We start from the raw sequence: 63,081 nt of genomic DNA, 5'->3' as shown, positions 1-63,081 counted from the left end.
TACAACACAGGCTGTCCACAGCAAAGCTGAAATCCTATGCATGCTTACCTGGGAGTAAGTCTCATTTTATTCAGTGGGATTTCCTGGTAAATATGCAGTGGTTCAGGCTGTAAGCAGTGGTATAAATTACAGTGGTAGCTGTGTAGCTCTGAAGTAGTTTTCAACAACAGATGATTGATGAGCAAAGTTCCCTCCTTTTCCTTAGACATTTGCAGCCTGCACAAGCAGAAGTAACGTTTTCGCTCCCCTCACATGATCTTCAGCATTAAGTGATCAGGCTTCTCTGTTCCTTTGTTGCAGAAAAAGAAATTTGGCCAAGTACTGTATTTATGCAGAGATGGGAAGAATGCATTCTTCTGAAATACCTTGTCTTACCCAACTGTTAAAAGTCTAGGAATCCTATTTTCCTTTGTTCTTGGTCACTCTCTCTCTCATACTAATGTCCTGTTTATTTTAAGGTGGTTGATTAAAATAATTCAATGGTTGCAAACAAAGCGGCTGATGAGCTAAAAGTAACCCAGATACATTTTCAACCTTACTTGGAAATGAGAACAACCATTTGTTATCATTTCACCAGCATTATAGCCCCTAACCACAGTTTCCTTAGATGCATTTTGGCTTCCAATATTTTGTAATTAGGAGGTCCTGCAGTCACTGCATTTATTCTCTGTCCCAATCCAAAGGCAAGTCACTGTTCTTTGCTGCCCTGGAGGCTCGCCTGTTTATAATCCAGACCTGTTGGCCTCTGGTAGGCACTGACATCACCATTGGCCATGGCACAGGCTTGCAATATTTGCCATTATCCAGTAGCTGGTTAGCAAGTTCAACAGCTTTTCCCTTCCAATTCTTTATTTTTTCCTTTCCCAGGAGACAGGGATTCATTCCAAATACTTTTTTTTTTTTTTTTACAAAAAAGAGAAAAGAATTCTTTACTTCTTGGACAACTAATCTGGAATCTTAATTTATGAGTTAACCAAAACCATAAAACCTGGAATAGAATCTGCATACAAGGAAACTAACATGGAATCCTTTGCTCACTTCGCTGGACATCATGTAAACTCTTGCCTTCCTTTACCAGCTTTCAAAAATCATGTCATCTTTAGAGGACTGCATTTATTGCAGTATAGGTAAAGGTAAAGGTACCCCTGCCCGTACGGGCCAGTCTTGCCAGACTCTAGGGTTGTGCGCTCATCTCACTCTATAGGCCAGGAGCCAGCGCTGTCCGCAGACACTTCCGGGTCACGTGGCCAGTGTGACAAGCTGCATCTGGCGAGCCAGCGCAGCACACGGAACGCCGTTTACCTTCCCGCTGGTGAGCGGTCCCTATTTATCTACTTGCACCCGGGGGTGCTTTCGAACTGCTAGGTTGGCAGGCGCTGGGACCGAACGACGGGAGCGCACCCCGCCGCGGGGATTCGAACCGCCGACTGATGGGATGCTGGATGCTATGATCCTACACATGACTGTGGCCTGATGGGAAGTCTTGCTCTTAAGCTTCGCTCCTGCACATAATGCTGCACAAACCGTTCTAATACTAAGACATTCACTCACCACCTTAGAATGTTCAGTTCACATTGAGTTCAGGAAAACAGTGTACTTTGACCTGTTCTTAATGCATAGTTGACCACATCTACGGATGAATGCTATATCAATCACTAGTAAAAGTTTAATAAGGAGGTTTTCACTCCTGTCCAATTCTGTGTTCCCTTTCCCAGCCTTTAATCTATTGGTGATTAATGCCTATATGCAACCTTTGCTTTGTACTTGTGTTAACCAATCAGCAATAAGCACATATGTGGCAATGCTGTAATATTCAATAAAAGGGGCTCCCCGAAACATGCTCGAGAGATGCCTCCCAGATGACACTCGCTACCTGTCTGTCGTTATTTCAACCCAACAGCCGACCATGCGATCGGCAAGTCCTAGGCGCTGAGGTTTCACCCACAGCTCCACCCGCGTCACCCTTATTACAGTATAGAGTGAGGAAATTCCAGGATATTACCAGTGGTCTTTTCATATCTCTTTTGAATACTTTGTATTCAATAGGTCCTCGGTTCAGTTCCTGGTATTGCTGGGAAAGGCGCCTATCTGAAACCTATGAACTGTCCCAGAAAATGTTATAGTATCTCAAAAGTCTTTTTTATTAAAAGTTTTTATTAATTTATTTATAGGCATTTATAACCTGCCCTTCACCACGAGGTCATAGGGTGGGTTACATGCTGCTCAATGCAATGGACCATGTAGCATCTTCCACCCCACAAAGCCTGTGCAAAAACATGGGTCTTGACTTGATATTGAAACGTATACAGTGTCAAGGCCAGATGCATCTCAGAAGGAAGGAGGATGTTCTACAATCCGGGGGCCACCACAGAAAAGGTCTCTTACGCATACCAAACTTCACATAGGACTGGAGCAGACAGCAGGACCTCCCCAGCAGATCTCAAACACCTGGGCAAATTAATATGAGGGGCAACGCTAGGAATCGCTTGGACTGAACTGAAAATAAAACAGTCAAAATTATGCCATTATGAAAATCTAAGGTACAGCTGCCCTTGGAAATATTGTGTTCAGTTCTGGTTGTGCATCACATGGGTGGGACCTTCTTGTACCCAACAGTATTGATTATCATCATGTATTTATTTATTAGGGACGCGGGTGGCGCTGTGGGTTAAACCACAGAGCCTAGGACTTGCCAATCGGAAGGTCGGCAGTTCAAATCCCTGCAACAGGATGAGCTCCCGTTGTTCGGTCCCAGCTCCTGCCAACCTAGCAGTTCGAAAGCACAAAGTGCAAGTAGATAAATAGGTACCGCTCCAGCGGGAAGCTAAACGTCGTTTCCGTGCGCTGCTCTGGTTCGCCAGAAGCGGCTTAGTTATGCTGGCCAGATGACTCAGAAGCTGTCTGTGGACAAATGCTGGCTCCCTTGGCCAATAAAGCGAGATGAGCGCTGCAACCCCAGAGTCAGTCACGACTGGACCTAGTGGTCAGGGGTCCCTTCACCTTTTATTTATTTATTACATTTGTATATCTCAGGGTGGTTCACAATGTTCCAATAGTAAGCACATTGTCCTCAATTCACACTATATATTCTAAGCAGAGGGAGGGAGGCTTCCTCTAACACTCCTCCCCATATAGAGTCTATATGCAGTAGCTGAGTGAGAGCTGACCTATAACCTTGAAATGTAGTTATATTGACTGAAAAGCACCGAAAGATCTGATCTATGATTTTTGTGGGGACTTTCCAGAGATCCTCGTACGCAATCACCGAAGTGTTTGACACTCCCACCCCTCTCATTTCTTTTAATTACATTTTTGCCACTAATTCAAGCGGAGTCAGGGTCCTGTGCCAGACTATACATGTCTCACTGGAAGAGTAAGCACAGAAATATGGAATAAATTGGGCCTGGCCTCTTCAAGCATAGCTGCAAGGATCTTAGCTTTCACATTTCCTGACTTACTTTGAACAAAAAAGAAGGAAAAGAGTGAACCATACGGACATGAACAATGTATTAATGCTGCTTTTGTTTCTTAAAAGAGATTCTCTTGGTTTCTCTCCCGCACGCCCCCTGCCTTTTCTGTTTAGTTTGAACAACAAAGGCGGCTGCTCATGATTTGGCAGCAGTCAAAAGGCACTCTGAACTCAGAGCACATATTGTAATCTAGCCCCAGGTATGAGATTAGCTACTGGTTGAACGGAAAGCATGTGTCTAGCGGCAGAGACTCCTGGTTGTTGGAGAAAGGTTTCCAGACCAGCATTAGAGGGTTGAACAAACACATATGGGCCCTATTCTGATGCTCAGAAAAAGCCTGACCAAGGATGCTTTCAGATGGGAGCTTGATTTGCAAATAGGTCACTGGTAACAGGGTTTTTGGGTTGTTGTTTTGACTTAGCAAACTCAATAAGACAGATAAGAATAACAACCAATTAAACCAATTGAAGCATATTTACCAGGGCTGTAACAGGTCCTGCGATGAGAATAAAGGTCTGTCTACATACAAATGTCCTTGCGTGTCGGGGTCCCCAGGGCCACCTCAAATAACTCACACATCACACCAAAATTTTAGTTTAAGGTTTTGGCATAATTTTGGCCACAACTTTATTAAAATACAAACATGTGAGTGGTTGCTTAGGCATTGGTTGCGACTAGCTGCCCCCACCATGGGGGACAGTCTGACATTCCGCACGCATGCGAAAGTCAGAAAAGGGGAATACACTTGGGGAACCTGCCCTCAGCCCACCCCAAATGCAGCCAGGAGCTCTTGCAGTGGCCCGAGCCCCCTTGACAGGGTGGACAAGCAATAGTTAGCCCCCAATTCCTTTAACGGAATCCCTTGCAGCAGCAGCATTAGAGGGGCAGGCACAGCCAATCCATGCCCCTCAACCAACCAAACCATAAACCAATGCCTAACCGCAACCTTACAAGTTGTGACAATTTGCTACGCAGTAGGCAAAAAACCAACTGGCCCAGCCAATCTGCCAGATGGACAAAATTCCTACCAGGCCCCTGCCTCAAGAGCAGACGACCCCATGACAGGCATAGCAAGGTCAAGCGAACAACCCTAATTCTAGGGAGGGAGGGACAGGCAATCCGATGCACGGGCAAAAAGAGGAAGCCCTAGCCTCGTGCAAAGAGTTTTAGCATTTCTGCCTGTCAATCAACAAATGGCAACATTAACTTCTTCCCAACAACAAGGGAAGCCCAATCGGATCAGTGGCCAACGATCAATTAGCCCGCCCCACAACTTTGGAGTGTCCTGGCGGCCCCAACCGCAACACGCGCTCTCCATGAAGGAGAACACGCTTTACCTGCTGGCGAAAAGTCATAAGAGAAGGAGCTAGATAGGCAAGCCTAGCCAATGAGTTCCAAAAGCTGGGCCTTCTCGGTCCAGAATGTCCCATCAGACATTTGGTCCCATCAGATGCCAAGGAAATAAGTAACTAAAGAACCTTTAGAAGACATCTGAAGGCAGCCCTGTGCAGGGAATGCTTAATATTTTGATATGGCCTTATATTTGCTGAAAGCCGCCCAGAGCGGCTGGTGCAACCTAGTCAAAGGGCAGAGTACAAATAAAATGATGATGATGATGATGATTTAATCTGTGGAAGAATTCAAGCATCTGGTCCTCCATAACACTGTTTGGCTGTCATGCAAAAGAAAGGAGGGAGTTGTTGCTCTGATTTGTATTGCCCTGCTGCCGCACAGAGAGGAGAGGTTCTGATATGTGATTATGGGTGTTCAGTGCTTCCACAGAAGACGTGCACACATACAGGCTTCCTTATTTGCACAGAAAGCATGAGTAATAGTTGTAAGTCAGAACAAAGAAAGAATGTCTGATCAGCAGGCACAGCTAAGCACCAAAACATCAGCATTTGGCAAACTTGTTTAGCTCATCTGGATTGCATTAATATTATATATATATATTTATATATGTGAGATTTCTTAAAAGCTTAAGAGCTTTGATGTCCTCTGCTTCATCTGAGGGCCTAAATGAATCTGTAAGAAACTGATTATCTTCTATGTTCCGTTGTGTATTTTTGCACCGTGCTCTGCTCATATTTGTGGATGGAGAAATTCAGAATCTATAGCTAGAACTCACACGTGTCTTCACCCAGTGTCTGTTATGGTATTGAGGGGGTTATGGGCAAAAAGTTTCAGGGTGGACATACAGTACTGCTTCCTGTCCGATCTGTGCATTTCCTGTAACTTCCTGCTGAAATCTCATAGCATTTCACACCACAAATGCTGTGGCTTTCTTTTTGCTCTGCTTTTGTTGTGCTATAGCTCAAAAAGAATGCAGTAGCAGTTGGGGGTGCATCACAGAACAACTAGTAAGTCAGAATAAACCCATCACTAATGCACTATTATTGTGTCAAGAAAATGTTGCCAAATACATCCACAGTAAAACACCAACTTGGAGGAGTCCTGAACAGGCACGTTAGTGAGTTCACCTCCACACTGCACATCTCAAGCACAAGACATCACCCAAAGTATTCTGGGAACCACAGTTTGCTAAAGGCGCTGGGCACTGTAGCTCTGTGAGGTAAGCTATAATTCCCAATGTTATGGGGGGATCCATGTGCTTTCAATGAATCATATGGTTGCCCCACATACAATTCTATGATCCCATGACCTGAAGCTTTGGAAAACAAGGAGGCAAAAGGGAAATTTAAAATATTAGCTCTGTGAGGAGAAGCTCTCTCTTTCTCTCTAGTGACATAAACCTTTGTGTTCTCACTAAACTACAGTTCCCAGAATCCTTTGAAAGACACCGTGACAGTTCAGTGGGCTGTAAGTCCCATTTTCTTCTTCTTCTTCTTTGGCGATCACTCGTAGCCGAGTAAGATTGTCTTCCATAAACATAGTTTTAACAATGAGTCTGTAAGTGACTGTGGAGGCCAGTTCTGGATCCACACGTCCTTCCACAATGGGGACATAGGTTTCCGGGCGGGAGTTGGTCACGGTGAGGGTTTGCCAAGCGTGCCTTCCTCTTAGCACATTCCTCCCTTGCGTCCTGAGTTCGAGTGTCTTCAAAGCCCATTACACCTTTGGTAAAGACTGCACACTCTCTACTGATTTTTTTTTCCTGGAAGTGTGCAACATAAGGTGGGGGGATATAATCTGACACTGTCCCAGAGGCATATTACAATGGTCCCTCCCTCCCCGTCCCCCACCCATTCCACACAGGCTCAGGCGCTTCACTATTATAAGTATTAATGGCAAATCACATCATGAAGCAGAAGGAATTATAAGTCCATTGGTAAAGTACTCTTCTAATACAGACTGAAGTTCCAGAGGCTAATATTTGCTGGAGAGCAAATTTTTGTCACATTAAAAATTAAATTGCCACTGACAGTAAATATTATAACAGAGAGAAAAGCTGGTCTAATGGGTGGGGATCACAAGTGTCTTCTACAAATGGTTTAAATTACGTGCTGGCAAGGCACTAAAGCACATCCATTTGAATGCATACGAAGGCAGAATTAAATAGGAAACCCAGGGTTTTCCAGACATATTTTTCCAGACGGTATGTCAAATTCCCAGCAATATGTTTTATAAGCTACTAGAATTGTCCATTACACACACACACACGCGCACACACACACACACACACACAGCTTTTCACCTCCATATTTTTTGATGATACGACTTCCTTGAGCAGTGAGGTCACCTCTGCCATAAGTGTCAGGCTTGAAATCTTTGCAGGGAAGAGGGCGGGAGGGAGGGACCCCAAGTGGTGATCATGCCCAAGAAAATGCCACTCAAATTGTGTTATTTAGCAGAAAAATCTCATGGACCCAGGAGGTGGGTATGATGATTACAGCTGGCAAAAGCTGACATTTCCCTCAGTGGAATTTCTAGGGGCAGCGTGGCTAATTTTGAAAACGCCACGTGCCGGTATGGACCATAGAGTTGCCAACTTTTTTACCAGTCCCTGCTCCTATGCCTGTCAACAGTTGTAGCTTCATCTGCAGGCATTACCAGGTGACTTAAGAAAAGGGTCATAGCTCAGGGGTAAAGGAACTGATTTGTGTGCAGGAGGTCACAAGTTTGATTCCCGGTGGCATCTCCAGGTGGGAAGAAAGTCCCACCTGAAATGCTGGAGAGTCACTATTAGAGGGTGGCACTGTGGTCTAAACCTCTGAGCCTCTTGGGCTTGCCAATCAGAAGGTTGGCGGTTTGAATCCCCACGTCGGAGTGAGGTCCCTTTGCTGTGTCCCAACTCCTGCCAACCTAGCAGTTCGAAAGCACGCCAGTGCAAGTAGATAAATAGGTACGCTGTGGCGGGAAGGTAAATGGAATTTCTGTGCGCTCTGGTTTCCGTCGCTGTTCCACTGCTCCAGAAGCGGTTTAGTCATGCTGGCCACATGACCTGGAAAGCTGTCTGTGGACAAACGCTGGCTCCCTCAGCCTGAAAATAAGATGAGCACCACACCCCCATAGTCACCTTTGACTGGACTTAACCGTCCAGTGGTCCTTTACCTTTACCTTTTACTGAGCTAGATAGGCCACTGTTCTGACTCGGTATAAGGCAACTTCTGATCTTCCTATGTCAGGCTTCCTCAACCTCAGCCCTCCAGAAGTTTTTGGCCTACAACTCCCATGATCCCTAGCTAGCAGGACCAGTGGTCAGGGATGCTGGGAATTGTAGTCTCAAAACATCTGGAGGGCCGAGGTTGAGGAAGCCTGTTCTATGTCATTTTTATCTCCATGCTTTGACAAACTTTACCTTCTGCAGATACAGATTTGCCAGGGGTGGGTAACTCCAAAATAAATGGGGAAATAATATGGGACAGCATTTTTATTTTTAAGGCAAAGCCGCATAGATGCTGTACAAAACTTCAATGCATGAGCATCACTGTGTCTGCAATACACTGCCACGTGGAAGCACCCACAGTGATTACCCTGATGATGGAGAGGCAATAGCAGTCTGCGCTTCCATGCCCATTTCAAAGAAGTCAGAGCACTGGGATCAACTGAGATAGCAGCGCAGTTCACACTGGAAAAATCAAGCATTGAAGAAATGCTACTAAAAGCGTGACCTGAGAGGAGACTTTTTAGGCACAGCCATGTGAATAATTCCACAGTTCTACACAGAAAAACAAAACTATGGAATCAGATAAAGAACTGAATCTCCTGAGAATCTCTCTTTTCATATTTATTTTTTTAATAAACACAAATTCCTAGATTCGTAGAAGTATGTATAGGCAACTTCTTCCCAAAGTGGTTGCTGAGCGAGTTTTCAAGTGGTCAGAGGTGGTACCTTTATTCTGTAGCTCTTTCACCATGGCAAATGATACAAAATGAGGGGGGAAATGGGCAAACACGTTTTATTCACACAAAGTAATACCGGTTGCAGAATTCTGCTTTTGAGGGTGCAGAATTGGATTTGTCTTGGTGCAGAATCTTGGCTTTATTATCTTAGCTTCTGAGACTTCCGGTCAGCGCCAGCGCTTAATGGCGGATTTCTCCCGGAGCTCCCGGGAGAGATCTGCTTCGTGGGTTCGGGTCCGGCAGCCACGGCGGAGCGAGGACCCTCAAAAATCACAGGCGCGTAGCCTGTGAACCGGAGACTCGGCGGGCACCTTTGCGCCCCCCCGACGTTGTGAAATAGCCTTTTTAAAGGCTACGGAACAGCGGAGGGTGTGTGGAGCGGTGCTGAGAGTCGCTTTCACCCAGCCTGCGAAGTGAAGCCGCGTCGCCATTAGCGGAGAGCGCTGATTTCTTCCGGTGAATTTGGACTAAAAAGAACAACTTTCCGTGAGTAGGATTGAACTTTTAAATTTAATCGGACGCTAAAATTAAGGAAATTGGGCACCGAGACGGGCAAGCACTAAAAAGGAAGTCTGCTTTCCGTTCTGTAGCAAGATCAAAGCGAAAGGCATTCAAGCTGTAACTTTTTGAAAGGAGAGTTGTGGGAACTAAGAAATCCACCACCAAAGCAAAGAACTCCCTCCCCGAAGGCAGGAGGGGGGGGGAGAAGATTTTACTGTAGTTTCCTGCCTGTTTAAAAAGAAATTGAACTGTTTACCGCTGCTCTTAAACCTGGGGATCGGACTGCCGGAGAAAAGGAACCGGCTAAGGACTGTCGTTACAAGAAGGTAAAAAAGTAACTGAAATATTGATTTTGGCTACTCTCAACTCAGAAATACTTTACTTTGTTGCATTGCAAAGTTATATGCAGGACACTATTGATCTGGATCTTTTAAAAAAAAAGAATATTTGAAAGGGACTTGGAGGGCTCTTGTTTGTTTTTTGGAAAGTGTGGGACCGACTTGAAGGCAAAGAATTTGTTTTACGCCCTCTAGAGGACTTGTGAATAGTTTCAGCAACAAGTGGAATTTAAAAATTGAGAACTTTTGTTTGACAGCTTAAGAGTGTGGGAATGACCTTGAGTGAAAGATTTTGTTATGGCAGATGGTAAAGAGAAAGAGGACTCACAAGAAACAACTTTGAGATCTGGCAGACAATACAAAGTCGATCTTTCTATGCAAAGAAGGGCTTCTGTATCAGGAGCCTCTGGAACCACAGCTGTCCCAAAGGCAAAAGTGAAAACAATGTTTTCAGAAGAAGCACTTGCTAAGGTATTGGGGAAAATAAATGATTATTTGGAGGAACTAAAAAAGCAAGGTGCAGAAACTAAAGTACAAGTTGCTGAAACAAATAAGAAAATTGAAGAAATCTCTGGGAAAATTGATTTAAATACAAAAAGTATAACTGACCTTGGGAACAAAGTGAACTCCAATGCAGAAGCAATTGGGAAACTACTGGAGGACTCATCTACAACACGAAAGATAGCTGAGGAAGCTAAAGAAATTGCAACTGCTGCCGAGGAAAAGTTCCCACCGGTGTACAGGAAACTAGATGAACATGAGCTGGCACTCTCTATGCAGGATATGCAACGCAAGGAGAGGAACTTAAGGATCAGACTTGTGCCGGAAAAGGAAGGAGACAACTTGGTGGATTACTTGACAAAAGAATTCTCTGACTTTTGGAAGCAGGAGCTGGATAAGGAAGAATTTAAGATAGAGAGTGCATTCAGACTGGGAACAAGGCAGAGGAAGAACAGACCCAGAGATTGCTTAATAACTTTAAGATCAAAGGAGGAGAGAGATAAAATACTGAACCTGCACTACCAAACAACCCTTCAAATTGAAGATTTTCATATTGAGATTTTTAAAGATATTCCCAAAAGTATTTTAGATGCAAGAGGTTTTTACAAGGACTTGGTGACACTGTTGAAAAGGAACTACATACCATTCAGGTGGGAGTTTCCTCAAGGCTTGTCTTTTAAATACAAGGGGAAGAAAAGAAGAATAAAGACAGTGAGTGACAAAGACAAGTTTTTAGGAGAACACGAAGAAGACCTACAGAAAGAGGCGTTTCCAGGACAAGGGCATCCTTCAAGCAAGGGACCATTAGACACGGATTCGGAATCACCGACAAAAGAGGAACAACAACTGGGAGCTGTAGGAGGAAAGAGTAAATAGCCCCATCATGGCTCTGCAACTTTTAACCTGGAATTGTAACGGATTAAATATTCCCAGAAAAAGAAAAAATATATTTCATGCTTTAAAGAAAGACCAATTGGACCTGATTTGTTTACAAGAGACCCACGTGACAAGAGCACATAGAAAATTATTAATAAATAAAAGATTGGGACAAGAATTTATATCTTCAGACAGAGTAAAAAAGAGAGGAGTGGTGATCTACGCAAAGGAAAGTTTGCAACCGAAACAAATTTTTAAAGATGATCAAGGAAGATATTTGGCAATTGAAATTCAATCTCAAGGAGAAAAGTTTTTGATAGTGGGAATCTATGCACCAAATGAAGGGAAAGCTGAATTCTTTAAGAAGTTGCATGAGACTTTGATGGACTACATGGATTACAATTTAATTATGATGGGAGACATGAATGGAGTAGTTTCAACAAATATGGACAAAGCACAAAGACAGGTAGTTACAAAAGACGGAAGACTACCAAAAACTTTCTTTGAAATGACTGACAATATGGACTTGATTGACATTTGGAGAACAAAACACCCATTAGAAAGAGAGGGAACCTTCTTTTCTGAAGCCAAAATGACATGGACACGGATTGACCAAATTTGGGTGACTAGCAGTATGGCGTCGAATATAAAGAAAGTGGAAATCTGCCCAAAAACCTTCTCCGACCATAATGCAGTAAAGATGGTGATGAAGCAAACAACAACTGGTTCCTTCAGATGGAGAATGAACGACACCTTACTTAGAGATGAGGAGATCTGTAAGAGGGCCCAAAAAACTTTGAAAGATTATTTTGAAATTAACTTAAGGACTAAAGTAGAAAAAAGAATAGTATGGGACGCAAGTAAAGCCGTGATGAGAGGGTTTTTGATACAACAAAATACATTAAAGAAAAGAAAGCAAAACGAGAGGAAAGAGAAAATCTTGGAAAAGATAAAAGAAGGGGAAAGGAAACTAAGATTGAAGCCAAAATCGCAAGAGATTTTAAGAGAAATTAAATTATATCAAACACAATTTATGGAACTGATGAATCAAGAAATAGAATGGAAAATTAAACAAATGAGACAAAAGACTTTTGAATCTGCAGATAAATGTGGCAAGTTATTGGCTTGGCAAATAAAGAAGAGACAAAAACTCAACACGGTAACAAACATAGAAGTGGAAGGAAAGAACATATTTAACCCAGTGGAGATTAGGAATTGTTTTCAGAGCTACTTTAGACAACTGTACACACAAGGGCCGCAGAAAGAAATGGATATACAACAATTCCTCGAGAAAAATGGGCTGAAAAAGATTTCGCAGGAAAGTAAGACAATTTTGAATCAGGAGATATCAGCACAAGAAATAGAAGGTGCCATCCAAAGCATGACGTTGGGCAAATCTCCTGGACCGGATGGACTGACTTCCAAATATTACAAAGTTTTGAAGGAAGGGTTGATACAACCCTTGAAGGAAGTCTGTAACGAGATTATGGAGGGGAGAAGGGCACCCGACACGTGGAGGGAGGCCTACATTACGCTTATACCAAAGACAGAGACTGAAAAGACCCAACTTAAGAACTACCGACCCATCTCGTTACTAAATGTGGATTACAAAATCTTTGCTGATATTTTAGCAAAGAGATTGAAAAGAGTTCTGATGGAGGAGATTCATGGGGACCAAGCGGGCTTTCTCCCGAAAAGGCATTTGTCGGACAACGTAAGGAATATAATTGACATTTTGGAGAAGTTGGAAGTGAATATAAACACTAAGGCTGTTTTGATATTTGTGGACGCCGAGAAAGCCTTTGACAACATATCTTGGAGTTTTATGTTGAAGAACCTCCGGGGGATGGGGGTAGGCCAAGGGTTTGAAAATGGTATAGGTGCAATATACTCTGAACAGAAAGCAAAATTAATTGTAAATAATGTGGTTACAGAAGAGTTCAAGATTGAAAAAGGGACACGTCAGGGGTGCCCTATCTCCCCACTACTTTTTATATCGGTCCTGGAGGTCTTGCTTAATATGATTAGGAGGGACCAGTTGGTTAAAGGGATTCAGGTCGGAGCTAAACAATATAAATTGAGAGCATTTGCAGATGACCTAGTACTTACATTACAAGAGCCAGAAGCTAGCACGAAAAGAGTTTTGGAAATAATTCAAGAGTTTGGTCAAATGGCAGGATTTAAATTGAATAAGTTAAAGACTAAGGTATTGGAGAAAAATTTAACACAGTTTGAAAAAGAAAGGTTTCAGAATGAGACAGGGTTGACTGTGGTTAAAAAAGTGAAATACTTGGGTATAAATATGACAGCTAAGAATGTGAATTTATTTAAAGATAATTATGAAAAAACTTGGACAGAAGTGAAAAAAGATTTGGAGATTTGGTCAAACTTGAAGCTTTCCTTGTTAGGTCGAATTGCAGTTATAAAAATGAATGTATTGCCAAGAATGTTGTTTTTGTTCCAAGCATTACAAATAATGGATAAGATGGATTGTTTCAAGAAGTGGCAAAAAGATATATCTAAATTTGTCTGGCAGGGCAAGAAGCCCAGAATTAAATTTAAGATATTAACGGATTCAAAGGAAAGAGGGGGATTTGCCCTGCCAGACTTTAAACTGTACTATGAAGCGGCAGCTTTCTGCTGGCTAAGAGATTGGCTGCTTCTTGAAAATACAGATATTTTGGATTTGGAAGGTTTTAACAATATTTTTGGGTGGCATGCATATTTGTGGTATGACAAGGTTAAAGCACATAAAGGTTTTAAAAACCATATTGTCAGAAAAGCACTGTTAAATGTCTGGATTAGATATAAAGATTTGCTGGAAAACAAAACCCCAAGGTGGCTGTCGCCAATGGAAGCTAAGGCAGTTAAAAAGTTAAATATGGAGTCGAAGTGGCCAAGATATTGGGAAATTTTGGGAAAGGAAGGGGACAAACGGAGATTGCAGAGTTTTGAGAAACTAAAAGGGAAGGTGAGAGATTGGTTGCATTATCACCAAATAAATGAAGTGTTTAAATTGGACAGTAAAATTGGCTTCCAGGTGGAAAAATCAAAACTGGAGACTGAATTGTTAGAATCCAGTACTAAGAATTTGTCAAAAATGTACAATTTGCTGCTGAAATGGAATACACAAGATGAAACGGTTAAATCAAGTATGATTAAATGGGCTCAGGACATTGGTCATAACATCTTGTTTGCTGATTGGGAAAAGTTGTGGACCACCGGGATGAAATTTACGGCATGTAATGCCTTAAGAGAAAATATTATGAAAATGATCTATAGGTGGTACATAACCCCAGTCAAGCTTGCAAAGATTTACCATATGCCTGATAATAAATGTTGGAAATGTAAAGAAAAGGAAGGCACATTTTTTCACCTTTGGTGGACGTGCCCGAAGATTAAGGCATTCTGGGAAATGATCTATAATGAACTGAAAAAGGTATTTAAATATACCTTCCCTAAGAAACCAGAGGCCTTTCTCTTGGGTATTGTCGGCCAAGGGGTGTTAAAGACGGATATAACTTTTTTTATGTATGCTACAACAGCAGCTAGAATACTTATTGCGAAGTACTGGAAGACACAAGATCTACCCACTCTGGAAGAATGGCAGATGAAGGTGATTGACTACATGGGCTTGGCAGAAATGACGAGCAGAATCCGAAACCAGGGAAGAGAAGCAGCGGAAGAAGAATGGAAAAAGTTTAAGGACTATTTAAAGAAATACTACAAAATTAATGAAAGTTAGAATGATGTTGGATTGGAAAGTAAACGGTTACTATTAGTAATGGTTAAGACAGGGAGAATAAGGAAGATTAAATTAAATTTAAATTAAAATAAGGGAAGATTTGCTGAATAATTGATTAGAATCTGGAATACAGAAAAGGGAGGCATGAGGAAGTCGGGGAAGAAAGGTATAAGAAATTAAGATATGAAATTGTACTTGTTTCTTGTTCTGTTTTTGTTCTTGTTTGTTTATGTAACTGTTGTGTTTATGTTATGTTTTTGTGGTTATAAAAACTTCTTAATAAAAAATATTTAAAAAAAAAATATTATCTTAGCTTTAGGCAACAGTTACTATGCTGTAGATATAGGTCTCTGCCCCCACCCCAATTTCTTCTAATTCATTTAAGTGAAATAACCAAGTGAAGAGTTGCTGTGCTTCATTGCATGCCTTCAATTGCAAACTTCAACCCAGGAAACCACAAACCATCCCTCCTTCTCTCCCTCCCTCTTTCCTTTTAAAGGTATGAGTTCCCTGATGGCAGCGTTCTAGGATGTGCTGGTGGGGAGCACCATCAAAATGCCTGTAAATGTATTAAATAAATAACATTTTTTCCAGGAATATATACAGCAGGGGAATGGACCAAATGTTTTTCTTTGTAACCACAGTGCCCTGCAATAGGTTGCTCAGATGATCTAAAGCAGACTGCATTTTACATTTATTGCTGTGAATTACTTGCATGGTAAGATGGGGCTTTGGGTTTGGTTGGTGTTAGGGCTCCCCTCCCCCATTTTATTGGTACATATCCAACAACTCTTTAATTCATGACCTCCACCATGCAAAACACTGAGTGGTGGATGCTTGTGATATCCCTTGCAATCTGTCTCCCCCCAAAAAATGCTTAAGGCTCTCCAGACGGCTGTCTTTTTCTCACTTGGAGATAAGACTGTTGTTGTGACCTAGTGCCAGGCTGCTCTGCAAACAGGGCCAGATCAAGACATTTTGCTGCCTGAAGTAAAGGGCAAGATAACATCTCCCAACCCAGTCTATGTACAGAAGCCAACAGATCAGCAGTTCAATCGTCCTTCAACGCTGGTGATGGGTCTACATTCTCCACTGGACCTGAGTGTCACAGTCTAACTAGAGTGGCTGGAGGTCAGGGTGACTGCCTGGGCAGTGGGGACAGCTGCCACTGCCCCACATTTCCATGGGGCCACCACCTCACTCTGCCCAATAAAAGGGCCGCCCCTGTCTGCAAATGCAAGGTAGGCCTAAGACTTGCACATACATATACTGCCAAGTGCCAGCTAGTATTGTTTAAGGCTGCAATCATATGCACACACATGCAGAAGTAAGATCCATCAAACATGGTAGGCCTTTCCTCTGAGTAAACAAAACACAGGATTCCTTCTCCTCAGGTAACCAAAGGCTGCAACAGAGAATTCTCAATGCCCTTATTAAGCTACAATTCCCGGGATTATATTTGGGGCACAGAAGGGGAATCTGTTGTTGGACTCCAACTTTCATTGGCTGCAGCCAGCATGACCAATGTCAGGGATGATGGGAGCTGTAGTCCAACAATGTCTGGAGTGCCAAAGTTTCACACACCTGTGTTAGGGGAAGCTATGACAGCTAAACTAGTTTAAAACCCATATTAGTACTGTAAATGTATCTTTAACTGTGCTCAAAACTATGCTAGATTATGCATGTGAATATATTCATGGCTGGAAAGCCAGGTGATTTGGCTTTTTTTTAATAGCCCTGCAAATCCTTAATAGGCTGTCAAGTTTTCCATGAAGGAAAATCTGCAGACATTATAGAAACATATTCTTCTTATATGTATCTTTTCTAAAGTTGCAGCATATAGTAGGTCTAACACCTGTAACCCAGAATATATATATTACCTTCATACTATATTGTCAGCTTCTTAGCTAGCTTTGTTCGTTTGTTTGCTTAACTGTTTTAACTGCTTAATCTGCACATTTATTCTTTGTTAACCATTATTATAAATGATGCTAATACAAAGATTATATTCAGATGAGGGCTTCTTTTTTTAAAAAAAAAAGAGCAAGAAAAGATGGAAACTTTTTATGACACTTTGTGTAAATGTTTAACCCAAATATTAGTGCTGTGTGTTGCAAGCATCCAAAAAGAAACACATTCTTAAGAATGTTTTAACACCCTATAAATCACTCTTGGAAATGTTAAACCTAAAAGCCTTATTCTAAACCCCAATATGTCCTACACTAGAATACAAATATTATTCCCTGTAGTCAAGAACCACCAAGTGAACTGCAAGTCAGTATCACGACCAATGCAGACATCAAAATTTAGCTGCATCTTCCCTCTCCATTACTTCCAGTACAGCCATCACCAACGTCATGCCCTCCAAATGTTTTGAACTATGGGTCTCATCAGCCCCATCCAGCTTTCACCCTGGCTAAGATTAACACCCTGGTGCAGTGAAAAACAGTTGGGGTCTCTGCCAGTGCCAGCTGTTCCTCCCCTAGTCATGTCTCCTGACTCTCCTCTCCTGCCTGCTATGTGGCACATCAGGAGTTTTCGACCCAGACTAGATGGTACCATTTATTTTATTTTTATTTTTTATAAAGATATTTATTAAGTTTCCAATTTTATACAAACAAAAAGAAAAAAGAAAAAGAAAAACACATACAGTTCTCAATACTTAATTTTCAATGACATATTTCCCTTATCTCCTCATACCTCCCCTTCTTGTATTCCAATTCAAATTATTTACTCAGCAAATCCTTATCTCATTACATTACAGCTGGAAACTCCTTAATTTCAATCCAACATCATTCAACATTCTTTAATTTTACAATATTTCTGTAAATAGTCCTTAAATTTCTTCCAATCTTCTTCCGCCGACTCTTCTCCCTGGTCACGGATTCTGCCAGTCATTTCTGCCAATCCCATACAGTCGATCATCTTCATCTGCCATTCTTCCAGAGTGGGTAAATCTTGCGTCTTCCAATACTTTGCAGTAAGTATTCTTGCTGCTGTTGTAGCATACATAAAAAACGTTCTGTCCTTCTTTGACACCAATTGGCCGACCATGCCCAAGAGAAAGGCCTCTGGTTTCTTCGATGGTACCATTTATTTTAGGCTTAGTTGCTGCTGCTTCCAAAGCAGTAGGGAGCTCGGTCCACATCAGAATCACAGGGAATTCCCCCCTCCAAACAAAATTTTAGCCACCCAGGCTGCAATCTCCAGTGGGAGATTAGTGTGGGAGCAAGATGAGGAGCATGCTTAAGCCTTTCCTCTCTGCCATTCTCCACCTCCAAATTGCCCTCCTCAAACTGATTTGTTCTTCCCACGGAGCTAAAAGCAGGTTGCAGGGGCGGAACGAGAAACCTGGAGGTGGGAAATGGGTGGAGAGCAAAGGATTAAGCTACCCATCTCCTTCTTCCCTCTCCTGTGTCAGCCTCCCACTGGAAAACTGCAGCCTGGGTGGCAGCTCCAAGTAAAAAGAAAACCTCCAGGAGGGGGTGTGGAACCTACAAGTGATTAAGATCATGTGTACGTAGCTTCAGCATAAGTCTTCCAGAATGTATCTGTCCTTTGCTGTGGGTTGTCCCATGGAGGGCTTGTTTTCCTTCAGTATAGATGCTCCCAGCTGTGCTTTTCCTGGTTTTGGACTATTTTTTAATATTTGCTTGATATTGCCATGGTAACAGGGGAATCACAGATGGTAAGAGTTAGAGATTATGCCACTGGAGACGTTTATCATCATGGCCTTCTATAATACGAACTCTTGTTCTCAGCGCTCCCCCCACCCACCCACCCAACATGCTGGACACTCCTGTGTTTATTTTGTTGGGAGGGGAACCAATGGACACCCTCACCAATGCACACACTCCTAATCCGAGCAATGTGAAACTCTTAACTTCCTCTCTAATCAGCAGGCATTTCAGGCTCTTGAGGTGATCTGAGAGAGAGAGAGAGAGAGAGAGAGAGAGAGAGAGAGAGAGAGAGAGAGAGAGAGAGAGAGGCAAATTGCACTCAGCCGCGTTTCACCGAAAATCTGAATGACATCATGGTTATAAGGCATTTCCCTTTCCTGACTCTCCCCACTCTTGTCCACACAACACAATTTTCAGTAGCAGAGCTGCAGGCTTTCAATACAGTTGTACCTTGAATCCTGAATGCCTTGGTACTTGGACATTTTGGCTCCTGAACGCTGCAAACCCAGAAGTGAGTGTTCCAGTTTGTGAGCATTCTTTGGAACCCAAACATTCGATGGGGCTTCCGATTGGCTGCAGGAGCTTCCTGCAGCCAATCAAAAGCCATACTTTGTTTTGGAAGTCGAACAGACTTCCGGAACGGATTCCATTCGACTTCCAAGATACAACTGTAGTAGGTTAGGAGGCAAAGCTTGTGACTTACCGCAGGAAATAGCCCACTGATCTTAAACTGGTTTACGCAGGAGTAACCCACATTCAGCCCTAGGGCTATTACTCCCTGATAGGTCAGTATGAGATTGCAATGCACAATAGCACCTTGACTCCAACATGAGCATTTGCACCTTCCATTGACATGAAGTCACCCCCTTGCTCCAAATATCTTAATTGGGGATCTAAAGAGTTGTTCGGTACAATTAAAATCAAAATATGATTCAGTGGTTCCACTTTAAAGCATGCCATGACGCACTCCTGTTAGGTTTTAATTTTCAATGATTTATGGATTAGCATAAAGACTGCTTTTATGTGCCTTTGCAAATTCTTTGCCGTCGTTCAAAAATCAAAATTATTTACACTGAAGACAACTCTGACTGGAGGTATGGTACATTTTGCTGTGGTTACTGTAATCATAATCATCATTGTTTGAGACAAATCCCTGAAAAGATTTTTAGTTGCTATCAGTTTAAGAAGTGGAAACTGTTGGGAATGCAAGGGTGTTAAGAAGACCACATTGTCTACTGGTGTTTCCTCACTTCTTTTTCTCATTTAGAATCATAGAATCATAGAATCATAGAGTTGGAAGAGACCACAAGGGCCATCGAGTCCAACCCCCTGCCAAGCAGGAAACACCATCAGAGCACTCCTGACATATGGTTGTCAAGCCTCTGCTTAAAGACCTCCAAAGAAGGAGACTCCACCACACTCCTTGGCACCAAATTCCACTGTCGAACAGCTCTTACTGTCAGGAAGTTCTTCCTAATGTTTAGGTGGAATCTTCTTTCTTGTAGTGTGGATCCATTGCTCCGTGTCCGCTTCTCTGGAGCAGCAGAAAACAACCTTTCTTCCTCCTCTATGTGACATCCTTTTATATATTTGAACATGGCTATCATATGACCCCTTAACCTCCTCTTCTCCAGGCTAAACATGCCCAGCTCCCTTAGCCATTCCTCATCAGGCATCATTTCCAGGCCTTTGACCATTTTGGTTGCCCTCCTCTGGACACGTTCCAGTTTGTCAGTGTCCTTCTTGAACTGTGGTGCCCAGAACTGGACACAGTACTCCAGGTGAGGTCTGACCAGAGCAGAATACAGTGGCACTATTACTTCCCTTGATCTAGATGCTATACTCCTATTGATGCAGCCCAGAATTGCATTGGCTTTTTTAGCTGCCGTGTCACACTGTTGGCTCATGTCAAGTTTGTGGTCAACCAAGACTCCTAGATCCTTTTCACATGTACTGCTCTCAAGCCAGGTGTCACCCATCTTGTATTTGTGCCTCTCATTTTTTTTGCCCAAGTGCAATACTTTACATTTCTCCCTGTTAAAATTCATCTTGTTTGTTTTGGCCCAGTTCTCTAATCTGTCAAGGTCGTTTTGAAGTGTGATCCTGTCCTCTGGGGTGTTAGCCACCCCTCCCAGTTTGGTGTCATCTGCAAATTTGATCAGGATGCCCTTGAGTCCATCATCCAAGTCGTTGATAAAGATGTTGAATAAGACTGGGCCCAAGACAGAACCCTGTGGCACCCCACTAGTCACTCTTCTCCAGGATGAAGAGGAACCATTGATGAGCACCCTTTGGGTTCGGTCAGTCAGCCAGTTACAAATCCACTGAGTGGTAGCATAGTCAAGACCGCATTTTACCAGCTTCTTTACAAGAATATCATGGGGCACCTTGTCAAATACCTTGCTGAAATCAAGGTAGGCTACATCCACTGCGTTCCCTTCATCTACCAGGGTTGTAATTCTGTCAAAAAATGAGATCAGGTTAGTCTGACATGACTTATTTTTCAGAAATCCATGCTGACTATTGGTGATCACAGCATTCCTTTCTAGGTGCTCACAGACTGTTTGCTTAATGATCTGCTCCAGAATCTTCCCTGGTATTGATGTCAGACTGACTGGGCGGTAATTATTTGGGTCCTCTCTTTTAACTCCAGCTGTTTCTACTGCAAGGATGGGGAATCTATGGTGCCCCAGAAACTGATGGACTTTAAGACTTGACATACTGATTCACTCATAGGTGCCAACTCCCTGGGGCCCTGGGTGCCTGAGCACCCATAAAATTCCCCATGAAGGGGCCGGGCACCCACAAATTACATGGCACCCATGGCCCCAGGCACACCACAATTGTGGTGTCAAGTTGGCACTCCTGGACTTGCTACTAAGTAAGCCAGGGGTTTAGGACACCTAAAGGCATGCATTTGTGTATGTCATTTTCATGATTATTTTTGGTTTTATGCACTCTTTCCCCTTTAAATATTCATGGCAATGCCTTTAATTTGGCCCTGCAATAAATCGGTGGCCAGTTCAGGTCTCTGAAACTCTGCATTCTTCCCCTTGTAACTGGTGATTCCATATGGCCAATGGTTGCAGATTCCAACTATCAGTGAGGAAGCTGGATGGAAATGTTGTTTCTCAGCAAGAAGGGCCTTTTCCTGGCAGAAACATGGCAGGGATCAGGAATGAGTTTGTGCTTCCCTAGCAACCGCTCACACCTCCCATCCCGAGAAGAGAGGCCTTTAATCCTGTTCTCTGCCTCCCAAATCCTTCCCGGCGAAACCATCAGCTGTTGAAGCAGCAGCACTTTTTACAAACCTCATGCTTTCTGACATCTGTGCAGTAACCACTTCAGTTGCCATCAAAGTCTCAAAAATGCTGACAACATATTGATGTCATTAAGGATAATAAACGAGAGGGTTCCATCAGATAACAACTGGCGGCTGGTCGTTTTAGTAAAGTTTTCTTGTTGGCTTAATTGAAAATATATGAACGGATGTTATCACCGAACCTTCTTTTGAAGACTTACATATGCCCGAGGGTCTTAAAGTCATTTTTTTTTAAAGTCAAATATTGATTTAGTTTCCAGGCATAGTGCATTGTTTTATTCTCCATGCTACACAATGGACGGGTTTTTGGTTAATAGAGAGTATTAGCCATTAGGAGACTGAAATAATGACTACTAAGGGTACATGTGCATGTCAGCTTGGGAAGGGTCAAGTAACCAATTCAGCTCTCTGTAATTCAAGCATTTTGCAGCTTCAGAACATACTGGTCCCCATCTCACGTGTATGGTAGTCAATAGTGGCGGGCAAATATGTCAATTTTGGTTTCTCTCAGTTCTTATTTTTCCAATCCTAAATTCAGTTATCCACATTTCCACATTAGCTTGCCACGTTTTCAAAGTTCTCCTAATGAAAATCCGCTAGCATTATAAAATATATATATTCACATTTTGGTTGCAATTTTGCCCTATACAGACATCCATCCCTCCCACCTACATGGGGGTTACGTTCCGGACCCCTGTGCGCTCAAGCAAGCATCGCATAAGTGGAGAGCTCCCTCTAAAAAGCCTCTTTTTCCTACTTGCCAGCGCGCGCTCTCTCTCGCTCTCTCTCTCTCTCTCTCTCTCTCTCTCTCCACACAACTCTCTCTTAAACTAGAGTTCTGCCACAAAGAAGCAGTTGCTGCATCAGGCTAGGCGCAGAGGATGAGCAGCCTAAACAAAGCCCTGCTGCACCTCTGGTCTCTTTGGGGTTTCCTTTGCCCCCACTGAAGTCCTCTTTGGGCTCCAATGAGGGTCTCCTTGTGAGCCACAAGAGCCAGTGTGGTGTAGTGGTTAAGATCAGTGGACTTGTAATCTGGTGAACTGGGTTCGCTTCCCTGCTCCTCCACATGCAGCTGCTGGGTGACCTTGGGCTAGTCACACTTCTCTGAAGTCTCTCAGCCTCACTCACCTCACAGAGTGTTTGTTGTGGGGGAGGAAGGGACAAGGAGAATGTTAGCTGCTTTGAGACTCTTTTGGGTAGTGATAAAGCGGGATATCAAATCCAAATTCCTCCTCTTCTTCTTCTCTCCTCCTGCCATTTCCTGGTTTGAATCTATTTATTTATTTCCCAGTGCCACACGCATACACAACCATGCACAAGTTTTGCAATCTTTCCCTGGGTTATGAAGACACACGTGAGCAGCAAGTTCCCAGAAAGACGCACTTACTCAACCCTGTCGCTATTTCCAAGTGTGGCTCTAGAACATTTCTTAGAGGGCGTGTTGATTGAAACAATGGAAACATGGGCAGGTATTGTTTGCTTTCGGCACCTCTTTCCCTTCTAATCAGGTTAGAAATGATTTTTTTCTCTTTTGCATTTAACAGGTCACTTGTATTTAGGAGCCACCCTTTTTTAACGGGGTCCTCCCCGCTTCTCTCCTGGCATGTAGAAGACATGAAACAAAATGGCAGGACTCTTTTGAGGGGCCTCTTGACACTTAAAACACAAGCCTCTTCCAACAGCTACAGCTGTGTCAACTCGTCTCATCAAGATTGCCATCCCAAAATAAAACAGCTGTTCTGAATTGAAAATATGTCTTTCCTGCTCCCCACCCAAACAGATATGTGGATGGGCATTCCACTTCCTCAGGATAGGTGCCCCACCTGAATCAACCAGTCTGCTTCACACTTCCTCCCAACCCAGCCACACTTCCTGTATGGAAGATACCTCTCTGGCCCTCGTGTTGTTGCCTTTGGATTTGTACATGCCTGGCTTTTCCCACTCGCAGCAGATGGCTAGTGATAAAATATGCGCTGGACCCAACACAGATCCCTTCTGCATATGTCATCCCAGCAATACAGAAGCTCTCAAACTGCATTCCATGGGAGCATTTCTTGAGGACAAAGAGGAATAAATGGATTAAATAGCTCCCATGGTCTGTGTCCCTTCAGGAAGGTGCAAACACCATTAGTCTGGCCTTCCAATGACACCTAATCTACATTTAAAGAAAATTAAGTGGTAAGCCAGGAGTGGGGAACTTCAGGCCCAGTGCCATCTCCATCTGACTCTTGAAATCTCCCCAAGCTACAATCCCTTCCCTCCTCATTGGTGCTACTTCATACCCAGAGTGTTTTTTCCTAGTTCCTGAACTCTGATAATAACCAAGGATAGAGAAAAATGTGTCAGAGTTCAGGAAGATCTTGCTGCTTCAGCAAAGCTTAGCTGGAAGCCTTTTCTACTATTTCCTGTCCAGGAGGCCCAAATGATCTTCACTGGCTCCCACTACGTTTCTGAGTTTCAAAGTGTTGGTGCTGACCTTTAAAACCCTAAACAGACTCAGCCTAAAGGAACGTTTCCACTCCCATCATCCAGCCCAGACACTGAGGTCCAGCTCTGAGGGCCTTCTAGAATGCCCTCCCATCAGATGTCAAGGAGATAAAGAACCACACAACTTTTAGAAGACATCTGAAGACAGCCCTGTATTGGGAAGCTTTGAATGCTTGATGTTATGGGAAACAGCAAAAACAATGCAGAAAATACTGCAATTTACGTAAGTTCTGCAGACAAAATAATAATAATGAACATCACTTGCATAAGTTCCATTCCTGAGTTCTGGAACTGCAGCAATTTCTGCTCCCATTTCTGTTTCTGACAGAATTCTCTGACATCCCTACTGTCTACTGACAACAGCTCTTTAGGATTTCAGGCAGAAATAATTTCTAGTCCTTCCTTCAACCACCAGAGATTGAAGTGAGAGCCTTTTGCATGCCAATCATGTTAGTTACCACTGAGCTTCAACCATTCCCTGTATACAGGTAAGTGCTGTCCTGTATGTGAAACTCTTTAAAAGAACTCTTTAAGGTGGTAAATTGAGGGTTCTTTCTATTTGAATCCCTAAAAATTCGTTTTCTGCACAGTCCTATGCATGTTTGCCATGCAATAAGCCCCACTGATTTCAGTGGCGCCTACTCTCAGGTAGTCAGCACAAAACTGTGCCCTATCAGCTAAATCAAAGTAATCAACTGGAGGAGGTGGTAGAAAAGCCTTTAATCAATTCTCAGCCTTAAATAAATACGTAGACTCAACAAAACCACTAGCACCCAAACAAACAGCCCCCCCCAAATCTGTAGTAAATTAAATTAATTTCCTTGCAAGCTGGGAAATTAGAATGATGGATTGTAAATGTTGTTTCTGATTAAGGTTGTAGGAAAATGCTGTCTGATTAGCCTATGAGGTCACCATAGACAGACTGAATTAATACAGTCACAGACACAAAATGAAGTGGGCAAAGTCCAGATTTCCCTGGAAGGTCGAAAGGAAGGTCCCCATCGATCTCCATCTCTGCCTTAGGTCATTCTTCACCTGGACTTGATGGGGAAGGCTGCCAGGTTCCATAAAGGGAGAAAAGGGCACAGGATGAATGTTCAGCCTCTTTGGGGATTTTTGATATTGAAAGTGCTGCTTGTGCAATTGTGGACAAGCCACAGAAAAGACGAGTACAGATTTAGAACAATTAGCCAACACACCTTTAACTCTTCTGCCCTTTCCATGGACTTTGCGTTGGAACAAACTTCACCAAGTCAGGGTGGAATTCAATCCTATCCAAAAGGGCTGGAAGTCGGGGAGGAGGAGGGCTTTAAATAAATCGTATTGCTTTAAAAGCTTTAAGTTCTGAATGTTTTAAGGCTTCATGTTCACCCGTTAAAGCTATATTCCTGCCTCAAAACTAACTTCTTTTCTCTCTCTTTTTTAAGAAAAAAAGCATGTTTTGCCTTTAATCCTCTCCAAAGACACATTCCATGAATTGCTAGCATCTTTGCCAACCGCTCAGTCTCTCAGCAAGCCTACATACCAGCTTTAAAGTAAGCTTCTCGAAAACCAAAGCAACAGTCCTGTGGGTTACGTTTATATTATTTCCAGATTTGTATAGCTGCAGGCTTCTTTTTAGAGTTGCAAATGATAAGCTGTGTCTTTGTTGCCAGTACTTTTCCCCCCACCCCCACCCCGCCTTTTCCTTTTCTTTTTGGTAATATTTAAACATCGCTCACCGATGCGCTTACTGAAAAACAGACTGTTCTAGCTGTCGGGCAACTACACATGCAGCTTTCCCAAAGTACGTTCTTCATTTTCACGGGCTAATAAAGATATTCTTCAGTGGTGGTGGCAACTGCTAAATTCTAGATCCAGACAGAGAATTTCTTTTGATTCCTGAGAGTTCCCTATTTCTAATGTTTATTAGTTCAGCCTACAGCCTAAACAGGAGTTGGTACAGGGCTAGAAAATTCAAAAATGGTAGGGATTTCTAACAACAGATGAGACCAACCACACACTGAAACTACTTCCTCATCATGAAAAATGCTGCATAAAAACAAGGGCTTTCCCCACAGAGTCTCTTTGTCTAGCAACAAGCCCAGGACTAACATAGGAGCCAACTCCTAGTGGCTGAGGTCCATTTGGCGCCCCCAATAAAATATCTGAGGGTGTCAGAGCTCCCAAAGTTGATAGGCATCGCCATTCAAATGGTGTGCGCCATGTCTTGTGATCGATTATGCAAGGTGGAGTTACGGCATGTACTGCGTTGAAAGAAAATGTAATGAAAATGTTTTACAGATGGTATATAACGCCAGTTAAACTGGCCAAAATGTATAAAACATGCAATAAGTGTTGGAAATGTAAAGAAAAAGAAGGTACTTTCTATCATATGTGGTGGGAGTGTAAAAAGGTGAAAGACTTCTGGGAAATGATATACAATGAATTGAAAAAGATGTTGAAATATACGTTCGTTAAAAAACCAGAAGCCTTTCTATTAGGAATGGTAGGAAATGAAATCAGTAAGAGAGACTGTAAACTGTTTCAATATGCAGTGACTGCCGCAAGGTTACTTCTGGCCCAAAGATGGAAACAGGAAGAAATCCCAACAGTGGAAGAATGGAGAAGGAAATTGACCGAATATGCAGAATTGGACAAATCGACTGGGAAGATTCGATACCAGAAAGACCAAAAGTTTATTGAGGACTGGGGAAAATTTACAGAATATCTGAAAAATATATGTGATACACAGACAACGCTTGTTGGTTTTGAAGAGACTCTGTGAAATAGTAAGAAATACTGCAAAAAAGAGAGTAAGAGGAAAAGGAGTGGGGAAAGGCAATATCATGTTTAGAAATGCTTCAATAAATAGAAATTTTTCGAAAGATTGACAGAGAAACTGAGGGAAGTCAAAAATTGAAGCATGAGTGTAAAATAATTTGTTGACTGTATAAAACTTGTTTGGAAAATGAATAAAAATTATTATAAAAAAAAAGATTATGCAAGATGGAGCTTGCCTGTGTGCTCCCCCCTCCAATATTTTATTCAATTTGGCACCCCTGTCCCCAACCCAAACATGCATCATCTTCTCCAAGTCTGAGCCCTTAGCAAGGTTCAAGGGCTGTTGAGAAATGAAGTCCTACTACACCACAGCCCTATTGCAAAAATAATAATTCCCCTTTTCCATTTCCAGTCACCTCCTCATCCAGATTTCCTATTTGGAAACAGTTGCTAGGTTACGTCAGATGTTGATGTCAGAGAAGTACCTGGCGTGGGAGATAGTAGTTCAGAAGTACAGAGGAAGAACCTGGTGGTTTGAATCTTGCTGCAACAGTTTATTGCACACAGTGGCACCAGCCTGGTCCTCAGGTCAGGTGTCACATGATTCCTGGAAGTTGGCAGATTCTGGCCTTCAAACAGACAGACACAGTGCTTTGGGGTGGGGGCAAGGCAGCCATTTTGTGCTGGCCCCCACAGTGCACTAGGAGTAGTACTATTTAATGTGCTAATATCCCACTTTTTGTGCAAGTCACCTCCAAGCAGTTTACATAAAAACGTAAATAAATCACATCATTACAAATCACAGAACGCAATTTAAAGTAACAGTGAAATATCAGCAACATCAATAATACCGATGTTCCTGATATTTCACTGTTACCTTAATTGATACTGAATATCAATAACACCACCACAAAAAAATCAGTGCTATAAAACAGAACCATCTCAAAACCAGCTTATGACTTTTAACAATACTTCTTTTTAAAACAAACTCAAGACTTTTAACAAGAATTGAGTACTGGCAGCTCCATTCCTGACAGGAATTGCCTCTAAGCAGGACCCTGCTATCACCAGAAACTCTGGTGGCAAAGGGAACCAGACACCCAGTTTGACCCCTGCAGCGTCTGACACTTCCTTGCTTTTCGCCCTCCTCCACAGGACCCGTGTCAAGTTTGGCAGGGTCAGTGGCACCTCCTTCTAGGAAAGACCCCTTCCTTCCCTTGGCGGGACCCTTCCCTGTCCCCTTACCTTGGGCAACAGCAGGAAGACTCTACAACAACAGCAGCAGCAACAACAAATATGGTGCCCTGAACCCCTGGGCTACCTGGCGGCAAGTCAGTATGTCAAGTGCCCAGTCCAGGGTCAATCCACATGTCCAAAGTCCAAAGCACAGTCCCGCAGAGATCCTGGGGCCTCCAAGCTGAGGTCCACCAACATGGGAAATTGAGCAGACACGGCAGTTCAGCTCTGCTGCCTTTTGCATGCTGATTGCAGCATCTGGGCTTGATGAAGCACATGACCCTCACCTGTTCTGAGCCAACTCCAGCTGAGGAATCACACCTCTCCTCCCAGAGCTAGTGAGCCCCACCTGGACAGCTAGGGAGCTGGGCTGTGGGTTGTTGCCTGCCTCTGGCTCCTGGAGCTCCCTACACCTCAGGGCCCACCATGTTCATGGTGATGGGTCCTGCTGCTCTGGTTCCTGTATACTGACCCCTATCCCCTCATCATTCTGTGTGACCCCAGGAGTGCCAACATCTCCTTCCCCATCTCCAGCTTGCCCTGGTGTGTCCCAATCCTGGCTACCTCCCTTGCCAGGATCCTCTTCCTCCTCTCTGTTGTCCTGTCAGTTCATTACATGCAGCCTAGCTGGCAAGCCCTCTTACCTGCCATCTTAAATCCCTGCCAGAGGCATTGTGGGGAAAATGAAAATGGCAACTTAGCCCAGTCCTAAGAAGAATGCTAAGGGACGCGGGTGGCGCTGTGGTCTAAACCACTGATTGGCTTGCCGATCAGAAGGTCGGTGGTTCTATTTTTTTGGTTTTTTTTATAAATTTTTATTAAGTTTTTCTTTTACAAATAATTCTTACCACCGTAATTACATGTTTGCTGTTTTTTTGAACTTCCATCGGCACCTCCCTCAATCATCCATTTTTCTTATTTTCCCGCATTTTCTTTATAATATTGCCAATTTAACAATAACCTTCCATATCTATTTCTTTTTTACAATATACCTTGTTTTTTTCACAAAGCCTCCTTAAAAGCCACTAGCGTTATCTGTTCGTCACATATAGTTTTCAGATATTCCGTAAACTTTCCCCAGTCCTCGATGAATTTGTGATCTTTCTGATATCTAATTTTCCCAGTCATTTTATCCAGTTCTGCATAGTCCATAAGTTTCATTCTCCACTCATTCAATGTCGGTAGCTCCTCTTGTTTCCATTTTTGGGCCATCAATGTTCTTGCTGCTGTTACTGCATACTGAAAAAGTTTATAATCGCTTCTATTTATCTCTCTTCCTGTTATTCCTAGCAAAAAGGCTTCTGGTTTTTTAACAAATGTATATTTAAACATCTTTTTCAATTCATTGTAAATCATTTCCCAGAAACCCTTTACCTTCTTACATTCCCACCACATATGAAAAAATGACCCTTCTTTTTCTTTGCATTTCCAACACTTATTACATGTCTTATACATTTTTGCTAACTTTACAGGTGTAATGTACCATCTATATACCATTTTCATAACATTCTCCTTTAACGTCGTAGATGCAGTAAATTTCATATTTTCATTCCATACCTTTTCCCAGTCATCCAATTGTATATTATAACCAAAATCTCTGGCCCAATGTATCATAACCGACTTTATCTCCTCATCCTTTGTTTGCCATTCCAAAAGTATTTTATACATTTTTGACATTATCTTAACATCATTATCAATTATTTCTGTTTGAAATTTCGATTCTTTCTCTGTATATCCCCTCTCTTTAAGGTCCTTTTTGAACCTTTCGTTTACTTGCAGGTAATGTAACCAATCGTAAACATGCTCTTTAACTTGCTCATATGGTTTCATTTTCCATTTCCCCCCTTCTTTAGTTACTAACTCACCATAAGTTATCCAATTCTTTCTCATATTGATTTTCTTTACACTCATTACCTCTAGTGGTGACAACCAGTGCGGAACTTTGGGTTGGTGGTTCTAATCCCCGCGACGGGGTGAGCTCCCGTTGCTCGGTCCCTGCTCCTGCCAACCTAGCAGTTCAAAAGCACGCCAGTGCAAGTAGATAAATAGGTACTGCACCGGTGGGAAGGGAAACGGCATTTTCATGCGCTGCTCTGGTTTCGGTGTTCTGTTGCACCAGAAGCGGCTTAGTCATGCTGGCCACATGACACAGAAAAACTCTCTGCAGACAAACGCCGGCTCCCTCCGCCTGTAAAGCGAGATGAGCGCCACAACCCCAGAGTCGTCTGCAACTGGACTTAACTGTCAGGGGTCCCTTTACCTTTAAGAGGAATGCTGGGTCAGAACAACCCAGGGCTGGCAATAGGCCCTCTTGAGGCCTCAGATCATTAGCCAACACAGTGCTCACCCCGACTTCAGGTCTGCTCCGACACCTTAAGAACGAATACCAAAGAAGGAAATAAGCAGGCATTGCACTGGCTTTACTGGAACAATTGCAGACAGTCTTGATGCTCTGGAGGCCTGGCTGGCTTGGCTTCAGCTTGTGTACTGACTCAGAGAACACAACATGTACAGAGACTGCCCAGTGAGAATTGATACCAGTGTATGCCTCGTAAAAGGCAGTTGCCACACGGCAAGCGCTGGTGTGTACCCTGTGTCACAGGCTGTGTACACACCATAAATCTAAAAAACATAGCTTTCCTCAAGGAAGCCTGGGAACTGTAGTTTGCAAAGGGTGCTGGGAACTGAAGCTTTGTGAGAGGTAAATGACGATTCCCAGGATTCTTTGTGGAAAGTCATGTTTTTTAGATTCATGGTATGTATGTAGCCACAGTATGCATATACTCTAAACTTAAAGTGGGGTCAACACACTAGTACCATAATGCATATCCATGTGCTATAGAGTATTTTATTCAATTAAGGCTAGTCCATTGGGCTACCAACCTCGGTTTGCTCTTGCCCCCCCCCACCTGCCTGCCTTCTTACTTGCAACCAGTCCAGGGGGCAGTGGCTATATTTGCTTCTTCTCCCTCCTTACTTACAGTGTTTGTTGCCCTTGTAGAACTTAGCAGGAAGGGGGATGGGGATAAAACTAGAATTAGTGGGCTATTCCTGTCACTGGCTCTGGCGCCACCTACCGTTCAGCTCCCTGCCTTCCACCCTACTAGTTCCAACAGTTACACCACTTATGCATGTGTAATATATATCTTGTCTGTATATCTACATGACAGAGAGGAGAAACAAAAATTCATTTTTCTGGCTTTAGCATCTCTTGCTCTGGCAACCACAGAGGAGAATTAAAATCCAGCTGGGACCAGCAAAACTGTCTCTAATGGTCTTGGAACCCTTGTTACACCGGACATCTTCTACATGGGAGATGCAGGATCCGAGTGCCTGTCACAAAGTTTGTTCCAAGTCATGAAATGAAGCGGGGAAACCAAGAAGTTGCTTTGTCATCATGTATCAGCACAATATATCTGAAGCATTGCTCAGAACCATGTTTGTACAGTGGTACCTCAGGTTAAGAACTTAATTTGTTCTGAAGGTCCGTTCTTAACCTGAAACTGTTTTAAGCTGAGGTACCACTTTAGCTAATGGGGCCTCCCGCTGCCGCCGCGCGATTTCTGTTCTCATCCTGAAGCAAAGTTCTTAACCCGAGGTACTATTTCTGGGTTAGCAGAGTCTGTAACCTGAAGTGTCTGTAACCCGAGGTACCACTGTATTTTACTCTGGTTTCCCTTCGAACCGGAGTACTTTTTTCGTTTCAGCTTTCAAATTTTATTGCTATGCTACACAATACATATGTGCAGCGTTTCACAAAGTCACACAGGTGACGTAAGAGCCTAAGAAGAGACTGCAGGATCAGGCCAATGGCTCATCTAGTCTAGTATCCTGTTCTCACAAGCTGGACCTGAGCACAAGAGCCATCTCCCTTCCCATAGTTTCCAGCAACTGATATTCAGAAGCATGACGTCCTCTGAGCATAGCCAAAGGTCAGCAGCCTTTTATAGCTTTATATAAAAAATGAAAGTGTGTCCACTTTCTAGGGACCCTAGATGGGAAGTTCTGAAGAACAGGTCTATCCCCCAAGCTGCCAGCTGTTCCCCCACTGTCTGTTTTAAACTATGCAAGAAAAAGTTGCTATCCAAGGCATGGCTGAAGAGAAGGGGTAACATTTTGGAGCAGAAATTGGAAGTGATCATGTACACTGCTGAAAATGAACAGCTTGGTTCATGAGGTTCTGAGAAAGGTTTGCAATATTCAAACTCTGTAACGTGTCTATGGTTAAGAAAGAAGAAGGAAGAACCAGCGCCACCTGCTGGGAACCCAGGCACACTTCATATAAGCTATGGTTTGATTCATTCTACGGTACAGTAATAGCAAACTGGGGTGGGGAGCTGATAAGTGCCAGTGGAAATGGAGCCAAAATGTGGTCAATGAGAAATAAGAAGACATGCCAGCGTATTAGGAGGAACCCCAAGGTTTGTTAAAGTACAATAAATCAAAAATTCACATACGGATAAAACCCTAATGGACAAAACTCTGATGAAAACTGAGCATGTTCAGTCGCCGTGCAAAATTAAGTTTTAGCTGGAAAGGGAAAAGAGAGGAAAGAGGAGAGGGGATGGCTGGCCTGGCCTGCCAGAGACATCTCCTGCAATTCCCTTTTCTATAGCTAAGGTGGACAGACTTCAGGCTTGAAGGATCTGCTCTGTTTTTTCGCAACCAGCCCAAAGCCCAACAACCCGTGCCAGGTGCAAAACAGTGGGGCAGACAGACACTTATAATGAAGGTACAGGGTGGCACTCAGCCCATTTGTACCTCAGGAATTTATTTGCAGAACTGTTATTGTGCTCAGTCCGCCCTGAGGCAACTGTGCCTACTGATATAGCTCACAACTTCCAAAGTTTTTAAAAAATTAAAAAATAAAAATTACTGAATTTTCAAATTATAACAACAAATTTTCCACAAATCTTAATTGAATAATTTATATATCCATATTTCTCCCCTCCCCCCTCTTTGGCTTCCCCCGTATTTCCGTACAGTGGTACCTTGGGTTAAGTACTTAATTCGTTCAGGAGGTCCGTACTTAACCTGAAACTGTTCTTAACCTGAAGCACCACTTTAGCTAATGGGGCCTCCTGCTGCCACCATGCCGCCGGTGCACAATTTCTGTTCTCATCCTGAAGCAAAGTTCTTAACCTGAAGCACTGTTTCTGGGTTAGCGGAGTCTGTAACCTGAAGCGTATGTAACCTGAAGCGTATGTAACCTGAAGCGTATGTAACCCGAGGTACCACTGTATTGGTTTATTAAACAAATTCTATATCCTGCTGATTTTGCCTCTTACATAGTTGTGAAAGTTTAGTCAAAACCTGCCAATGAGTCCAAATCTTTATACTGTCTTTCTATGTCATTTATAAATGGTTCCCACTCTTTTTTGAAATCGATGTTGTCTCTCTCATGTATCCTGTCAGCTTAGCCAGTTCTGCATAGTCCATAAGCTTAGCTTGCCATTCTTCCTTTGTTGGTCATCTTTAATGTGCCTGATACAGGCTGAAACTTGGATGTGGGTTCAAATGTCCACTCAAGCATATAACTCACTGGGCATTCTTAGACAGATTTGTACCTTTCAGCAATGTTGCTTCACAGGTCAGTTATAAAAATAAAGAGTAATAACCCAGTTTGAGCTACACCGAGCTACGTAGTGAAATGGCAGGACGCAATTAATAGAGAGAAGTTTCAGCTCTTCCAAAGACCTTTGCACAGATTATTTCTTTTGCTATTTATGAGAATATTTTTATCCTGGCCTTTCCCCCCTGAAGAACTTTCACATTACATGAAAGCAACGCAGTTCCATTAAAACAATGTTTAAAAGATAAAAATAAAGACAGGGCAGAGCAGCATCAGAAACAAATGGGAAGCAACCAAATTAACTATCAGGGTTTTAAACAAGTTCTGCCTAAACAGGAAGCCTCGTAAGGAGGAGTGACTAAAATAAATGGACCGTAAGTGGTATCAATCATGCCATTTATTTTTGTTTTTTGAAAAGAAAAACACTTGTTTAAGCTCGCTAAATTATAGCACATTTAAAAATGACTGGGTAAGTGTTGGTTTGGCTTTTGGGGAGGCCTATTGCCCTTCAATGGGACGCGGGTGGCGCTGTGGGTTAAATCACAGAGCCTAGGAATTGCCGATCAGAAGGTCGGCGGTTCGAATCCCCGCGACAGGGTGAGCTCCCGTTGCTCTGTCCCTGCTCCTGCCAACCTAGCAGTTCGAAAGCACATCAAAGTGCAAGTAGATAAATAGGTACCGCTCCAGCGGGAAGGTAAACAGCGTTTCCGTGCGCTGCTCTGGTTTGCCAGAAGCGGCTTAGTCATGCTGGCCACATGACCCAGAAGCTGTACGCCGGCTCCCTCGGCCAGTAAAGCGAGATGAGCGCCGCAACCCCAGAGTCGGTCACAACTGGACCTAATGGTCAGGGGTCCCTTTACCTTTTTATTGCCCTTCAATAGTTTTAACTCAAAAGCAATTCACACTCCCCCCCCTTCTAACTCTGCATATAATGTGTGTGTGTGTGTGTGTGTGTGTGTGTGTGTGTGTGTGTAATATATGTTGTTTTCCTCCACGCCTTCCTTGCAAATTATCTCCTTCCAACTACTGCCCATCAGTTTCTTGAGTTTCTTCAGTTGGCCCAGCCTTTCCCAAGTGTTTCTAAAAGGGCTTGGTTGTGTTCTGCCTGGACAGGAAATGCCTGGTTATCTTTACTGGGCAAGGAGGTGGACCCCATGCCAAAGGTTTTTCAGACAGTTTTTAGCTGCTCAGGAGCAATTTACCACTCCAGACCTATTGTTCCCCCACCCTTCGTCCCCCATTTATTTTAATAAAATTATGACATCCATGACCCCTGTCTGTGCCCCAAAGCAAGGATTAAAGCTCCAACCACACAAAAACAGCCATAAATAATGAAGCCATTGTTCGCAGAAGTTCCCACCAGCCCTTTGGATTAAACAGCAGGCTCATGTAACAGGGCGTTTTGACTCTGCCTTGCTGTATTTTCTACGACATTTGCGATCATTAATTCATCCTGCTCCCCCCACCCTCTCTCCTCAACTATATGATTTGATTGCCAGCAACTTAAATGTGTATGAGGTCTGTTAGCATATTCTCGCTGAGGTAATAAACCTGTGTCTGGGGGGCAGTGCCATTTGAGACTTCAAAAGGGAGGCCAAACAACCAAACATCCCTGCATGCAAAACAAACAAAACTCAAAACCTTTCCCTGCACTCAACAAACTAGCAAATTATGGGAGTCTAGTATGGTGTGGGAGTCTAGGCTGGAACACTTCTCCCTAAAATGCTAGTCTTCTGTGTTCTGCATTTGGGGTGTTGTTTTGTGCATTCGGGGGAGCATTAAGGATGGAGTGCTCAGCTCACTTACTTGAGAGTAAGCCCCAACGAAGTCCCTGGGGCTTATTAATGAGTAGGCATGTATAGAAATGAGTGGTCTGCACTCTCCCCTGCCTCACAGGTTTAACACCTCAGTATTCTGGATCTTGGCTGGTTCTCTTTGTTAAGTTGTGGGTGAACATATCAGACAACACAGCGATTTTTCAAACAGCTCTTGTTTATTCACAAACACTGAACTGAATTGAACTGAAGGGTTCAGCCAGCTTGCTTATATAGAGCTCCACTACAATGCAACAGTAACAACTTTCTGTAACTAGCCAATCACTGAACGTCACTTTCAATTCCTTATTTGCATATGTGGACCTGAGTGAAAACTATCTACAGTATCCCCCTACTGGCCCAGGGTGAGAACTTCAGTACATAACACTCTTACCCATTTTAGAACTCAGGGGGACGAAGGATTATAGTTTATCTAGATCAAAAGACCTGGCTTGTATTGATAAATTAGCAGCCCAACTGTGATAAGGAAGTGGAGATTAAGAGACTTTCCCTTAATACAGGCATAGTCAAGCTTCACGGGTGTCGGGGAAGAGAGGGAAAGTTGCCTGAGAACTAGAAGCCATGACAGTGAGCTTCTAGGTTTGCTTGTGGCCCTTGAGTTAGCATCCAAGGCCAGGTTCAGTGTCTACATTTTCTCGGTACTTTCTGCATTCACCCCTAGGTAGAGTGTATCCTTTATTTTCTACAGCTTTACTATAATAGGATTGAATACAGCTGGGATCCCTTTTGAATTAAGTTCAAGTTTAAAATTCGACCATTTTGAGCCACCCTGACCTTAAAACTACTGCAGTGGGGAAGGGGCTGTTTGCTTCATTTTTTTGATAACATAGGAAGCCAAATCAGACTGTTAGTAGTCCAATGTTGTCTATTCCAGACCCTCCAAGTGTTCTTATATTCCAGGGACAGACCAGGATTTACAGAAGCCATCCTGGTTTCTGATTTGATCCTGGAATGTCCTGCTTTTCCTTAGGATGTCCCTATTCTCATCGGAGAAATGTTGGAGGCTATAGAATTATGTGATCCCCCAAGTCAAGGAGATAAGTAACTATACAGTGGTGCCTCGGGTTACATACGCTTCAGGTTACAGGCTCCGCTAACCCAGAAATAGTGCTTCAGGTTAAGAACTTTGCTTCAGGATGAGAACAGAAATCTTGCTCTGGCAGCACGGTGGCAGCAGGAGGCCCCATTAGCTAAAGTGGTGCTTCAGGTTAAGAACAGTTTCAGGTTAAGAACGGACCTCCGGAACGAATTAAGTACTTAACCCGAGGTACCACTGTACAAGCTTTAGAAGACAACTGAAGGCAGCCCTGTATAGGGAAGGTTTTTTAAAAAATGTTTAATGTTTTGTTATGTTTTTATATATGTTGGAAGCCACCCAGAGTGGTTGGGGCAACCCAATCAGATGGGTGGGGAATAATAATAATAATAATAATAATAATAATAATAATAATAATAGACTAGGATGTCCCTATTTTCAGCGGAGAAATGTCGGAGGGTATGCTATTCTTGAATGCCCCTACAATCTCAAAGAGCGGTCCTATCTCATCTGCTGCTTCCTACTGGAGATGCCAAGAATTTAACACAGAACCTTCTGGATGCAAAGCACCTGCTCTCCTACTGACTTAAGGACCCTCTCCTAGAAGACAACCACTTATCTTTCCTAATAAAAACCAGTGGGGGTGTTTTGGTGGGAAATGTTGGGCCTTCTCTGCTGCTTGGGGAGTTTGGGCCTCCAGCCCATCTGAGTCTGACAGCCTTGCTATAAAATAAAGCATTAACATTGGCCTTAGTCATGCAAACATTTGCTAGGCTGAAATAACATTTCTCCAAATGTCCAAATAATGTGTTGGAAAATTAGCCCGTCTGGCCTCGAAAGCTTTCAAAATCAAATTCGGAATCACGCCTCCCTCCCACCCTCAAAGAACAAAATATGGGACCGACTTTCCTCCGATGCAATGGAGGGACACTGTAGCTATCGCATTTCACAGCCATCACACATCTGGCTTAAATATGCTCACCACCTTGACACTCTGCCATAAACCACATGCATAGCCAGACGGCATTAACACCTCTGCTGGGCTGCACCAAGATTATTCATGTATGGCTGCAGCTGTTGGTCAGGAGGCAGCAGGAAGCAAAGCCTAGAACATCTTCAGATGAAAGAAAGCCCTTCCCATGCACAGGGATATTTTAATGCAAGCTGTCAAAAGCTGTAGACCCAGTTCAGACATCACAATGTAGAGGTTGTGGTCTGCCCAGCACAAAAAGGTTTGGAGCTCAGGTACTCTCTCCTCATACACTCCCAATTCTTTCCCTAATCTAATTCTCAGTAACTACAGCTTGCCTCCAGACCAGAACTGCAAGCCATCATTTTAAATGGGTTCCCGGTGCTGGTTTGGAGACTGATTGTGGTTTGATTTGAATGTCCTGGCAAGCTATAACTACGCCGCTAATGAGGTTCCCAAGGGGCAATAGAGCCAGTCTCTGAAAACCAGTTCCTGGAGTTGAGAAGCAGGAAAACTGGCCAGACCCTCCAAGTGTCCCTGTTTTCCTGGGACAGTCCCTGATGTACAGAAACCATCCCAGTTTCTGATTTGATCCTGGAATGTCCTGCATTTCCTTAGGACATCCCTAGTTTTATTGGAGAAAGGTTGGGTGGTATGGATTGAATCCCACTGTGCTCATGTTGTGCTTGCGAGCTTCTCATAGGCCAGGGATGGCTAGCCTGTAGCCCTCCAGACATTGGGGGACTGCTATTCAGAAGGGTTGATGGTCAGGGATGCCAGGAGCTGCAGTCCAATAGCATCTAGAGGACCACAGCCTAATCACCCCTGCCATAGGCATCCGGTTGGCCACCGTGATAACAGAATGCTCGGTCTGATCTTCTGGTGTTCTTATATGACACAGTGACTGGGGTGTTGGTCTAGGACTATATGGTAGTTAATAGTGGCGCCACTGAATCCATATACAGCAAAGACTCTTTAGGCCAGACAGGCTACACTGTCTGGGATGATGGCTACTCTCCCTTCTGCACATACTCCAGCTTGAGTTTTGCAGCCCTTTCTATATGAGGTATAGCCATGGAGCAGCACTAAATGGTAGCACATCCTCCGAAGTGAGAAGCACTTGTATTCCACCTACCAGCAAAGGAGGGAGAGGTGATCTAGAGAAGCCATTTCCATCAGCCTGGTTGGGACCAACAGCCATTGGGCTCCTGCCCTCTGGGGGTGATGTTAGAGGGGGCAAACTCCTTTTTTTTTGGCGGAGGGGGTCTCTTCCCCCTTGCTTCCTTGTTGCTGTTGTTGTTTTGATCTTCTTTGCTTATAGGGCAGTTGGGTTCAGTGCGGGAAAGATGGCCAGCTACCCATCACCTTAATTTCCTCAAGGAAAATATACATGAAAATTAGGATGTGCAGATGCCATGCAAATCTGTGTCAGGGGCCTGTGCCCAGCAGCATCCCAACTCCCCTTCCAAAATGGCGCCCATTACCTCCCATTCCACTTGGCTGCATCAGAGAAAGAGGTGATACGCTGAGCTGTCTTCTTTGGCGGCTACTGGAAACTACAGGAGTGGAGAGGGCCCTCTTGTGCTCAGGTTTCCCCACAGGCATCTGGTAGGCCTCTGTGAGAACAGGATGCTGGATTAGATGGGCCATTGCCTGATCCAGCAGGCTCTTCTTATGTTAACTGCCACATTGCTCCTGCCCTCCCAGTTCTGCCTCTTGCAGTGGCCATGGACCAAACTGGCTTCTTTTCACCATCCCTCCTGTCCCCTCTCTTGGGTTTGTTAAAAAACTGCACACCCTTCTTTTAAATTCTGAGTCACCACATGTGCATCAGCAGGAAGGCAGTACAGAAATGCATTTGAATGGGCGAAAATCCTTGAAGTCCTCAAGGATTTGGCTTCTGCCTGACTACCAGATTTCATTTTGAACTCCTTGTTTAACTAAGATGAGCACCCAGAGCAGAAGTTTCTTTTCTCCTGAATGGATTCTGTCCCAGCAGTCTGTCTGCCTAGAGCCAAAAGACTCATAGATCTAGTCCTTGATGAAGGCCTCTGTGAAGATTAATTGCATTTAAAGAGCTGTGATCTAGTGCCCTTGTGTTCCTTATTTTCTAAAGAAAGAATGTATTTTTGGCTTCTGAACAGTAACAGAAAAAGATGGGTGGTAACATATATGCTTCAAACATTCAAATCCAGTCTAGGGTTTCTTTCTTCTTCTTTTAATCCCCTGGTTCCACTTCACATAATGAATAAATCCACCCACTGAATATCAACAGAAGTAGATTTCCTTAGGAATGTTCATTAGAGAGAAAGACTCCTGTAGGAATTAAGGGGGAGAAAGAGCAATCACAGAAAAGAAACTGTGGTGAAAGGAGAATCAGACCCAACCGTCTCCATCTCCACAAGCTTGCAAAAAACAAAAACAAATGGGACTTTTAAAAACACAGCAAACCAGTTAAGACAGAACACTTGAACTGAGGTCAACACTGTTTGTCAGCAAGGGACAAAATTTGCCTGTATCAGAACAGAAGCACCAGTGTTATGAAGAGAGAGAGAGGACTCATCATGAATGAGTTCATGATGGCCCATTTTCATGGGCTGTCCAGAAATGGGCATCGTAAGAACATAAGAAGGCCCATCGTACACCAGCAGCCTTTTCTCAACCAGATGCTTGTGAGGAGAAGAAGGAGAAGAAGAAGAAGAAGAAGAAGAAGAAGAAGAAGAAGAAGAAGAAGAAGAAGAAGTAGTTGTTGAAGAGTTTGGATTTGATATTCCGCTTTATCACTACCCAAAGGAGTCTCAAAGCGGCTAACATTCTCCTTTCTCTTCCTCCCCCACAACAAACACTCTGTGAGGTGAGTGGGGCTGAGAGACTTCAAAGAAGTGTGACTAGCCCAAGGTCACCCAGCAGCTGCATATGGAGGAGCAGAGATGTGAACCTGGTTCCCCAGATTATGAGTCTACCGCTCTTAACCACTACACCACACTGGCTCTCAAGCCCACAAGCAGGACCTGAATATGCGCCCTGCCCCCTGTGGTTCCCAGAAACTAGGAAAGAAAACACCCTGCATCTAGAAATGAAGATAGCATGGAAAAAAGTCCTGTCCAATCCACCCTTTGCCAGCTGTGCAGTGAGTTTTCTCGCTGCTGTGAATTTTTCAATGTAGGAGGGCCTTCAAAAATGTGATTGCTGCACATCACCTGAAGTGATACAGTCCATTCTACCGCCTTAGCCCTAGGGCTGGGCAAGAATCTGAAGCAGGCTTGACCGATATCAGTGACAGCACCAAGAGTTGGCATGGTTAGGAATCTGCCGATCACTCACTCCCGAGGAGAAGGCCCACTGGCAAGAGCAACATGGCATCACGGCTCTCTGGGACCACTCCTCTAAATCCAGGGTACCCGCTGCATTACTAAGAAGCCCTTGCTCCTTGCAGTCAGTAGCTTCCCTTCAGAGAGTCGTGGCATTTGAAACAGGGTTTCCTAAGCACATATGGTTATGTATGTGTGCCATATAGGAGCAGGCACACCCTGAAGTCTGTTTATTATGCCTAATTATCATTAAAGCCTCTGTCTCAGCGATTTAAGTTTTCATTGTGATGATGGCAAACTAAATAGCAATACTAAGCATATTTCCACAAAAACAAGTTATTAGTTCCTTACATACACACAAAATGAAGCAGACTTGCTGTTGCTTTTGGCTTCCTTCAAGAGTCCTCCTGCCCTCCCCCCTCCGCCAAACACATTTGAAAAAATATATAAATGAAGGCAGCCCTAATTGAGGTTTGTTCAGGCAAGCATTTTGGCCTTCTTGGGAAATATGGACAAGTGCCCTCTTTCTGACTTAGAGATTTCCAAAATATGAACTACAGACAAATATTGTGAAAGGGGATGGAGAGGCTCCCAAGTCTGAACCCCTGAACCCTTGAGGCTGGAAGCTTCCTTAGGTAATCTGCTAGGAACTTTGTCTCAAGTACTTTGTGCATATCAGTCCATTAAGCATTCAGATAAATTCCAATTCCCATTTGTAGATGCAAATCTACATCTGCATCAATGCCAAGACCAAGTAAAGATGAACAGATAATTTACTAAATGAGACAGGCTGGAGATTATCTATAAAAAGGAAAAAGAGAGGGTTAGCATGTCAACATAGAATGAAATAAGAATAAGCTTCCAAATAAGTAGGCTTATTTTGAAAAGGGGGTCATACACTAACCATCATCCCCATGTTCTTTTGTATTTAAATAAGATTTTATTAAAGCTTTTTCATAATACAATAAGATAAAAGAAACTATTCTAAATAAAAACAAAAACAGAGAAAAAAGAGGAAAGATTCTATGATTCTACGATTCATAATTATTCATCCCGCCATCCTTGGCTTCATTCCGCTCCTCCAAGTTTCTGTGTCCTCTTTAATTCCACTTTCCATTTCATCCATCTCAGTTCTAATCACTTTTATTTGCTCATCAAACAATTGCTGAATGCTGCCAACAGTGAATGGAATGTCCAAAAATGTATTTGTGATACTGAATGTTCTTGGTCTTATTAACAATTAAGTCTCCACCATAATATCTTCACAGCGTTATCTCTTATCAGAACACATTCCTTTCCCAAAGAGGCAATATGAAGTAGCAAAATTACTTTCAATTTCAAGGAAACAATTTCGCCAGGAAAACAGATAATTATCAAACAAAGGAAATAAGAATTCTTAGTACTCAGAACTCCCTTGATCATTTAAAAATTTCTTTGTTCAAACAATTAGAGCAGGCATAGGCAAACTCCGGCCCACCAGATGTTTGGGACTACAATTCCCATCATCCCTAGCTAACAGGACCAGTGGTCAGGGATGATGGGAATTGTAGTCCCAAACATCTGGAGGGCCAGAGTTTGCCTATGCCTGAATTGGAGCATGCTTTTCATTCTGCCAGAAGACATTCAGCCTGCCATGTTCCTCCCCCTGGAAGTCTCAAACATTCCCATTAACTGAGTTAGGCTACATGCACAATTGCACATTAGTGGCTTAAACACAGCAAGGTCATTTCCTGCCACTGCACTTCAAGTAGTGTACACACCAGAGTGGAGGCAGGAATGTCTTCACCTGAGGTACTTTACCTGTTTGGTTTCCCTGCCCCTGCAATCCCTTCAAACTCGTGTTCATAAAGTCTTGTTGCTTCTTCTTTTTTTACAATTATTCAGCTCAAGCTGGAGGTATTCGGCAAATCACATCTCACTCTCTGTGGAATAGAAGAGGTTATTTTTGCTATTATAATTGGCTGCTCCTGCAAAGATAGCTAGGTGGTCCTTTTGAGGTTTGTAAAAATCAGATGTGCGGAATGAGTTTGATTTCAAAATGGGGGAAAGGAATGTGTTTATCTTGGGGTGGGGAAGCTTATCACTTTTACTTTGTTGCCTCGAGTGCAGTTTAGCAGAGAGGTGAGATATCCTTATAGGTTTAAAATAAATATTTGCAGTGACAGTAAAAGCCATGGGACAGGGGTTCCCCCCTCCCAGCCCTCTTTGATTTACTAAAAAGTGCTCTGGGGTTAAGAGGGGTAAGCAGGAAGAGGAAGGAGGACAGACATTTTTGGTGGTTAGCTGAGGCTGGATGATGCAGCTGAAATCTAGACACTAGTCAAAAGGATTCTTCACGGATATCAGTCATAGATCTAACCATTCTGTTTTAATTTCCTGGGGCAGGGGGAGAGATTTCTTGCACATTTGAATGTGCAATTGCCCTGGATGTTTCCATGGCGCAGGCCACAGTTCTGAATTAATACCATATTATTACTAAGATTTCTAAGAAAACATACCTGCTGCTTGCCTGAAGCATGCACATCTATAATTAAAACACATGTAACTGGAAATTTAGAAGACTTAAAGAGAAAGAGCTGGGAGACCTGTCCAGTCTTATTCCATTAGGAGCCTAGGAAGCTGACTTGCACCTACTCAGATCACTGACCCATGCAGCTCAGTCTCATTCACATTGACTTACAAGGTTTCGGCCAGGAATATTCTCAGTCTTACCAAGAGATGTTGCCGAGGACTGAACCTGTGGTAGATGTTCTCTCCGTGAGCTACAGTGTCAGGGCTGGAGCTAGGTGCAGGTCATCAACAAAGCAATGACTCACCCGAGGCCAATGAAGTGAACTCTTCAAGGAAAACCAACACAGCTCCTGCCTAGGGGTCTAAGCAACACTTTCCAGGAGGTCTTGCCCCGATGAAGCAGTTGCAAGGACTGAAGGTCCCTGCCTTCCCAGTGCCCACTAGGACTCCTCCTCTCCTGGGTCTTTCTCAGGCTGTGTCTGTGTACAACTACCATATGCTGTGTCCGTTTCATTTCTCAGCAAGTTCTACGGGACCAGAGATGAGAGGAGCTGGTTGCAGCAAGAGGGAGAGACTCCCTGGATTCTTCAGCAGCCCATCTCCATTCTGCCTTTTGGGCCCCTCCCCTCTAGCCTCTGCTTCAGCCTCAGAGTCTGAACTGCTCTCTGCCACAGCTTCTTCTGGTTCACTAAACCCTGTCACCTCTTCTGCTGCTGACCCCTCCTCCTTCCCCCTCTGACCACTAGTCGTCTCACCCTCAATTCCTTGGCTCGGCAACTTCTTCCCCTGGGGGATTCCCTGGCTGCTGTCTCCCACCACTCCTCTGCATCCAACTAGCCCATGACATGCAGCCTCTCCCCCCCCCCACAAGGAAGTAATACAGTGGTACCTCCCAAGACGAATGCCTCGCAAGACGAAAAACGCGCAAGATGAAAGAGTTTTCCATTTTTTGAGTTGTTCCGCAAGACAAATTTCCCTATGGGCTTGCTTCGCAAGACGAAACGTCTTGCGAGTTCTTGCGAGTTTGTTTCCTTTTTCTTAAAGCCGCTAAGCCGTTAATAGCTGCTAAGCCGCTAAGACGCTAATGGCCATGCTTCGCAAGACAAAAAAACCGCAAGACGAAGAGACTCGCGGAACGGATTAATTTCGTCTTGCAAGGCACCACTGTAAGTCCAATTTCACTCCATGTGACTTATTTGCAAGTGAACACGCAAGGAGCAAAATCCCCTCTAACCCCCAACTCCTCTGTCACTGGGTCCTGTGGCTCTTTCCTGGCTGAGCCAAGTGCTCGGAGGCCTGTAAATTATCCACAATTACTCAAATCAATACTAGTTCAGGGGCAGTGTGGGAAACTTAAATGGTGGTGCCCTGGTTCTGATTGGAGCGCCAGTTCAAAATGGCGGACCATGCTGGGTGCTGGTGCCAGATCTGTTATGTTATTAGAGACAAATTCATGGAGGAAATGTCTGTTAACAGCTACAAGACACAATGCCTATGTTCTTCCTCCACTGTGCATCTGAACACTAGTTGGGAAACTTGTGCCGTGAATCACAAGAGATTACTATTACAGCCAGGTCCTGCTTGCAGGGTCAAGTCTGGTAGGTGATGCCAATAAATATGAGGTTGCCTAGTCATAGATAAACATGTAAGCCTGCTATAAGTGAGCAATATTTTCAGGATCAGGGACAGAGAGGCCAAGCTTAGCAGGATCTGATCTGGGGTGGTGTTGGATGTGGAGGAGAAACAAGAGGAAGGGCTCGTGCTCTGGCTATTCTGTGCTGGTTTCCCCTTGCTTTCTGGGCCCATTCAGCACCCCTTTGCTGGTTATAGACTTTCCAGCTGTTCCTGCTGATGCCGACTCAGCACCGGGCCCCATTCCTTTGCTCTCCTCTTCCCACCAACATGCAAGATGCTTCTCCTGCCAGATTCCCACTGGCTGTCAGATGAAAGGAATTGGCTGAGTCACTTGGGGAGAAACAGCTGCTGCCAGAGAGGACAGGGGGAAAGGATGTGGCGAAGCTCAAGCGAGCAGCAGCACCTGGGAAGCCTTCCTTGCTGGAGTTGTTGGGCAAGGCAAGTGCCTGCACACAATCATGGATGGACCCCTCACTAGCAAGGCTTAGAGCAGGTTCTGAGGGACCCTGTGGTCCTCCAGGAGTGGTTGGGCTCCAACTTCTGTCATCCCCATCCACTATGGCAAGTCGTCAGGGAATGATGGGAGATGGAGTCCATCAACACCTGGGGGACCCACGGCTTCTCCATCTTTGGCTTAAAAAGATATATACTTAATGGGTGTTAATCATTTTATTCATCATAATCATCATCAAACCTTTTATTGGCACCACATACAAACATCCAAAACAAATCACTACAGAATTACTGCTTCCCCAGTGGCACAAAACATTTGCTAAAAGAAAGGAGGCAGAGCCGTCTATCGTCACATCTCTAGGTCTCCAGGGAGATCAGACGTCTGCAGTGTATTTCAACGACAAAAAACCAAATAGAGATATTTAGCCACTAACTTGGTGAGCTCCTGATCATTCCCCAGTAATAGAAAATGTATGACCTCCAACTCTGGTTTCCATTTGGGGATGCAGAGTTGATCTAGAAATTGCTGACGGAGATCAGCATATAGTTTACAATTGAGAACCATATGAGTAAGAGTTTCCAGCAGGCGGTCTTCACATGGGCAAGTTCTTTCTCCTTCCACTCTGCCTGAGAACCTTCCCCAAAGGAAGGTCATTTTATTCAGATGCCTGTTGACATCAGCCCTCAGACCGGATAGGTTTGCTGTTCTTTTGGCCATTAAGACCCAGGGGCTGTGGAAAAGGCAAAGGTCTAGTGCAGGGGAGGGAAACCTGTTAGGCATTCCTTAGACTGTAACTCCCAGCACCCCTGGCCCTTAGGTTTTCTTCAAAGGCTGCAAGCCAATGCACTCTTACCTGAGAGTAAGCTGCATTTAACGGAACCGGGCTAACTTTCGAGTTCAGAAGCATAGGGTTATATCCTGTATGTACCTTATATTTCTTTTACAGTGCTTCTATTCTCAGTTTGTGTTTATTTTGTTTTTAGGAATTAATTGTTTTTAGGAGTTTTTAGGAGTTTGGAGGAGGCAGAGAAGAACAAAATAAGCCAAACTATCAGTAGGCATCACAAATACTTCTTTGTTTGTTCATTGGATTGGCCCAGCCAATCTCAAGAGCTCTGGTCCACATTAAAACCAATGCAGCAATTACTCAGATATCTTTCCTGCTTAACAGCTGAAAACCAGCACTATTTTTCAACATTAAAAAAGTATTGTAGGGCTTTTGAAAAATATAGTGTTGGAGCAGTCTTTCAGGAAGGTAAACTGCACAAGTCTCATTGTGATTGATGGATCCTCAAGAATAGTGGAATAAATTAAGTGGGTGGGTTGCAATAACATTGGGCCCTGCTCATACCTGGTTGTTACACCCTGGTTGTACATTTCCATGAAGCAGCAGCAGCAGCACACCAGTAGGATATCCCTTGGATGTTTTCCTTTTTCTTTGCCTGTATCTCTGCCAGACAAATGGAAATTTACAAGGAAGCCAACTGTACAAACAGTATACGCTCAATAAATACCAGAGAAGCATAAATAGAAATCTGGAATGGGACTGCAGAGCTTCAACTGGAACATTAAGTCAACTGGCCACACTGAAGTCTTGTTTTTGTTTTTTAGGGTATAATGAAAGTTCCCCACATAATAGACCAGCAAAATATCCATCCTTTCTGTGTGGTGGGACTTATATACAGGAAGGCCTCCTGGAGGATGTACACAGACCCACATTACATACCCAATGCAGTGGGATTCTAGTCAGTGATGGTCAACCAGGCGGGATATAAATGTAGGCTGCAATACTGCGCACTTTCCAGTGAGTAAGCCCCACCAACCACAGTGGGACTTGCTTCTAAGTGGACATGCATAGGATTGGGCTGGTAATAAATAAAAACATCCAAATATATTGCTCAAATCAGAGGTGGGATGGGAGAGCAATAGCTACAGTTCAGTACGTATTGGCAACTTTTCCCTCCTGTGCTCAGTTTCTTTAAGGGAATTCTTAATATAACAACAGCCTCAATGTGCTACTGAACAACCCTCTGCTCATCCCTGGCAGTGAAACCTTTGCTTGAATAAATGTCTTGCTCTGCCTTTGGGGCACACTTTTACTTGGGCTTTGGTGAACTTGCAGAGTTGGGAGAGCAGCTACCAAAGTTCCTTTGAGGACATCGGTCCATGCTAATTTTAACCCAGCCATTCAAAACAAGTTCCCAAAGTACTCGTTCTGACCCATTCATCTAGGCCTGCAAAGCGAATGGTTGTGTGGTACATTGGACAGCGTGGGGTCCAGGAGACCCACACAGTTCCAAAGTTTTCTGCAGGCCCTTTGGCTAGCCAGTCACACTCTCTGCCTAACCTACCTTATAGGGTTATTGTGAGAATAGGCGCGTGCGCGCGCACACACACACACACACCCCTGTATACTTCAGAGGAAGACTGGGATAAAAATCTAGTGAATATTTAAGTGAAATTTTAAAAATCATCCCTGGTTTGCATCATTGGTTTATTTTGGGAACTCTGGGTGGAAAAGATTACCGTACAAATATTTGGTTAGGTTTCCAGGCAAATACAAATAACCAGCAATATGATTCCTACAATATGTAGTGATGGCTAGAAACTTGGATGGCTTTAAGAGGATTAGACAAATTTGTGGTGGATGAGGCAGTCAGTGGCCACTAGCTGTGATGGCTGAGTTCTACCGCCCATGTCAGAGGCAGCATAGGGCAGTTGTTGGAAACTGCCAAGTGGGGAGGTTGCTGCTGCCTATGGGAAACCCGTAAGCAGGACCAGAGTGCGTCTGGCTAGCCAGCTTGAGGACAGGATGCCAGACGACATTTGTTTTAATTCACCAGGGCTCTTCTCATATTCTTAAAACATAACCCCAGGCAGTGGTCTGCTGGCTTCTGGTGCTACCATACTGTTACAACCAAACAGGCCTTATTAGTGCCTGCATGGAAGACTACCTGAGATCTCTGTGTAAGCTCACCCGCACTTCCTAAAAAGAGGAGAGAAAATAGGATGTGAAGGGTAGGATGATAAATAAAAGCACAAACTTGTGATTGCCGGTTTTCATCCATGCACTCCCTTCTGTGTCGACACCTGGGCTGTTGCAACATTTTCCCTTTCGCTTGTGGGAGAAAGAGCAATCCCAACACTCCAGCTCCCTCTGCTGTTCCTTTATATTTTTGTAATTCACTAAGAGATTGTGATGGCTGTAAATAGGACAGCACTCTTTCGGAGCAATGGCTCTGGCTGCTTTATGACTTCTTGTGCTCCTTCCAGCAAATCTGCATTCTCTGCCACACGCTAGATTTGTCCCTAAGCGCTGTTTCAACAATGCTCAGGCCACAGTTCCCATTGAAATATTTTGTGTGGGTGTTTGCAATTAAAGTAGGAGTAGGGAACCTATGCCCCACCCAGATATTGCCAGAGCACAGGTCCCATCATTCCTGACCATTGTGGCCAGGCTAGCTGGGGCTGACCAGGGCTATAGTCCATCAACAGCTGGAAAGCCGTCAGTTACCCACTCCTGAATTAAAGCCAGTATGTCATGTAAACATGAGTGATTAGGCCCAGCAACTCCACAAGAATGACCACCAGTTTATGTTTCAGGAGTTACCTAAAGAACTGCCTGCTCCCATATAATATGCCCACTTATTGAGATCAGCCTCAGAGGTCCCACCTCTTGTTAAGATGAGTCGTGATCACAGACAAGGCCTTCTCAGTGGTGGCACCACATGTTGGAACTCTCTTACCAGAGAAGCTCTCCTGGTGTGCTCTTTCTTTTTGGTGCTAGGTGAAAACTACATTTTCCCAGGCCTGATGTGATTCATCTTTTGTAGGTTTAATTTCGAAGCCACCTTAGTAAAGTGGGCAATAAACTCTGGCAATAAATAAAATACCACCACAAGTGGGGCCTGTTAACAAAACGTTGCTCCTCACTTCATCCCTTACATATATTTGTCAATACCAGGATTTGACCTGAAGGCACATCATACAACAATCTTGCTAAAACCAACCAGGACTGGGTCTGATCAGTGCTTGGATAGGAGACAGGGCTGAGGTACCCTGTAAACTCCGCTTCAGATTCCAAGATGGAAGGAACAAATGAAAGAAGTTACCGTAGTAACAGCTGCTTGCTTGTTTCACAAAGACACGTACACACAGAGATAGCATTTTGTATGTGCAAACTGAATTATATTTGTCACTTGTACAGGTGCAAAAAAAGCAGTTTAGTTTGGATAAGCAAACAAGTAGTGCACATTATTTTAGATCTCTCCCCCCCCCCCCAGTTCTCCCCTGAAACCCTACCCTGTCAAGGATACAACTTTGCAATGTCTTCAAAGTTTCTAAAATATATAAATAAATGCATTTGTGCTTAGAAATGCTGACAGAGGGTCTCATGTAGTGCAAGGGTCTATTAGATTCTGGAAAGGAAGTTGTAGGACATTGGGGGCACCAGTGGCTATTTTATCACTCCTTCCTGTTGGAAGGTCATGACCCCGGAAGAGATGAAAATTCTGAAATTAAACAACTGGTTACGCTGATCAATGGGACTGTAGGTCCTTCCCCTTTCTGAGCTTCCTTCTATTTGTTAATTGACTGATTGTTTTACATAGTTCTGTACTTAAAACAGATTAGTATTCTATTTGTGTTATAAAATGAATACAAAAATTGAAAAATAATAAAAAATAAAACAATTAGTATTCCATGTTCTGTTTGAACCTGGAAAAGTGATACATAACTATTTAAAAACTGAATACTCAAGACAGCCCTGGCTGTCCCAAGAACATTCTACTGGATAGCATCAGAGTTTACATTTATATGTTCCAGTAGTTCAGTTTTCACAAAGCTGGTAGGTCTTCAGGTCTTTTGGACTAACATGCCATCAACCCAACAACTGTTCCTACAGGGCACAATGTATAGGAGCTGCTGGCCCAGGAAAGAAAGAACTTCTGACTGTGCAATGGAATTTTCCCTCTATCTCCTCTTCCTGCTTGCAAGCTCCCACCAAAAAAATATTATCCAAGTTTCCTTAACCCTCAGGAGCAGATTTGAGGATGGCACGGGGAGTGTGCAGGAAGAGAAAGCTCCTTTATGAATGAACCTTGTGCATTGCTTCGTTGGAAACTGCCTCTTCTCCCTAGAGCACAACTTATATCCTGACATCCAAAGCAAAATTTAGAATATAAATCTTTAAAAAATAATAATGAGATTTTGAAGTGGTACCATCAACATTCACCCTTCTTTACTGCATATGGGTCAAGTCTAACTGGGATTTGTTTTTTAAATGGTCCTCTCCAACATGAAAAGTAAAACTTGGGAAAATTCAGCCAATGTGAGCAGTTTGATACCTGTAAAAATATTAGGGCTTTATTCAAAACAACACAGTCAGCCGTGCAACAAAAATCACACCAATCCGTTTAACAGAGATAAACGCTATACCAGAAGTTGTCGAATTGCAAACAGTGAGGAGAAAAATTCGGGGGGGGGGGAGCGGGTATTCTAAATTAAATAATTATGTGACTGTTTAGCATCTGTGAACCTGAGAACTTGTAAATATCACTTGAGGCCTAGGTTAAAATCAAAAAGCGTTTTCTCCATTGATCACAATGATCACAACCGGTTCTTGCTCTGGCCTTCTCCGATAGTGTAAGACTTATACAAAGGATATGGAAAGTTTATAACAACAGCTATCTGTACAAGTAACAAAATTCACTGTTACTTGTACCAGAATCCAACACAGCTGCTGGAAGGAAATAAGGAATAACCCAAAATGGTGTGCTAAAACGCTAAAAATCTACCACTTACTGGGAACTTAAGCAAGTCCTCACAGGGCAAGCACAAAGCGCTATCCTTTTCCTGCGCACGGTAAGAGGTAAAAGGGAGAGCATTTTGCATAAGGAGTCTTTCATTTCTCAAGCGTGGGCTTGGCTTTGCCTTGATCTTCCACTTTCTTGATGGCAGCTTGGATTGCCTCTTGGTCACCAATGAACTGGTGCGGGCCAAGCGAGCGTAGATCCTCGTCAAGCTCCAGGAGAACTGGGACGCCAGTGGGCAGAGTCACATTGACTATGTCCTCATCAGAGATGCCTGCGGAGGAGGAAACAATGGAATGTTTATATGTGCCTCTTGCGCTCGGTTCATGGGAGGCTCTTGGGCCTAAGCTGCCATGAAGTGTCATCCTATTTACCAAACTTTCAAAATCTGGTGAAGATCAGATAACCTGGAAGAATACTTCATTTCATGCAGAAAGATTCATAATAGGTTGCCCTTGATTGTTCCCCAGAACAATAGGCAGCTATCATGGGTATCTGGAGTGGGAGAGGCAGTCCCTGCCTCCAGATGAACCATAATCCCCAGATTCAGAGCTTTCTTTAAAAAAAAAACAGTAGGTCATTATTATCATCATCATCATTTCAATTTATATACCACGCTTTTTCAGAAGATCCCATTAAAAACACATCACAGAACATCATAATAAAAACATATTAAAAATAATGACGGACAGCCTAATAGTTAAATAATCATCAAAACTTCCCCACACTTTCACGGGCCATAGAATATTTATCCCATAGGCCCTGGGTAAAGGGAAATGTTTTTGCCTGACGCCTAAAGACATGTAAAGATGGCGCCAGGCGAGCCTTTCTGGGGAGAGCATTCCAGACAGGAATTAGAATAGGGAGTAGTCATCCTGCTCTTTCAAACACAAGCATCCCCATCTTTCCAATATAGCACTCCTTTCCTTCGGTAGAGTATTACATCACTGAGCGATGCACTTCCAAAGGTTTCTCTTGCTAGGATAACAACTTCAGATTTGTTTCAAGAGACAGGGAAAGAAGATGGGGCACTTTGGCAGTCCCTGAGGGTCGGTCGGTCTTTACCAGGGCCAAAGTTTTAGCATGGCAGGTCCTGCGGGACACTTTGCCTGACAATAAGCCTGACAGGAGTCTTCCCTGTCTTCCTTCAGACATCTTTTGAAACCTGGACAGCTCTGACAGGCCTTTTGAACGTGATCTCTTTTTTAATACCCAGCCTTTGTGGATGTTACTGTAGTATTCTATTTTATTTTATTATGGTGCACACTGCCTTGCTATGTTTTCTTTTTTAATGGAATAGCAGTTTACAAATATTTAAATAAATAAACTGAAGGGCCTTGGATAACCTAAGACTCTTTCCTGCCTTGCCTTGTCTCCTCAAAAGCATAAGCCAAACACCGAAAGTCAGTACAGTGGTACCTCAGGTTAAGAACTTAATTCGTTCTGGAGGTCCGTTCTTAACCTGAAATTGTTCTGAGGTACCACTTTAGCTAGTGGGGCCTCCTGCTGCTGTGCGATTTCTGTTCTCATCCTGAAGCAAAGTTCTTAACCCGAGGTACTATTTCTGGGTTAGCAGAGTCTGTAACCTGAAGCGTCTGTAACCCGAAGTACCACTGTACTAGGCAACTTCTATGACGACACGCTGGAGGGACAACATGAATGTCAACTAAGGCCAGGGTCTGGTTACTTTACACAACTCGTAACACAAGACGGTTGACCTTTCGTGTGACTTGTGCATCCATTTCTCTTTGGGTTGCGGCCCCAGCAAATTTCAGCACGCCAAGCTGAGCAAAAGCAATTAAGTCCACATTGCCTGCTTGGATGCAACAGGAAAGCATAGAATCATGGAACTGTAGAGTTGGAAGAGACCACATCTGGTCCCTGCAATGAGGGAATCTTTTGCGCAATGTGGGGCTCAAATGCACGACCCTGAGATTAAGAGTCTTGTGCTCTACTGACTAAGCTACCTGAGAAGCATATGTCTACGTAATGGCACATCTACATTACACACCATTTACTGGCCCTGGGTTTGGTCTTTTTGGAACATTCTGCCTTTCCCACCCTAACTGCTCCAAATGAAAAAGGTTCTTGGAAGGAACGCACAAAAATAAGGGGAGGCATCAGCTTTGCAAGCAAGTTCACAGAAGTTACTAGCTCAAAAATTAAGCAACAAACTTTAACTGGTTAATCTCTGCAAGTCTAACTTCCTTCTCACTTGGATTGTTCTTCTCTTTCTCTACCAATTCTTGCACTGAAATCTCCTCCTATTGATACTGGCCTATCAAAAATTGCTCCCACAACTGGTCCAGAACAGCCTCTGCTTTATACCATATTTTCTGATAAGCATAAGGTGATAAAGATGACTTTGATGAGATTCCTGCATTGCAGGGGATTGGACTAGGTGAGCCATGAGGTCCTTTCCCGCTCTGCCATTCTATGAAGCCAGTAGGTTCAAATTAGAAGAATGGGGCTGCCGGCTAAACTTTGGGGAGAATTTCCTGACAGCAGGTCACGTTTGAGAGTAGTGTAGGCTGCCTCAGAAGCAAGCAAGCAAAGTGAACTGTGCAACTTTCAACCTCCTATTTCTGCAGTGTTACCTAATGTCAGATCAGGTATTACAGCCTATAGCTTGGGCAGGGACCAAAGGAGTACATGAGGACATGTCGCTTTGATTTATAGAGGCCTCCAGACTTGGAGCCACCTCTGCTGAAAAGGCCTCGTCCAAGTCTGGCAATAGCCTAGAGGCATTAACAACCAACATCCACCCCCTCAGCCTTCTGAGGAACTGGCTGACACCTGCAGGAATGAGCCCTGCGTGTTTTGTTGGCAATCAATGGGTAGGTTCGATATTGGGAAAGGCTTGATATTGGGAAACATTGTTCCTATGAGCTCTGTTTGAATAAGCCATTTCTAAATACGAACGTTTCGTTTTCGTCAGTCGGTCACGGGGAAATATCGCACACAAAAGGAAAACATGGCATCAGCTCCAGCGGTTTCCGGGAGTGCCACAAGCCAAACGACAAGCATTCTGTACATATTCAGCCTCCTGTGCCTTGGTTGTTTTCGCCATTCATCTACTGCGCTGGAGAGTAGGCAACAGCACAACGCTGGTAAGGTAAGCAGGGGTGAACATATGACTTTGTGTCATAGCCAGGGCTATGGGCACTTCCTCTCTGAACAGGCCATGAGAGTGGGGCAAAGGGCAAAGGCTTGGCTGTCAGAACGTCACAAAAGACACACATAACACAACCTCCCGCCACATAACTTAGGTCCACAGATTTCCTGGGAAGATGGCAAGGGCAAGAATCACTGCAAATAACTCTGCAAACTCGAGAATGCTCTAGAGATTGTCAGCAATGGCCATCTGGCTAGCTAGCTCACAAGGCTAAAGAAGCATATACAATATTTTGTTTTCTAAAGCAGGGATGAGGAACCAGTGGCCCTCCAAAGGCTGTTGGGACTCCCACAACCAATCACCCTTGATTGTTGGCCATGCAGACGAAAGCCAATGGAACTTCTGAAGGCCACAAATTTCCCCATCCCTGAACTACGAACTTATGCACACTACGGACAAAGAAACGCAATAGGCAGTCCTTCCCTCAATGGAACCAGGGAAAGGCAGTCCTCCGAGGAAGACGAGAGGTCTCCAACAGAGAATTCTCAGGACACTTGCTGACCTAGGAGTCTCAAGATTTTTCGAGAGAAGCCACAACAGTTAAAACTGCTATAAAACTAATAGTAAAACTGTGCCCTTTTTAATTTGAGAGACAGAGAGATAGAATTTATTCCTGAACGAATAGCCAAAGAAGACAGGATGGCCCCCAATGTTTATACCACATTTAGAACAAATTAGTGGCACTACATTACCTTCCAAATGTTTCAGCAAAGCGCGCGTGCTGTTCCCGTGAGCAGAAATTAAAACCGTCTTGCCCCTCTTCACCTCCGGAGCTATCCTCTCGTTCCAATAGGGAAGGAGTCTATCAAGCACTTCTTTCAAGCTTTCTGCCCTCGGGAGTTTCTCCAACGGTACGTCGCAGTGCTTATACCTGCGATCGTTGTAGATTTCGTGGTAGTAAAGGTGGGACTCGGTGATGGGAGGCGGGGTGACGTCATAGCTCCTCCTCCACCTTTTCACCTGCTCCTCGCCGTGGTTCAGCGCCATCTCTGCCCTGTTGAGGCCTATCAGGGCACCGTAGTGCCGCTCGTTCAGCCTCCAGGAAGATTCGGTGGTGACCCACTCCTGCCCCATCTGCTCCAGCACAAGCCAGGCAGTCTGAATAGAGCGGCTGAGGATGGATGTAAACACCAGGTCGAACTCAATGCCAAGAGCTTTGAGGTGCCTGCCACAGTTCTGAGCCTCTTTTATCCCGTCGCTGCTCAGCTTCTGGTCCACCCAGCTGCAGAAGCGGTTCTCTTTGTTCCAGGCCCCTTCGCCGTGCCTCAAAAGGATCAGTTTGTACTTGGCCATTTTGGCTGCAACTTCCTTGGGTTTGTGACAGGAGTAGCATCTAATGATAGACCATCTAATAAAGAGAAGGAACACATAGGACAAACGCTTTGGGTCACTGTGTTGTGGTGAACCCTGGAGACCCACAGAATCTTGTCACGAGTCGCCCGATTAGATTTTCAGCAATGAGAGATGTAGGCAGCTCATCCACCATTCTGTAACATGTAGAAGGACGTTGGGCGTTCCCTCCACTGCACTCTCAGTTCAAGCACAGCAATGGCGATTACTGATACGTTCAGCCAGTGCTACATGTAAACTGAAAACTAGTGCTAAAAGCACGATTAGTGGGTGGTTTGCTAGACCGGGTAGCTGGGATGTTGCCTGCTCTTGATGGGGTTACACTCCCTCTGAAGGAGAGGGTATGCAAAGAGAACAACAACCACCAGACTTTTAGAAGACATCTGAAGGCAGCCCTATTTAGGGAAGCTTTTAATAATAACAAATAATAATAATATTTTTTTTATTTATACCCCGCCCTTCCCGGTTTAAAAACCGGGCTCAGGGCGGCTAACAGCAAATATAAAACATTGATTAAAGATGCAACTTAAAAACAGCATAAAATACATACATAAAAACAGCATCAATATCAATAAAATTCAAAAAATCAGGGGTCATTTTTTGGGGGGGAACCCCCAATCAGTAAACATCAAATGACCAACAAGGCTAACTGGCCAAGTTGGTCCTACTAGGGCCAGCAAGGAGACCAAGGAAGAATTTAAATGTGGGGTCCCAGAAAGGGTTTCTTCATAGAAAAGGGAACAGAGGATCAGGCTAATTCAAATTGAAGGCCAGGCGCAATAGCTCTGTCTTACAGGCCCTGCGGAAGGAGATCAAGTCCTGCAGGGACATAATCTCGTGGGACAGAGCATTCCACCGGGTAGGAACCGTTAATGTTTGATGGACTACTGTATTTTCATATTTTGTTGGAAGCCGCCCAGGGTGGCTAGGGAAACCCAGCCAGATGGGCAGGGTATAAACAATATATTGTTGTTGTTGTGGTACTTCTGGATCCTTTGCTGCTGCAGAGTGCCTCCCACCAGCTTCAGCTGGTGGCCCAGTTGTGCCCCTATCTGGACAGGGTTAGCCTGACCACTGTTGTCTATGCTTTGGTAACCTCTAGGTTTGATTACTGCAATGCGTCATATGTAGGGCTGCCTCTGAAGATGGTTCAGAAACTTCAGCTGTGTTTGGGGGAGGGGCTTATTGGTTTTTTAGTGCTGTCCAGATGTTTTGATCTACAACTCCCCTCAGCCCAAAACCGAGGGCACCAGGTTGGGGAAGGCTGTTCCACCCAATCAGCGACAACATCCTCAATGTGCCTGTTGCAGAAGACGACCCAGGATGACACAATTAAAGTTCCTTGCGGCCAAACAATACCTGCAACACACACCCAATGAAACCCGGCCCTCAAATTGGCAATTGCGTATTGAAACCAGCAATGTGCATCTCCTGATCTATCAAATTCCTTCTCCTGCACATATGAAATTCTGATCACCTTATCTGCTTTCCAGTCAATCCTCCCATGCCCTGTAATTTCTATTTACCCCTGGTAATCCACAATCTAATATGAACATATCAATTACATTTTGTAATCCATTGCTATATCCTTATACAACTTACCTAGATTCTCTTCCGGTTCCACACACACACAAAAAGTGTATTCAAGCAAACACAGCTATCTATATTGCTTTTGAATAAGATCCCTACCTCCGTGCCCTCAAATCCATCATGTGCCTCTAGCTCAATTCAGGACATTATATAAATCTCAAAGGCTACAGTATTAAACATGCCTAATCATTTGTTGATGGCACCCATCTGTCTTGAGAGGCAATGGAGTGTGCCTCCGGGGGTGAAGTCAAACCACTGTGTTTGCAGCACCGAAGTGACCTGCCTGGGGGGCAAGCCTGGGCAGCCTGGGCTGGTGAGGTCCAAAGGAAAGCAGAGCAATATGTTGTATGACATTATCATGGCTTGCTCGGCCAACCCATCCCAGACACCTGCCAAGCTACAAAGGCAGGAGACAAGAGCACATAAAAAATAATCATGCAACAATCTGCTTTAAAACAAGATAAAGATAAAAACAATTTGAACTCACCTTATCCATTGCAAATGCATTCATCCTACACAAATATGAGGCAAAAGACTTTATAGGTAGGCTGCAATATTAAAAGAGAAAAAGAAAACACCATGAAAGCTATTGAAGTTAGGGTCGGGGTCAGGGGGGAAGAATCAAATATTAGTATTCCCAGAGGTGGTAAAACTGTGTCTGAGCTATGAGTTCAGATGAGTGAATACTCCTCCATACACAACAAAACCAAAATTACAGGAATCCTTGAACTCTGGCACCTGGCATGTTAGGGAGAAGCATTCTAACCACAACTTTCCCAACATGATACTAGAATCATAGAGTTGGGGCTAGAAAATATCTACTTGCTACTGCATAAAAATAATAAGTATAGATAACTGTTGTTTTCTGAGAAACTTCAGGCAACTGAACTCTGAAGTTCAAACTTTGCTTAAAGCCCAAGTCCTGTTTGCTGTTCGATTTCCAGTTTTCATACCCAAAGAGCATGGAGATGGGAGAAAGGCCTGTTACATAATCAGTTCCTCCTGCTGGGCCAACGCTAGGTTTCAGCTGTCTGCAAAAATTACAGCACTCTCTGTGACACGCGGTTCCCAGTGAAGCCAAGCGGCAGGGCCACAATTTCTCCAGAGTGCAAAGCAAACCAAGTCTGGCCACTGTTGAACAGGCATCCCATTAAGAGACTTCTGAGTTGCGTCAAAATGAGATTTGCGTGTATATTGTCATTGGCTTAAGGTTTCAGTCCATTTATTCCCAAATTAAGCAGCACTTCTGGGCTCTGAAGACTACTGGTTGGTTTTAACAGAAGTGGTGAGGCATGCAGTCTAATATTTTCTATAAACCAGAAATGGGGTATTTCTACCTGGTCTGACTTAATCCACCACCACCATCTGCACAATGGGGAGTGGGTGAAATAACTAGGATGTAGCTACACATTCAGACACGGATTTTGGAGATCTGAGAATAGGATCTTCCAACTCTTCCCTTTAGATCAAGGCAGCCAGGTGTGGGATTGGAGTGGAAAGAGTTTTTAAACCTTCCTCATACACACACTATTTCCACAATTTAAATCACCTCCCCCCTCCCTGCTACAGTGGTACCTCGGGTTAAGTACTTAATTCGTACTTAATTCCGGAGGTCTGTTCTTAACCTGAAACTGTTCTTAAACTGAAGCACCACTTTAGCTAATGGGGCTTCCTGCTGCCGCAGCGCCGCCGAAGCCCGATTTCTGTTCTTAACCTGAAGCATTATTTCTGGGTTAGCTGAGTGTGTAACCTGAAGCGTATGTAACCTGAAACGTATGTAACCCGAGGTACCACTGTATTTGCCTTCCAAAAAAATATTTATCAGTATCCATAGGGTCCCTGTATGATATTACATATATTTGCAGGACAAATAGCAGCTTTTGGTGAGGGCATTTATGCTGCAATGCTATGCCCATTTATCTGGGAACAAGCCCCATTAATCTTAGTGATTCTTATTTCTTAGTAGACGTGAATAGGATTGCACTTGCAATCTGGTAAATGGAGCAGGTGAAAGAGATGACAAACACACACAGCTACATGGCAATGTGGACCCAGGGCGGAGGCATCCAGCAATGTTAACACGCAAACACTCATCTTGCTGTTGATTTCTGCTTATGTTCTGTGAGCCAAGCTACCACTTGCTTACTTGCAGTCACTGGATATCAACTTGGTCAAATGGTCAGTGTTTCTCAAACTTGGGTCGCCAGCTGTTGTTGGACTACAACTCCCATCATCCCTAGCTAGCAGGACCAGTGGTCAGGGATTATGGGACCTGTAGTCCAGCAACAGCTGGAGACCCAAGTTTGAAAAACACTCAGATGAATGATACAGAAAGCAACAGAATAGTCACCTGTACGCTATCACTCTTTCTGCCATGAACTCCCAGAGGAGGGATCCAAACGCCTTCAGCTGACTAAGTGCCTCACAGTGATATTAATAGAAGTCATACCTGCCAAGTTCCTCTACAAGGTTAACCTTTAACATGACAGGTCCCTTTAGCTTCCATTTTCATTTCCCCTCTCAAGTTCAAGTAAACACAGATTTCTTTGGAGAAGCTCTTTAGGCACTGTATTTAGGCTCCTAATTCTGCTACAGTTGTCCTGCTTCTGTGCCTTGATGCAGAAATTGAGCAGATAAAGAGCTTTTCTCAAAAAACAAAAAATATTTCTGTAAAGCTTTATCTGCTGTAAAATGGGCACAAGGTTAGGGCTACAGGCAGATAACTCTACCTCTCACATGCTCAGTCTCAGAATAAGGTCTGTCACCATATTTCTGGCATGGAACTGGTGCCTTTAGAATAAAAACAGCGAGTGACATTTCAAGAATCACTACATCTCTACCTCGATAAAACAAAAATCTGATATTGAATTCCTACTTTCTCTGCAGCTGTTCAAGGGAAAAGAAGGTGGAAATCCTAGGGAGAAGCTTTCAAAGTGCTGCAGAAACAACCCAGTACTACTGTAGTTATCTAACTGTCTAGTGAGGACAGAAAACAAGAACTAATTGGTTCTGTTAAAATGCAGCACACACAGGCGAGAATGTTCTTTTTGTTACCACTGTCACCTGATCTGTCCTAGAGGTTAAAAGAGAACATCCCAGTGTTCCCATTAGGCTCCTGGAGAACAAAACACAGGGGCAATCCAGGATAAACCGTTTCTGCAAAGAACATCAGTGTACAAACAAGACAGGCTTCTTCACTATGACAAATATATGGGCAGGATGGTTTGGAAGGGGCCTGGAGATGATGCACATGCAGTCATCATCTGTTGGCATTTTTGAACCAAATGTTGCTCTCTATTCCTTCTCCCAACCCAGGTCCAAAGGAGAACAGGGCTCCAGTACTTTTAACAGTTGTGTTAACATGCCCTTCCTCCAAATAGCTCAGGGTAGCAGACACTGAATCCCTCATTTTATCCTTCCAATAACCCCATGTGGTAAACCAGGCAAAAAGGGAATAACTGGTTATGAGTGACCAATAATTTAATGGTCTTCCCAGTCCTGGTCTAACACTCTAACCATTGGCCCCTGCCTTAGACAGGGGTCCTGCACCTTTTATGGTGTAGGCAAGCGAATTTAAGCACTCTGCATGACAAAATTATCTCTCCTACAGAGCTATAAAATGTTCAGGCCTCTTCCATCTGGCAGCCCCACACTCAGTCCAGCCCCCGTGCTGCATATTGACCTACATAACAGGTGGGATTACCAGCCAAAAGGGGTCAAATGCCTGTCCTACTCTTGAGCCTTTAAAGTATAAACAGTTTGATCAAAGGCAATCTGCAGGAAGAACCCAGAACGATCCCCTAATTGCAATACTCTAATTGTTTGTGAATCCAGCTGCTGTTACATGCACAAAAGCAAAGCCTGGTAAAGGAGTATTTACAAGGTGTTGGATGATATTACTCAGATAGCATAGCTTTGAACATTTCCTTTATAAAAAAAAACTATTTTAAAATACCTTCTCCAATTTTTGTGATTTTGCACACACAAAAAGTTCTTCATAACTTCCAACTATATTGACACCAGTTTCTACGGCTGAACCAAAAACGGCACAACATGTGCACTTAAAAATACATCACTGGATACAGAGATCCAACGCGGACTCAGATCACAAGCAGAAACAACCTATAAATCTCCCTGACACCAACACCTTGTATGGCAAGGTGCAGTCCTGTACACAGATATTCCTGAGCTAGATTAGACCTATGGCCTGGCTCAGTGTAAAGCAACTTCCTATGGTCATAGAATCATGGAACTGGAAGGGACCTTTGAGGGTCATCTAGTGCAGTGTTTCCCAAACTTGGGTCTCCATCTGTTTTTGGACTACAATTCTCACCATCCCTGACCACTGATCCTGCTAGCTAGAGATGATGGGAGTTGTAGTCCAGCAAGAGCTGGAGACCCAAGTTTGGGAAACCCTGATCTAGTGGACCCTGCCCCATCCCACCCCACCTCCCGCAAAGCAAGAATCTCATCCATGACAATGGTCACTGGACTAAAGACCAAATCTCCAAAATCTAGCTCCAAACACCATCCCTTTTTAAGCCTCAGGCTGTTTTTCTCCAACTGGGGTACCCAGCTGTTGCTGGACTACAACTCCCATCACACACACCACTGGTCCCACTAGCTAGGGATAATGGGAGTTATAGTACAACAAGAGCCGCCCGCGCAAGTTTGAGAAATACTCAGAGGAAGAGGCAAGGCGAACAGAATAATAATAATAATAATAATAATAATAATAATAATAAATTTTATTTATACCTCGCCCTCCCCAGCCAAGACCGGGCTCAGGGCGGCTAACAACAATAGTTAATAATAGTTAACAACAACAACAATAATAATAATTAATAATAATAATAGTTAATAATAGTTAACAACAACAAGAATAGCAACATCCAAGCCCAAGACTAAAATTAAAAGGTTGCATAGCAAAACAAGCCTAAACTGCCGCCATGCACCAGTAATTTATTCTCCATTATATTACTTTCGGCTGGTTGAAATCCCCATGCGAATATTGAAAACTGCTCTGACCACCAGTTACCTCGGCACAAGAGAAAGCCAGACCGCCGAAAGCAAAGACAGCCCCCGCGCAAATGCTGCTGATGCAGCTGCGGCCGCAGACAGTTGCTAACAGCTCCAGGCTGGGTCCTGCTGGTGGGCGGGGCGAGAACTTCACCAGCCCCCTCGGATCCTCTCCATCCGATTGGAGCTTTGGGTTGCCGCTCACAGATAGGAAGCGGAGCGGCCGTCTGTCAGGAAGAGCTCCGCGATGACGACAGCGGAGAGGGAGGCCGTGGACTACGTGACCAGGAACGACTCGCGCGGCATCAACTCCCAGGTGACGCCACGGGAGGAAAGAGAGGCTGGATTGGGCAGAGCGATGATCGACGTGGTTCCGAGCCAATAAGCAGCTGGTTCGCCGGTTGTGGGCCGTCTTTGGAGCGTTGCGTTGGTGGCCTAGTTGGGACGCTAGTGTAGGTTCCTTTGTTGCAGTTCTGCACGTGCAAGAGCGCCTCTGCGCATGCGTACTGTAAACCCTGCTGGGTTCATTGGAACTTTCTCTCTCTGTTAAATGGCTTTATAATTGAGGCCCGTAAGCAAAGAAGATACTG

The 63,081-nt window shown here is 43.8% G+C and overlaps 1 protein-coding gene across 2 annotated transcripts; it reads right to left on the bottom strand.

Annotated features, from left to right (window-relative positions):
- Window positions 1-51,165: 51,165 nt before the first annotated feature.
- BPGM (bisphosphoglycerate mutase) lies at window positions 51,166-62,637 on the bottom strand. Of its 2 annotated transcripts, none has more exons than XM_053405581.1 (4): window positions 62,454-62,637; window positions 57,960-58,020; window positions 55,225-55,880; window positions 51,166-51,631 (listed from the first exon to the last, which is right to left on the bottom strand). In XM_053405581.1, the coding sequence occupies exons 2-4, from the start codon at window positions 57,977-57,979 to the stop codon at window positions 51,450-51,452; spliced, it is 858 nt and encodes a 285-aa protein (XP_053261556.1). In that variant the 5' UTR covers window positions 57,980-58,020; window positions 62,454-62,637; the 3' UTR covers window positions 51,166-51,449. The 2 variants fall into 2 exon arrangements, with proteins under 2 accessions (XP_053261556.1, XP_053261557.1); XM_053405582.1 differs by having other exon boundaries at window positions 62,511-62,637.
- Window positions 62,638-63,081: the final 444 nt, after the last annotated feature.

Source organism: Podarcis raffonei, chromosome 10 (assembly GCF_027172205.1).
Source record: "Podarcis raffonei isolate rPodRaf1 chromosome 10, rPodRaf1.pri, whole genome shotgun sequence".
NCBI lineage: Eukaryota > Metazoa > Chordata > Lepidosauria > Squamata > Lacertidae > Podarcis > Podarcis raffonei.
This window is presented reverse-complemented; position numbering and strand designations above follow the sequence as displayed.

What these genes read in the sequence shown, in the direction of transcription:
- BPGM (XM_053405581.1), bottom strand. Translation starts at nt 57,979, where the DNA reads ATGCATTTGCAATGGATAAG. An exon ending in ATGCATTTGCAATGGATAAG is followed by an intron (nt 55,881 to 57,959) that starts GTGAGTTCAAAT and finishes TCTCTTTATTAG; the next exon opens with ATGGTCTATCATTAGATGCT. An exon ending in TTTGCTGAAACATTTGGAAG is followed by an intron (nt 51,632 to 55,224) that starts GTAATGTAGTGC and finishes CCTCCTCCGCAG; the next exon opens with GCATCTCTGATGAGGACATA.